Below are 62685 nucleotides of genomic sequence, written 5' to 3'. Positions count from 1 at the left end.
TCCAAATTATGATGGGCCACATGGCCTAATAAGGCCAAATCAACATACCAAAAATCTAAAGAAATTCCCAAGGTCCAACACCAACCTAACAGTCTAGGCCCAAGGCTAAGAGAAATCGAGATGGTCCGCAAAGTCCACCGAGGCCCAACTAACCCAGCTTAGCGTACGCCCAACATTTAATATAAGTACGCTAAGCGTACTTGGTCCTTTCATTGTACGTGAGGCGTACAGATTGGTACAGCCAACGTACAAACAAAATAAGGATGTTCTCCATTAAGTGCTTAATGCGTGAAGTCCTTACATTCCAAACTCAGATCTAGGTTATTAGAAGAGTCCTAAGGCATAAAGTTGGCAACTTTATGCCTTTACATGTCATATATGCTCCCAACAACCCTTTACAACCCATTAAGACCTTTTCAAGGGTTTTAGTTCATGCATGGAGGCAAAATAACCAACAAGTCTACATTTTTATGACATGAACGAGCTAAAGCACTTCAGATCTACCCTCCATAATCCCTAGAGTTTCTAAAACTTTAAAGAAATGATTCATGAACTCAAAAAGGGATTACATAGAAAAACCCTAGCTCTATAAATGACAATGATAACCAAGGAGAAAGCTTTTTACCTCCATAAGCTTCCTAAGCTGCTCTAAATGCAAGGTCCAGAAGCCTTTCCCTAGATCAAGCTAGCTCCCACTTCTTCCCTTTAGCTAACACACCAACAATGTGATGTTTGAGGTACTCACAAGCTCAAGAAACAAAAAATATTGATTCTAGGGTCTTAGGGACATTTGACTATGATGGGCCCATCCCAACATAATATGAAAAAGTCACAAAGACAACTGACATCCTACATAACACATTCTAGTGGGCCGAAATTGGTGCCTTCGACCCACAAGTATAGTGAGGAGACTCACCTCAATCTGATGTCAAAAAATCACACACTCAGGTTGTTGTTACCAAGACTTATCATACTGAACATACTCAAGATAAATCCTAATCAATAACCAAGGTAATAACCCATAACCAAAGGTCTAAATCATAATCCATTGTTTTAAGGGTAAAATACCATTTTACCCTTCCCATACTTCACCCAACTAACCATGGCCCAAACCTAAATGCCCTAAGTTCCAAAATTGGACCATATAGACTCTTGGTAAGTATTCCCCTCATACCACCCCAGGATGCATAGTGCACTGCTTGATTAAATAAAGGGTAACGGGTTAAAACCTGCCACGTGCATCATACCAGGAGGGTATGCCCATCGTATGTCGGTTGAGGCCCAAAACTACTTTCTAAGCTCTTAATACCATAAAACCTAATGTCCAACTCCCAAATCTGATTCTAAGGGACGTCTTAAGTAATAAGGTTGAATTTGCATGGCTTAATGGAGTCCAAACCAAAGCACTAGATTCATAACATCACCAAAAGAACACTACCTCACAATTAGAAGAGATATACCCTATAAGATTCAATTTTTATGACTTAATGACCTCATAAATGGCTATAAATGTTGCTTAAAGGCTCTAGAGTAACTTCTACTCACAAGATCCAAGCCATGGGACCAAAACATGATCATAACATAACCTAAAACTATATCTATACTAAATAGCCATAAAGTTTGAAGCTTTATACCACCAAAAGAAAGATCAAGATGAACAAGGTCTAGATCTACAAGCTTCAAGACAACTAACACTTCTCCACTGAGGTCCTTCTTCTCCAATATGCACCAAGAGCACTCCAAATCACTCAAAGGAATCAAGAATCTCACAAATGGGACTCGGTTTCGACGGAAATGCTTTAGAGGATGAAAGTTGAAGATAAGAAGGGTTTCCAAGAGGTTAAGGCATTTACATAAGGTCCAAGATCCAAAAATTAGGATTTGACCCTGCCATGCCTACACCTAGCATACTAAAGAGAATCATCGCTACCAGCTTAAGCCAAGTACGCCCAATGTATAGGCCAAAACTCATTCCCATTCTATCTTCTAATGGTCATAACTTATTCGTCCCAACTCCGTTTTTGGCGTTCTTTATATGCTCGAAAAGGTAATTAAAAGCCCTAAAATCCCATCTAATCTCCTTTGACTTAAAACCTTCCAAACTAGAATCCTTAATTCGAGAAAATGTCCAAAGCATTACTTTTACCATTATACCCTTGTTCTCCAAAGGACAAACCGAAAGATTGGATCACATAACCTATATAATCCACACTCAACTGATTCTAAAGCCCAAACCCCTTTGATGTCTAGGGCCCTAACTTGAACAATTTAATACCCATAATTCATGAAATAGGAAGCTTCTCGAAATAGGATGTCACAACTCTCCCCCACATGAACTGGTTTTCATCCTCGAAATCACTTCTTGCTACTTTCCATGCACCCATATGTTCCTACCAATTCTTGTCGAACCCCACTTCGAGCTAAAAGTCGACTTATACATACAACGATCTTCAACTGCTACAATCGAAACCTAACCTTAGCACGACTCACATGTTCTGATCAAGAAAGATTCATTGACATATTAGCTTTAAATAATGAAGAATATCCATCACTTTTCTGCCAGAAATATTGAAATCCAATACCTTGCCTGACCTCCACACATGCAGAACCATTCTGAAACATAGTCAATATGACCTCACTCTACAACCTGAACTGAACGAAGTCCTTCTGATACTAAATTATCTTGCTGAGACCCTTGGAAAACAGAATCCCTGACCTTTCATAGTTGCTGAAAAGATCTTCATAGAAAACAAAGTAAACTCCCATCGTGAGTCTCATCCCTAAGCGCCAACCAAGTGCATAACTTACATTTAATATCCAAGGATTCATATATTCATTTTATCCGTGATATTCTATTCTCATGGTGAACTTTTACTAAGCTGAGATGTAAAATCCCAATCATCCATTACATCAGACAATCTCATCCTACCCTAGCCCGTACTACTGAAAGCACAGGACCCATACGCGTATTGGGGAAAGCATGACCTCTAGGGCTGGGTTGGGAGTTGGTTCCCGGGATAGTGGGAAGTGTCTGAGATTTCTGGTGGTTTATTTACAGTATGGACACTTCAGGAAACGTTGGGAGTGGATCCGGGTCAGGAGCAGGAGAGGGAGTTTCGGGTGGGTCTGTACAGCCCGAGATTATCAGTCAGATGAGTATGCACGAGTTGGGTGCGAGGATTCGTGAGATCCTGCATGATGAGGTTGCTGCATTGTTTCGGGCTGAGCTGCCAGAGTTGTTTGGGTCGATCAAGACCACCATGGTGGAGTATTTTGATGAGCGTTATGCGGCTCTCACGGAGACGACTGCCGCGGTGGCTACAGCAGCTGTAGCAGTGGCAGGGGGAGGAGCTAGTAGAGGTTTTCAGTATCGGGACTTCGATAATACAAAGCCTCCTACCTTTGATGGAGTTCAAGATCCGATCGTTGCTATGAGATGGTTATCAGATGTGGAGGGATGTTTCTTCACGTGTTCATGCCCTGCTGATCAGAGGGTGAGGTGCGCTCTGAACCTATTAAGGCTCGGGGAAAAGGATTGGTGGAGATTGACCACGGGGTCGTACTCGGATGCGCAGAGGGCTGCGATTTCATGGGATCAATTCAGAGAGATGTTCAGCACTCGTTATGTTCCGCAGGTCGAGAGGGAGAGGTTGGCTCAGGAGTTCTTGGAGCTGAAACAGGATTCGGAGTCGGTGACGGAAATCACCAGGATGTTTACTGAGAGGGCGATGTTTTGCCCTGAGTTTGCTTTGGAGCAGGCTCAGATGTCCCGATATCTGAGTATGCTAAAGAGAGACATCAGGCAGTTTGTGTCTGCGCAGAGGTGCGAGACCTTGTTAGACTTGCAGGAGGCCGCCAGGCGGCGTGAGTTAGAGATTGAGTTGCAGATGCGTGAGCTGAGGCAAGCTCCGGTTCAGTCGCAGCCAGCGACGAAGCGGTCTAAGACTGTTGATTTTAGGATAGGAGAGCAGAGTAGCTACGTCTGTGGAAAGTGTGGAAAGGGTCATGCCGGAGTTTGTCGGTCCGGTGGTACATGCCGCAAGTGCGGAAAGGAGGGACACTATGCGAGGGATTGTCGGCAGACGGTGCTGGTTCGGGATTTGAGGATATGTTATCATTGTCATCAGGTTGGACACTTGAGGGTCAACTGTCCACAGCTTGCTGCAGGGCCGGTGCGGGCTCCAGCACCGGCCACGTTGAGGATCACAGGTGGAGGTCAGGATGGAGCGGAGCCCCCAAGGGCTTAGGGTCGTGCTTTTCGGTTTGCTGTTGCAGGTATGCTTCTTTCCTATTGTCTTAATTATTTATGATTATTGTGGAGTATCGTTTATCTGCTAGTCTCGTTAGATGGTTATGGGTTTGCGTTTTGGTTTTTGTGTGGAATCCGTTGTTCCGTGAGGATTGGGCGAGTTGTGTTCGAGATTTTGTTTTGGTATCCTTCGTTCCCTGAAGGATAGATATGGTTGTGGATTAGTGCTTCGAGCTATCGAGGATTATCTCTGTGAGGATTAGTGGCGGATGCGGCGTTGGTTTGAATGTCAGGTAGCCTCTGTAGTCTGAGGAATGGATAGTTAAAGATTGGGTTCCTTTCGAGCGGGTTGTTCAGTGTGGAAATATGTTTTTATGGAAGTTGTTAGCGTTGGTGAGGAACTAATTGCGTGTAAGTGTTATTTTTCTCTGCATTGTTATTTTGGGAGATCGGTGATGGCGACCGGTGGTTAATTGTCAGTGTCTTAAGTGGGGGAGAATTGGAAATTCTCCGGATGGTCGTTAGGCTTGAGAGGTTGGTTAGCTGCGTTGGGAATCCAGCGATATTTCGATCAGCCTAGAGCAGGCTCGTATGGGTGAGTAGCAGGTGTGCGGGGCGGAATACAGACCTAGAGCATCTGATTGTGGAAGGCCTGGGAGCAGGCCGGGATCGAGTATGTATGATGGAGTTAGAGTTCGGAACCCCTATAGGGCTAGAACGGTATGCACGGGAGGACTCCCTGAAGAGATAGCTCGGAATGATGAATTCTAGTTGAGCGGTCCGGATAGACTGAAGGCCGGTAGGCGTACCAGTCAGGCCGAAGGCTCGGAGGACGGTCCAGCCAGACTGAAGGCACTAAGAGCGGTCCAGATTGGCTGAAGGTTCTGAGGGTGGTCCAGATTGGCTGAAGGCCTGGTGAGGCGGTCCAATCATGCTGAAGACTCTGCGAGTACTGTTAGATCGGTTCGAGGTTATGGATGGCGTATGTTGCCGTGTGATTGCATTGGAAGGTCTGGCCCCGGGTAGTGATCTTGACCAGTGAAGATAGTGCATGGGCTTAAGAGTCCCTGCAATGAGAGTCAGAGTAGTTTTGTCGAATGGATATCGGGTGCGCTTTAAAAAGGTAGTGTAGCGTGGGGTGAGCACCATAGTACCTGTCATGGTGACAGGGCGGGCGAGTGGTTTCCTTGGTAAGGAGAGAGGGAGGAATGAAATTCCGAAAGGGAGTGCGAATCCACGAAAGTGAAAGTGGCAGTGTAGAGTTATGATCGGAGTGGTCCGATGGTGGTTTTTGAGTAGCGTGTTTGCGGCAGTTGAATAAAAGCTCTTCCGACTTGAGATGTCTGCTCAGGGCGCGGAGGGAATTCCGCAGGCGTAGAGCTAAGGGGGGGGGGGGTTCGGAAGGGATGCAGGGAGAGAGTCTTGGACTCTCAGTGAGATTCTGATCAGGGTTTTGGGTATGTATTAGTGGTTCATCCTGGAGGGATGTTTGAGGATATCATCAGTGTGTCGGGTTTTCCAAACCTGAGGGTGCTAGAGCTAGTTCAGCATGTGGGTGTGATTGCAAGAGGAGAACTCGTGGGAATTGCTCCGGGATTGAAGAATGGGTCTTTCTGTCGTCATGGAATGGATAGAGTGGGATTCGGATCGGGGATCCGATGGTTCATGATTTCCTAGCCATATGAGTCAAGTGAATGATGAGAATTGGAGCAGTAAGGCATCATGGGTAATTCTCGGTGGTGAGTGCGACTATCGGAGGGTACAGCCGGTGCCCGGTTTGAGACGGTGGTCAGGACACCGTAAGGAAAGAGAGAGTGAGTTTGAGTTTCGTGGAGTATGCCTTGAGGGACCTGGTCCGGTTAAAGCCAGGTGGCGCGTCGTGGGAGTATTTTGGAGTTGAGTTTCCGTAAGCTTCGAGGACGAAGCCTAATTTAAGTGGGGGATAATTGTAACATCCCGGAATAGCAAGAGTAGAGTTGAAGGGCTAAAAGTGTAAATCTTGAAGGGCGACTCGGCGAGTCCATGGATGGACTCCGCGAGTAGAGTCGCGACTTTGGTCGAGTGTCAAGCGACCTACTCGGCGAGTCCAAAGATGGACTCGGCGAGTAGGTGCTGGGTGAAGAAAACCGTAAATCCGGGGAATGAGCCCTATATAAAGATCATTATGTTTCCTCCACAGCCTCCTTGATCCCCCTTGAGTCCCAGAAACCCTAATTTCGTGGAGGAACCCCGTTGTTGAGCAAATTGGAGCTTGGAGAGGTGTTGTTGAAGAAATCTTGAAGGAGAAGAGGCTTGGATCAAAGGGATTTGCTTGGATTCGAGTTTCATTGCTGTTGGGGCATTCTTTGGAGGTAATATTTCGTTCTTGGGCTGTGTTCTCTTAGATTCTCATTTTGGGGTTGTGTGGGAAGCTTAGTTGTGTGATATCTTGAGCTTGAAGGATAGATCTGAGGTTACTACCTCAGATCTGGAGTGGAGAAGATCTTAAGAGCATTAAAGCCCCTGTTCTTGTGTTGTTAATGGAGCTATCATGTCCCAAACCTTAGTTCTAAGGTGAATAAGGCCTAGATCTCTTTGGATTCACGTAAAGTTTGCCACTTTACGTGATGGATGGATTGTAGGAGGTTGGATCTATGTTTTGGATCAATTGCATGGCCTGGAGTGCTTCTGAATTGATTCAGACCGGTGATACTCGGCGAGTCACATGGGTGGACTCGACGAGTTGCTTGAAGATGGCCTGGAACTCGACGAGTTGGAAGAACAACTCGGCGAGTCTGTTCTTGGACTCGGCGAGTCTTGTCGAAGAGTCCCAATATTTTCTGGTGGAGTCGAGAATCGGTGAGTCAAGGGATGACTCGGTGAGTTGGGTGCGAGTGGACTCAGAGTTGTTGGACTTGGCGAGTTGGGTCGCTGATTGAGGGAAGTTCTGAGCATAGCGACTCAGCAAGTCATCAGGTTGACTCGGCAAGTAGGGTCAGTCGGGGGTTGACTTTGACTTTGTTCAAGGTTGACCAGTTGTCTTCCAGGGGAATTTTGGTAATTTAGGGTATTTATTGAATTGAATGTTTTGGTGTTCAGTGGAGGAGTTCGTGTCAGAGTTGGAGCAGCAGGATCTTATCCTTTCAGCCGGCAGTTTCGAGGTGAGTTATCCTCACTATATCAACAGGGTCTAAGGCACCAAGGTCGGCCCTTATCGGATTGAGATTCGGGTAGTCGTTGTTATTTTGTTGTTGTGATATGCTTGCATCCTGAGAGTAGGACGATATATGTTAGAGACCTGATTGAGATCGGTATCCTGAGAGATAGGGAAATGCCATGCTAATGACCTGTTAGGTTTGTATCCTGCTTAGAGTATGTTATGCTATGTGATCTGCTAGATCGGCGTGTTTGAATGTGAACTGTTATATGATTATATGTTTATGTGTACATGGTTGTTTGGATTGGAATTGGATTGAGGCGGTCCTGCTATGTGCTGTAGGCCAAGATACTCAGGGCGGACCGATTGTTCCGAAGGCCCAGCGAGCGGTCCGGATATGTTGTAGGCCCCACGCGGACGGACCAGACATGCCGAGGCTCAGAGAGTGGACCAGGCCGACTGAAGGCCCGATGCGGGCAGACCAGTCATACTGTAGACTCAGAGAGTGGACCAGGTGAGTTGAAGGTCCAGTGCGGGCGGACCAACCACACTGTAGACTCGAGGTACTTGATTGGACTCGGAGGGTAGACCAGGTGGACTGAAGGCCCGTCATGGCGGACCAGTCCCACAGTAGACCCGTTATGCATGACTGTTCTGTGATTCGTTATGAGATAGTGCGATATGTATATGGTATATGAGGTTGGTATTTTAGGGGGTATCTCACTAAGCTTTCGGGCTTACAGTTGTGGTTTAATGTTTTTTCAGGTTCTAAAGGGAGCAGTGGCAAGGCAAAGGCGTGATCGTACCGTTCCTCGCGTTTATGTTTATAAAATGAACCTGGGAATACTCTGATGAATAATGTATTGAAAACCTTTTGTAATAGTGTTATTAAAGTGGACTGTTCTTGAAAAATTTAAATTGCCTTGATTTTTTTTTTCGGTTGTTACACATACTTGATAACTTAATGTACAAATCTATTATGTACAAACCACTCATCTTTTTATGAATAAAAACTAATTATGGTAAAAAACAATCAACGAAAATATTTAAGAAAAAAAACATCAATTAATTTTTATTTCATTTTTAATATGGGTATGATGTTTGCCCAAAGATTGGACATTATTTAAGAAAAGAAACATCAATTAATTTCTTTTTTTCTTGTTTTAACATGGGCATGATGTTTGCCCAAAGATTAGACATGAATTTTTTCTAACATATCAATTAGATAATTTATAGTCATTGAAACAGTCAAATGATAATTACATAATAAGAAGTTTAAGACCAAAGTCTTAAACTAAGGAGCTTAAATCTCCACCATTAATTTCATATATAATGCATCTAATGGTAAAAAATGGTGATCCATGTGAGTTAAAAGTAACCAATCACAAAAAAGATACATTACAAAAAAAAAAAAAAAAAAAAAAAAAAAAAAAAAAAACAAAACAAAAAAACAAAAAAAAACAAATGGTTTTTCAATATTTTTTTTTCTGGTTTCATTTTTTGCACACATCTACCAAATAATAATATATTAAGAGCCAAAACAAATGATAACACTCAAAAAGAAACTATTTGTCGTCTGTCTTATTATGTAGTTATGCATATTACTAGATATATATATACTACTTTATAATAAATACATAATAAGAAGTTTAAGACCAAAGTCTTAAACTAAGGAGCTTAAATCTCCACCATTAATTTCATATATAATGCATCTAATGGTAAAAAATGGTGATCCATGTGAGTTAAAAGTAACCAATCACAAAAAAGATACATTACAAAAAAAAATAATAAAATAAAATAAAAAAACAAATGGTTTTTCAATATTTTTTTTTTTCTGGTTTCATTTTTTGCACACATCTACCAAATAATAATATATTAAAAGCCAAAACAAATGATAACACTCAAAAAGAAACTATTTATCGTCTGTCTTATTATGTAGTTATGCATATTACTAGAGACAATTCACGACAAAAAAATGCAACTATGCACCTTACTAAAATCTATTCGCCAAAGGAACAATCTACACAAAAAAATCTATATTATGGCCGAAAGGAACTATCTTGCGTCAAAAACAAACTAATTGCCGCAAGGAAACTATCTGCCGGAAGGACCTATCTGTGCCGCTGCATCGCGCGGGCATCCTACTAGTATATATATATATATATATATATATATATATATATATATATATATATATATATATATACACACACACACACACTAGCCGTTTGTCCGCGCAAGGCAGCGGCAGCTAATAGTTTCTTTCAAGCAATTAGTTCTATTCGGAGACATGTTATATTTCTAAGAACACTTGCACCATTATCGATCGGTTTCACAAAAATAAAAAGTGCAATGCCAAAACCAAAAAATATTGTGGTTGTGGATTTCATGGAGGCAAAGGAGATGAAGATTTGAATTAGTCTCCAGTCAACTATATTTTATACAAAAAAAATTAGGGAACTCCAATTTGAATGAGCTTTTAAATTTCAAACGATTTGTCAAAAAGAAGTGTTTCAGATTTCGAATGCACCAAATACCGGAGAAGAGATATTTTAGGAGTACAAGTTGGGTCAAAATTGATGAAAATACTAATTCAATCCCTAAAAATAAAAAAATACTAATTTAAATGTGTTTTTAATACTTGTAAGCCTAGCATTATCATTTGTAAGATATATATTATAATATTATTATGTTAATAGTTGGTTGTACTTTAAGCTTAAAAACTTGAACGTCTTTAAAAAAATATTATTATTATATTGATTCTATTTATAGAAATAGTAAGATTTTTTTATAAGGTAGTATATATATATATTCTATTTGTTTAGTTTTTTGTTAGATTTTAATAAAAAACAAACTTTTCTTCTTGAAATTCTAGAATTTTTCATCAAATTTCGAACTTGTTTTTAAATTTCAAAGGACTTTTTTCACTAACTCTAAAATTTAAGTCTGAATTTATTTTTTTGTCCAAAAATATTTTTTATCGGTTTAGTAGTCACCATTCCGGACTTGATGGTTATTTTGCCAAAACCAATTTATTATTATAATTTTATTTAAATGCACCTTACATAGTGATTATAATACTCAAAATTCCTTTATTGTTTTTATATAGTTAATGATATTAAAGTCATTATAACAAAAAAAAAAAAATAGTATTCTATCTTTAAATTGCTATATTTTTTTTCAATAGAAGATGAAATTAATTTTTTCCACACTATATTTCGCAAATTTAATTTTATTTCGTGGAGCCCACATAATTTCTAGATAAAGGATGTTACAAATAAACTACTGCTTGTGGAAAAATGACGTTTATGAAAAATATAAAATCCAAAAAATATGAGAAAATACAATTCCAACTAATCCACAAACCACTTTGTAAGGTTTAAGTAAACATTACAGATGTGACTGTTTTAGGAATGATTTTCGTAGGTAATGATTTGTGGAAATCGAGGTGGCCTGCAAAAATCTCATGGCGACCTTCGAAAATGTCCAGGTGGCCTACGAAAATACTAATATGTGTCACCTACAACATCTTCAAAAATCTATATAAAGAGCCTAACAACATAAGAATATCATACCAAACTTTGTTACTCCTCAAAAATCCTAAACTTGCATTTGTTTGCAAAAATGTCTTCCTCTTCTCTATTAAGAGACTTGTCAAAAATTATTCATCTCATCAATTACCCTTCCACCTTTAAATATTGGATAGTTGAAGAGGATGTAACGGAAAAAGAAGAAGAACTTGAGAAACACACTTTCAGTATTAATGCATAGGTGTATGTGATGGACAAAAAGAAAATGAAATCGGGGAAAATTAGATAAAACAGATGACAAATGGAGTCTCAAATATCTATTGTTTAGGGAAAGGGTGAGGTGATGGTTGAGGTGAAAGAGCTAAATAGAAAACAAGCATCAGTTAACCAATTAAAAAAAAATTACATTGCCTCTAATGATAGACTAAAGATGATGAATACTATGAAGTATTTTAGTATCTCGTGTTTTGTTTAGTATTATGGTATGTTTTATTTGGTATTTTTGTTTAATTTCTCTTAATATATAATAATATTACATATTATTAGTTATCTATTAAATGTTCACCTACCAACTCAACTCCATCTCATTAAATATTCACTTATCATTACATTAGATAATATATAACCACCCCACCACCTTCTTATTTAATGTCCATCAATCACCATTGTAAAATTTGATACAAAGAGTATGAAAGGGATAACGTATTTGTACCAAAATATGTTTTCATCCTCTTCTACACCAAAAAAGAAAGTTTTTTTCAAATTGCCCACAAGCTCAAATGCACTGATAATAAAACACTTAAAGCATGGAGGGCGTATGATGAGATCAAGGAGGCTACATTAGCCAAAGAAAAAATTGAAGTCACTTTCACAATATTTGTATAACAAAGTACGGGATGAGTTATATAAAGCTCAAATCAAGGAAAAAAATATGTACAAATGATGCAAAAGAGGAAATAGTGAAATTAGAAAATAAAGCAAGCACATAGAATGAGGGTTGAGTTTAAAGAGATGAATGGTAAAGTAGCATCGATTGAGGCGAAGAAAAAAAAATCATGTTTGACTTTTCATAATAGTAGATGATGAGTAGTATTGTATTGTTTCTTTGGTTATATAAAGTTTGCCTTTTATTTAGTAATATTTATGTCACATATTTTAATATATTTAGAAATTTTACATTTACCAACAATCCAAGATCAACACCGTTTTTTACATGTAGCAGCATCGTAATTACCTACGTACTGATAATTTACTAGATCAACATAATGAATTTGTGGTTTTATTGATGTTTCACATGGTACTATCAGCCTTTAATATGTAGTATATCTAAGAGAATATCGAGGATCGAGATATTTTTTGTTACAGATACTAGTTTTCATATACAACTTGTTCATGGAATTGTGGTTGTGCTAGTGTTCCATATGTAACATATCCACTAGGATTCTAAGGATCATTTGTAGAGATAAAAATACATGCTTGATTGTTGCTACCTCTTCTGATATATTTGTTTTTAGTAGATCTTTTTCATGTTTTGCTACAGCTTTCTTTTCTACTATATCAGTTCCTACTAACAATATATATATATATATATATATATATATATATATATATATATATATATATATATATATATATAGATTTATTACAATGTATTGAAAAATCGATGACTCTTCCACTAGATATCTATCTACAAGATACAAATATACATGAGTTGAAAGTTGTTACCAAATACAAATATACATGATTTGAAAGTTGTTGAATAATGTTTTCAATATTTTTAGAGTTTAAAAAGTCCTTTGAACATGCATCACAAGGCTCTTAACCACATAAAATAGAGTTATTGTTGCAAAAGTTTTGTTGGCATTGTTTGCATGTCGAAATCTTAATGGTTTTTATTGAGACCACTTGGGTTTGAAAGCTAACTCAATAAAATACATTCCAGGAAAACTATCACAAATTTTGGTTACGAATTGAGTGAGATGTGGTTGTTTAAATTCAAGGGGGGCTGTCAAAAACTGTACGAAAAGGAATGTATGATAATGAGCTCAAGCTTTTGGTTCCTTCAAATCTTTTGAACAACGACATAACCTTTTTGGGAAGGTGAGGGTGGATAATATGGTGACTCCCCGTGTATGTGCATGTGGTATTGAAACACCGAAAGGTACTTTGGAAGAGGGGCCTGTGGGGGTAAGCGGATGACTAGAGTCAGTCAGAAAGTCATCAAGTGTTTCCTTTTTAGAGTAAGCATTGACTTTAGATCTCTTTTTGGTTTTTGGTTTGGCTGGAGATGTTATGCGTTTGGTTGCCTTCTTTTTCTTGCCACTAGTCGAGACTTTATGCGTTTGTTATGCGTTTAACCACATCCGAGGGTTGTTCAATAAAGACTAAGGTAGACTGTGTTGGGTCATACACAGTTGAAGTCTTTAAATGATATTTCAAGAAAAGATAATTGGATGGTTGAGTGCCCAACATGTGTTGTGGCAATCTACTTGTTGGTCTGAAAGATGATTGGTTTGGAAGTCTATAAGTCTTTATAGCTTTAAAGGAGATAAATACTTCTATCAGTTCTGTGTTGATCAGAATTGGCTCTTGTCTCTCTTGGTAGAGTTGCTAAAGTGTAAGAGCCCAAAACCTCGGACTAGAAATTTCTTGTGGCTTTCTCTTCACGGAAAACTTCTGAAAGTCTTGCTAGAGGACCTTGGTCAAATCAAATTCATTCGTCTTCCCTGAGTAGATGTTGTAAACCACATAGAGCTAGTCTTTGCTCATTGTATTAGTTCCTCCATGTTTTCTTGAAAGACCTTGAAGAATGAGGTGCATGAGTACCATCCAAAGGCCAAGAACAACTTATTTATTGAATTTCTTGGCCTTAAATTCTTCTGTATACCTTATTTTTCTGAGAAACGTCTAGAAATCTTTAGACATTGATTCTTGCACGGAAAAACCCTTGGAATTCTCTGATATTCCAATCACTTTGAGGAAGTATGCTTTGACATAGGAACAATGCGATCACCTGTACTTTTTTTTCCATAACTCCATCTTGGATTTTAATCCTCTCAAAGGTAGTATGAAGGATTCGAAGAGGAATTTATGGATTTGGGATTTTAGTGAGTGGAAAGGCGATGTAATACAATGGTATTATTGGTAGACATTCAAAAGTACAATGCCATAATTGAAAAAGAAATAGAAATGTTAATCATTTGTAAATGAATTATGTTGTTATTGTTAGCGAGTAACAAAAGAAAACAAAAAGAAAGTATCAACATGTATTACCCATTAAAGCATTGCAATATTTTATAGACGGTGCTTATTTCATGTTTAATTAAAACTTTTGGTACTTGACACTAAAACTTTTAACAAAAGAAGTTAAAGTACATGGACAATTACCATTTACCCCAAATATTGGGATTGTAAAATTGATTCAAAAGAGAAAGCCTTTTGAATGAAAGGTGAGCTAGTTAACTTACTATGTGTGCAATAAAAAATCATAAAAATCTAAAATGATTACATAGCAATGTACTTTTATTGATTACTTTAGGTTTACATAGCAAATAGAATAAGAAAAGAATGTGATTGAATAATTGTACTTTTAAAAACTAATAATCTATTAATTCATAAACTAAAGATAAAAACAAACATGAAGAATCTATAAAATTATTGGATGAAAAAAATAAATAACTAATTTAGTGGTTACTTTTAGTTTCATGTATATTAAAACGGATCCGAGTAAAAATTATATTACTTCTTGACTTGACTTGCTTGAACTTTGAATTCTACCATTGGATTTTTTGAGTTGTATTATTTTGACTCTTTGAGTATTATCTTTTTTATTTCAATTAAAAATGTTATATGATTTTCAAATAAAACAATCTAAATTTGTTGTAATCCAAATGAAATTGTAACGATAACCAAATGGTTTAAATTATTGAATTAACATTATGATACTCTAATTATTTAGGTAGGTATAATTATTTAGGTAGGTATTTTAAAAATAACTTTAAAACATTTTTAATTTTATTTGATATTTTGATTTAGGTTTTCAATTTAAAAACAATTAGTTTATTATGTTGGCAATTTAATAAATTAGGATATTAGATTGACAATTCAAAAAGTTTGCAACTAATATGATAATAAATTCTATTTAATAATATATATAAATTAATAAATTAAATATATTATATTGAAATTTGAAAGGTTAAGGGTTTCAATGCTCAAGATGAAAGAAAAAATATATTTTTCATAGTATAATATGATGATATAATACTTTTGGGTGATTCCTCTTGTACACTTACATACGAATGAGATTTTGAAACATCCCAAAAATACAAACCAAAAATTTCATTTGAAAACTTTTCTAAAGCCCTAACATCCAAATATCATATAAGAAAAACATAAGTCGTGTGTCACAAAATATCATAAAATATGTCTTATATCAAACTGATGTCATGATAATGTCAAAAATATCAAAGTCTAAGTCCCAGGTTAAAACTGTGGTGGGTGTCATGTCATCATCCCGAGCCCTTTCCCTTGCTAGCTGAAGTACCTGAAACCAAAACTGAAACTGTAAGCATGAAGCTTAGTGAGCTCCTCCAAACTACCACATTCCATATAATATCATATAAAGCATATACTGGCCTTGCCCACTGCATCGGACCGAAGTCCGGAACTAACTAGGGCCTTGCACACTGCATCAGACCGAAGCCTGGAACTAACTAGGGTCTTGCCCAGTGCATCGGACCAAAGTCCGGAACTAACTAGGGCCTTGCCCACTGCATCAGACCGAAGTCCGGAACTAACTAGGGCCTTGCCCACTGCATCGGACCGATGTCCGGAACTAACTATGGTCTTGCCACTGCATCGGACCGAAGTCCGGAACTGACTGAACATAGCATAACATAATCATAACATATAACATAAACACATATATTGCATACTGCATCGGGCCGCAGTCCGGAACTCATAACACATAGACATGCCTGAATCACAAAGACATCAAGCATACTAAACTACTATAATCTAAACGCGCTGGCATTTTGGTCGTAGACCCGTTCCTACTGGAAAGGAAACTTACCTCGTAAGGCTGACTGCTGAAATGCGGATCGGGAACTGTCTGACTGCTGCTCTGGTAACTCCCCGGCAACAATTCCCATAAAGACACTTAATCAAACACTGATAACTAATATTAGGGTAAAATGACCATTTTACCCCTGGTCAACGTCAACGTCAATATCCTGGTCAAAGTCAACTTCCAGTTGACCTGACTCGCTAAGTTGGGCCGCCAACTCGTCGAGTCCCTATCCTTTCTTTTATCCTTTTATCTGACTCTACTTGTCGAGTTTAACAAAGACTCGGCGAGTTCTCCTTCTATAATGGCATCTAGTCAACCTTCATCTGACTCGCCGAGTTGTATGAACAACTCGTTGAGTCCTCCTTCATCATATGATCGTGCCCAGTCCATGACTCACCGAGTTGTATGAACAACTCGTTGAGTCTGTTCTTGCGGTTAAGAAGATTGTCTTGGACACGCCGAGTGTGTTCTTTCCACTCGCAGAGTCGCATGATATCCAGGTCGTGGCTCAATCTTAAAACGTCGAAACAATCCTTGGGACCTTTCTAAACCTCTGCTAACACTCGATTGGGTTCCTTGAACCATAACAGAGTTGGGACTCAACTCTGGACTCGCCGAGTTCCAAGAACAACTCACCGAGTCGATGTTGTCCAAGCCTTATATTTTGTTTTCTAACGAACAACACTCATCCAAAAGGTATATTTGGGCTTCTAAGATCGATCTAGCACATAAAGTTATGAACTTTACGTGAATGCATGGAAGTATAAGCTTTAAGGACCCAAAATGAGGTCTAAAAGGGTGCATGGGCTAATATGGCCATAAAGCTTCCATCTTTATGGCATGAACTTCGTTCTATAGTCTAGATCTGAAGGTGAATCGACTTAGGATGTCCAAGTCTTAAGGATCAAGCTTATTGACCCCAAAACTCCATAAAGGGGCAAAGGAGAAAATCTATAAAACCACAAGTCAAGTTTTGAGCTTGATTACCTGAAAGTGAAGAGAAACTGATGTTGCTCCAGGATCTTGTCCTTCTCCCTTGATCCTTCTTCCTTCCAACTCTTCTACTAGATACACAATGCACCAAAAACCCTCCAAGTCACTAAAAAGGCTCAAGTTTACCAAAAGGCAATTAGGGTTTCAAAAGTAATGCTCTAGAGGTGATGGAGGCTGGACCTGAAGCTCATAATGTTTCTTAAATAGGGTACAAACCCCTTAATTAGGGCTTCATTCAGACTGGCCTACTCGTCGAGTCCAAGTGCTGACTCGGCAAGTAGATTAGTTAAACCCGCGTCCGATCCTCGCATCTACTCGCCGAGTTAGGGCTGCCACTCATCAAGTCACTAATACAAATGATATAGAAGTAGATCAAATATGTACCAGAAACGGGGCGTTACAATTCTCCCCCACTTATCTTAGACTTCGTCCTCGAAGTCTGCTGTCTCTACAAACAACTCTGGGTAGTGTTCTCTCATCTCCTCTCGGGCTCCCACGTCCACTCTGAGCCCTTGCGGTGTTGCCACTGCACCTTTACTAGCTGAACCACCTTGTTCCTCCTCGGGAGTTACAGATATCCCTATTTAGACTTTATTAGTAATTTGCAGTGTTGTAAAAATCGGTCTAGGCGGCCGATTAATCGGGGATTAATCGCTAGGCGGTCTACAACCGAATAGGATTAAGGCTAATCGGTCGGCTTAATTGGTTTTGGTCAAAGGGGGTCAAAGTCGGAGCTAGACGGTTCTAATCGGTCCTAGGTGGTCTTAATCGGTCCTAGGCGGCCTAATCGGCCAAAATTTCAAAATTTCAAATTTTTAAATATTAAACCAAGATTTTCAAAATTTCAAAAGTTCATAGTATTTCAATGTTCAACTAATATATAAAAAAAATTTTAAAAATTTAAATTTAAAGTTTTTCTCCAAAATTTTCAAAATTTCTATGTTTTCAAATGTACAAATACCCAAATTTATTTTTCTTAAGATATATTAAAATTTGAATAAGTTTTCTTATTAGTTGGATGATAAATTGTTGTGCTTGTTATACTTATTATTAAACTTTTATGCTTATTTATTTATATTCTTACGATTAAAGTTAGATTTATAAATTTTTGAATAATTTTCATAATAATTAATGGTCCCCGATTAATCTCCACCTGGCCGATTAATCCCTAAACCCCAGTCCACTGACTAGCTAACGTCTAACGTTTTCTGCAACCTTGGTATTTTGTAAATTGATGTGAATTTTGCCTTACTGCAATAATTGAGTTAATATGAAAGAACCCTACATCTTTGAAGAATGTTGACACAAACACATCCTCCTTTTGGTTTCTAGCATTACTTACGATTAACTTCATGTCTGTGAAGCACTCAAATGAGGTTGTGTTTGATGATTAAGACGCAGTTGATTCATTGTGTTAAGAGATGGTTAATTCACACCACTCAGTTTTCCATCTGTTTTAGATTGGTTTAAATAATGAATATAACTGTCCTGATCTTAATCCCACACATATTGTGTTTCGGGAGCCAACAAAGCCACAAAGAAGACATACCCAACCATATTTTGTAGTTTGACATTGTATTGTTTGTAAATATTTGCATATAGAAGCTATAATCTCAAACAGAATACCACATGACGCTTGTTGGTGATTTCACAATATCACCTTTTTAATAGAGCATTTTTTATAATTTTTATAATTATTCAGCAAGTTAATTCAAATATTTTCACAATATCCTGATCTTAATCCCACACATATTGTGTTTCGGGAGCCAACAAAGCCACAAAGAAGACATATCCAACCATATTTTGTAGTTTGACATTGTATTGTTTGGAAATGATTACATATAGATGCTATAATCTCAAACAGAATACCACATGATGCTTGTTGCTGATTTCACAATATCACCTTTTTAATAGAGCATTTTTTATAATTTTTATAATTATTCAGCCAGTTAATTCAAATATTTTCTCAAACGGGAACATTTCATTTAGCAGGAAAAAAAAATACAAAACGTTAAAATGGTAATTTTTTATCATTCTACATAAATCTCGTATTTTACTTCGATGAAGTCTTGATTTCGGTTGTAGGTATCTGTCAACATTTTCGTAAATTGATTTTGATTTGTTGTTCATCTACTTTAAAATTGTACTTGATCACGTGATGTAAAAATAAATACAAAAAATCAGTAATGGCACCCCAAAAAAATTGCAATGTGATTGAACATTATCACCTACATGATTATGGCTTGGGATTCAAGTAGAACATTTTTGCTTTTGTTGAGGCTCTAGGGAACTGCATAATATCCATCGCAATGTCAAGTCTTTTTTGAACATCAGAAGCTTTACTTGGTGTAATTGTAAACTTCTGGAGAGAAGGGGAATGAGCAAGAATAAGTTTTATAAAAAGCAGTTCCGGTTTCGATCCTTCTAAATATGTCATCTCAACAGTTTGCAACTGTTCCAATGTACAATCCAAGCAGTTTGGGGATTCCAAATGATTTGAAGCTGCTCCCACATCAACCCAAGTCTCCTAAAGAAACAAAAAATGTAATTAACCACAGTTGATCATCAACTCTTGTATCGGATAAGCGAAAATCTTATACTTTTAATGTTCTTTACTTTACCATTGCCATGAATATATGCAATGTTTCAAGATTTGGTGAGTTCCGAAGCAAACAAAGAGCACCATGAAGTTGATGCAAATCAGCAAGTTGATAATGGAACAACCGCAATTGCTTTAAACTATAAATTGTATGTGGAAGCAATTTTGGAATTTTTTCTGCAATAAAAAACTGTGAGATGAAAGTTAGTTTTTAACTTACCCAATATACAAAAGAATTACAATAGACCGGAAATGTAGGATCTCTTAAGAAAAATAATAAAAAGTTTACCTTAAGAAAATAACTGTCGATATAAAACTGTCTAACTCTCGGAAAGTTACTCAACATTTTAGCCAAAGTCATTTTTTCAACTCCTACAAAATCTTGTATGGGTTTCTCGAAAGCAATCCAAACCTGAAAAAGGCATCGACTTTCTAATAACCGAAGCAACATTGCATCAGGACAAGCAATGACAAATAAATTCTGCAGTTTTGTAGCCTTAATGTTGAAATTGTAAACATTTGTACACGTATTCAGGGTCAACGTCTTAAGCCGTGGTAGGTTGATCCTAGTTCCACACAACCTATCCCCAAAATCAATATGCTTGAGACTAAGTTCTTCAAGATTGAGAAATCCTTCAAACTCACGTGGTGGATTGAAGAAACCGTTTGTCGTTTTCAAACTTCTCAATTCTAGACAAGAAAACACACAAGAAGGAAGTTCATAACGTTGATTTGTATTAATAATGATGAGTTCCGTGAGACTGTTTCTTGATAGGAGTAGCATGAATTGGTCGACTTCTTGGAAGCTATCAAGAAACACATTTGGTATATAAAGAGCAAATTTCAAGATCGGACCCTTGTGAAGGATCAAGACTTTGTTTATGATCCTTATAAACCCATTACGACCAAAAGCTCCATTTTTTGCAAACTTTCTAGAAAACTTCGGATCAAAAACAAGTGCCCTCATTGTGGTCCATCTGTGCCTCCAAATTTTTGATAAAATGCTTGTCCTTACAGCATCTTCAATCGGGAGCCGCTCTAAAATCGAGTCTATCAAGTGTTCTGGCAATTGACTGATCCAATCTTCCTCAGCCCAACTGACATTCCTCCTTTTAATTCTCTCTGTTATTAGATTCAGAAAAAAAAAAATGGGTCCAAGTTATATCAAATATAAAATGGAATCCAATAAGAAAGATGGAGCAACGTGACGTTTCTAATACTCTTCTTAATTAATATACTTTCATTATCTATGAAGCTTTTGGGTGTGGTAGCATAGCTCATGAGAAAGAAACTGTCTCATTGATGATACTTATGATTTAATGGTTATAAGCATTTTTTTAAGAAAAACTGACTCACGTATTACGTTTTGTAACCCTAAAAGATCATGATCAAAGTGTCTTTTAACAACATAATTATTTAAAAGGTGTCACTCATGCCACGAAACCTAACTTAAAACAATTTCTATTGGGTTCAATTTTGATCTATCCTCGAGCTTCTATTTGCATCAATGGTTTTAACAACTATCCAATTATCTTTCGAATGCGTGAAATAAATCTTATGGAAATCGGTTTCCTGATTTCTGTTTTCCTGCGGATACGTAATGATTGACAAAGACTACCCAAAAACAGAGTTTATGTTTCCAATTGGAATGAACAAAAGAATAAAAAAACATGGTGGTTAATGAAGTAGAAACTTACCCATTATCAGGCAAAACAGTAGTTTATCCGTTGGTGTGAAGTGTCGAAGAATCGGGATTCAGGAATTAGGGCTTACTATCCACCAGACCCTCGAAAAAATATATATTAAAGTGATCCCGATTTAATAGAAAGAAAGAAGAAGGGAGGGAAAACGGACATATATATATTAATAATTTTTTAATCTGTGTTTTTTTTTTTTTTTTTTTTTTTTTTTTTTTTGGTTTAGGGTTAGTTTATAGGGCAAGTTGCAAAAAATCACTTTATCACCATAAATTTTCAAATTTAATGCTGATTTTTTTCTATAATTATATCATTATATTTACAATTTTGTTGCAATAACAATTAAATAACCGGTTTTACCTGTTCTCTTGATAACTATTTTTCTTGAATTGCGATAAAATCACTATGTTTACCAAAGATGCAATTTTAATACTGTTTTTTTTTTCTCAATTATATCACTATATTTATAATTTTGTTGCAATATAACCAAATGACCGTTACCATTAATCTAGCATATAACCAAATGACACTATTTTACAATTTTGTTGTGATATGTATTTATGTATGGTGTGTATGTATATCTATTAATGTATCATGCATCATGTATATGTATATTTATGCTAAAATGCATATGGCATATGTATACTGAAAATGCATAAATTACCAAGTTAAAGTAAAAGAGTTTTTTTGGCATTAGCTTTTTATCTTGCATGGTCGTAACATAAAAGGAAAAAAAATGGCCAAAGTGCAAGGTTTTTCTTGAAATTAGTTTTTTTTTTCTTTCAGAAATCTGTTAACCAACTAAAATCCTCATATTAACAAGTTAAAGTTTCAAAAAAAGTGGCTAAAGTTTCTTACCTGAAATATTTTAGGTATATAGGATTCCACCTCTTAGAATCCCGCAACCCCCATCTCACATGTCATGTCTGAATATTACATAATTCTTGAATATCACAACTCAAGATCTCTTTTATGTGTTCAAGTCTATAAAATACATATTATACATAATACTCAATCATGTGGCTAAAATCATTAAGCTTACCATTGTGTTCATAATAGCTCTATATTATAAACATTAACATCTATCTCGATTATACACTTTTAGTTGTTACTAAAACATTCATTGTAACTGATACCGATTTTGATTGAACTATAAGACCTTATGACCCCTGTTGTTATGCAATGCAGATAGACAAAACAAGTTGCACTGTACTGGAACAAGGACTAATGTCAATGAGACACAAACTGTAATCTTTTGTCGAACAAAATGGGACAGTGACTTGGTCATGATCTCTTGTTTATCTAAAAAATGTGAATACTCTCTTCATCCACATCAACAAGAATAACCCTAGAAAGTTTGTCCGTGTAGCCTACATAACTAACATCTATATATAACATTCAAATCTATTAAGACAACATGCATAAAGATTCCAAAAGTTGGAGAAGATTGACATTTGACACAGGGTATGTATGTAGTCATGGAATACTCAAAACCCTAGAGGGATTCACCTCTTTTTATGTTTTTTTTTTTCATATTGCATTTTAGAAGAATACAATTTCTTAAGTTGAGTGGCAAAACCTAGCTTAAATAAACTCAAATCTAATGAAATTACATGACCACATAACATATATATTCCACTAGCAAAACCCTAGCTAACAGATTTCATTTCTTAAATCATTGTTTGTTTATCATAGTAGCATCAGAAGAAGTGGAGAAGATGTTATCCATGTCTTCATAATATTGCCAGCTTCTCTTGCTTTCAGATTCTTTCTTACTTTCCTGTTTAGAACAAAACAAGACATGAGTGAAACAAGAATTATTAACATTTAAAAATAATGTTTAAACTTGATTGGAAAATAAAAAATAAAAAACCTCGTATTTTTGAAGCAATGACGCCCATAAAGATTTACATTGCCCAGGGCTTCGATTATACCCCTGAGTGGAAAGATTCCCGGATATTTCTTCCCAAAGTGCCATTCTTCCCTTCACAACTTGGAATCTACTATTCAATTCACCACGAAACTTTATAAGCTTTTTAACCTCTTCTGGTTTCCATCTGTTTCTTTTCAGAGGCTTCTTCTTTGTATTACTGAAATCAGAATCATCCTTGCTATCGCTTTCCGATTGCTCAACGGAATCGGAATCCGTGTATGGTTTCCAGAATTCATCGGAATCGGAAACCGCGATTCCCGTCGAGTCAGAAACAGATGTGGTTTCTTCCTCGGATAACAATCCTTCATCTCCTGAAAATAATTTCATATATTTTTACTCCATATCACACATAGGATAAAATAATTAATTAATTTATCAGCTGTAATAAATGTCTTTGCAAACATATGCTTGAAGTTGTTGCAAAAGAAATAATAGATTTTTAAAAAAAAAAAAAAGGTATATTAACAATTGAGTGCAAAAATAGCAACATGCTTTCAATGATTTCTTTGTAATTTCAACTTTTTATTACAAAAGAATTGTACTTTTAAAACTTGGGTTAATCTCATAAAAGACCTTATATTTTTGTGTTTTTTTTCCGGATTAAACCTCAAATTTATTTTTCGCCTGAAAAAGACCTTGTATTTTTTTCAATTTTTCCAAAAAAACCCTAAACTTTGTAATTTTTTTCCGGAAAAAATACTCAACCTTCTAAATGCTTCCAAATAAACCCTCAACTTTTTTAGTTTTTCTCGAAAAAACCCTCACATTCTACAATTCTTTTTTGGAAAAAAAAATGACTAAAAGGGCCAGATCTGAAAAAAATGAAAAAATAAACCTGAGGTTTAATCCAGAAAAAAACACAAAATATAACATCTTTTATGATAGTATCCTACTTCAATTTCTTTCTCTTACATCATTCTAATTTCATTTGTTATTACAAAAAAAAATGTACTTTAAAACTATAATGTTGTAATAGAAAGAAAAAAAAAAAAAAAAAAAAAAAGAAGGATGCTATAGAGAAAGTTGCTATTTCTTGTACATAACCCTATAAATAATATTCAAAACTAATTATTTTGAATCATAATACCTTTAATTTCATTATCAAGATCTTTCCTTTCTTCTTGAAACTTACTCGACTTTCTCTTTTTTAAACTCCCATCAACCGATTTCCCCAAAGGCATCTCAAAACCATTGTTGACTTTCACATTCACATTCACACCAGATAACTTTTCACTAATTTCATCAGCAATAACAGCAATAGGATTTTCTATAGCATGTGTGATGACTTCAGGCCTTTTTCCACTATATTTTCTTACCATTTTCCTTAAAACTTCAGAAACAGTTCTTTCCATATGAGGTAAGGGGCTTTTTATTGGACAGCTGGATAGGGCTGCATGTGCAGCACTATGAAGAGCATCTAGAAGCTTCCCATTGTCATTCCATAAGCAACGTGTAGTTATTCTTATTTTTCCTTTAATTGTTTCTTTCAATAATACAGTATTTTCGGTTGATTGAGGACGCATGATTTCAATGCTGAAATACAGAAATGCAATAGTTAATGTGTGACTAAATGACCATTTTGCCCTTGCATCCAAACAAAAAACATGTAACTATTCGTTGGTTTAAACAGTATTAATGGAGTTTGGAGGTAAAAAGAACGGAAAAATAGGTAAAGGCATAGTTAGTGGATAAATGACCATTTTACCCTTAAGTTAGAACAAAAAACATAACAATATTCATCAGTTTAAACAATATTAATGGAATTTTGGAGGAAAAAAGAAGGGAAAAATAAGTAAAGGCATAGTTGGTGGCTAAATGACCGTTTAACCCTTATGTTCAAACAAAAAAAAAAAACATAACAATATTCATCAGTTTGAACAATATTAATGGAGTTTGGAGAAAAAAAGAAGCGTAAAATAGGTAAAGGCATAGTTGGTGGCTAAATGACCGTTTTACCCTTATGTTCAAACAAAAAAACATAACAATATTCATCAGTTTGAACAATATTAATGGAGTTTGGAGGAAAAAAGAAGGGCAAAATAGGTAAAGGTGTAGTTGTCAACTCATGACTTGAAAATATAATTTTTCTTTTCATGACTCAACTTGTGAGAGCCATGATACTAAAAGAAATTATATATAAATATATATTACACATATAAAGACTAAATATATATTACACATAAAAAGAGTAAACTGTCTTAATGTGACTAAATGACCATTTTACCCTTACATTCGAACAACAAACATAACAGTATTCATTGGTTTAAATAATATTAATGGAGTTTGGAGGAAAAAAAAGAAAAGCAAAACAAATAAAGGCATAGTTGTCAACTCGTGCCTCATAAGACCATGATATTAAAAAAAATTATATAATAAACATATATTACACACATAAAGACATAGTATTTGTTGAATATTAATTCATATTTACCTCTCTTTCTTTAAATTATCCTAAATTTATAATATAAATGCATATTAAGATTAGACTAGATGGGACTAGACAAGATTTCTAGGGTTATTTTCAATATTAGGATGAGGAGGGCATTTACGTCTTTTACACAGATAAGAGATTGAGAGCAAATTGTCCCACTTTTAAGGAAGGACAAAAACCTTTGCAACATGCCAAACACAGTACAACCTGTTCTATCATGTCATGTCATGTCACATGCCATGTCATCATGTGTAACAAATGGGGGTTGAGAGTTGAGAGATTTTAACCTGACAATTATTATTCCATCTGTTGCAATTTTCATCCTTTCATCTACACAAAGATCAGCAGATGTACCAAATGCTTTGTCACCATCACTGTACATCAACTGCAGTTGTGGGATTCTATCAGTGTGTGTGTGTGTGTGTGTGAGAGAGAGAGAGAGAGAGAGAGGAGAGAGAAAGAGAAAGAGAAGGAAACCTGTAAATTTTCTTTTCCTAGGGCTATGAAACCATTAGACAAAACTCTTCTGTTCCTCAAATGAGAAACCCCAAGCATTTCTCCATTCTTTATGACCTGTTTGTTGATAACATAAAATTAACATAATTACAACTCGAAATCATCAACTCAGACAAGGTTTAGCTTACGAAACTACAGGGACTTTTTTAAAAGAAAAAAAAAAACACACACACACATAGGGACCATTTTCGTAATTCATTTTCTATGTAGGGACCAAAGCTCACTTTTGTAAATATGTTATTCAGAAGGGGCATTTACGTATTTTTTAAATATATGCATCATTCTTGTAAATATAATTCTGCACAAGGACCTATTACGTAAATTACAAGGACTGTTCTTGTAAAAGTGACATTTTATAAAGTAGGGGTGGAAAATAGCATTCGACAAAGTAACGAGTGGAAAGTGAGGACGTACAAAAGTTTAGGGATCAAATATGCCAAAATAAGAAAGTTTTGTAGCTAAAGTCTAAAATAAGAAAGTTTGTGGCTAAAGTTTAAGATTATTTGTGGCCAAAACTTAATATAAAATCTTCAGTGGCAAAAGTTTAAAGCCTAAAGCTTTACTATTCATAAGGACTTTTGTTTTAATATATATATATAATAATAGAGACAAAGGTGGAAAAGACGTGAATGCCCTCCTTAATAGTGGATACTTACAGCAGTGTGATGAATCCCAGTGGATTTTCCAAGCAATTCATGTTCTTTGAGGAATAAGAGTTCCCCATGAATAGGTAAAAAATGTTGTGGTTTCACAATCCTCAGCACTTCTTCCTACAACATTCAAATTCTAATTCTAATTAATATGTTTTTTTATTTATTTAGTTAATCAAGAAAAAAAGAAAAATATATTACCAATTCTTCACGATAGGCATGACCAGATGTGTGTAGTTGTTCATTTTTACCCATGACTATTGTGGGCCCAATTTCTGACAAACGATTCATCATTTTCATCACTCTAGATTCATTACCAGGAATCACCTATAAATAAAACAAGGAGATGATGTTAAAAAATAAATAAATAAATAAATTATCACAATATATATACTTTTACTATGATGATTGGGATGATAAATAAAAAAATAACCTTGGCAGAATACAAAATTAAGTCTTCTTTGCTCAATTTGAAAAAATGACTGCTTCCAAATGATGCAAGGTTAAGTGCAGCACGAGGTTCTGCCTGCATGATAAGCAAAAAGCAAAATATAAGTCTGTTTTCACTTTTATAATTTAATAGATATTTAATTTTCTCCAATTACAGCATTGTACTTTGAAAAATCTACCATGTTATTTTTATACTTAGGTAGATATTTCAAAGGATGATGTATAAATTTAAAAAAAAAAAAAAAAACTAGTGGCAAATTGATTTAATCTTATATTTTTGACATTATTAATGAAATAGAATAACTAATTTGTAATTTTTCAATTAAACATTGACTATCTCTGAAAATTTCTGAAATGTAAGGACCAATTCTATAATTTTAAGAAACAGGACAATTTGTGTAACTACACTATTCCATAGGGACCATTTCTGGGAATTCCATATTAGAAGGGTACCATTTGTCTAGTTTTATGATACATAGGGACCATTCTGTAATTTTCCATTTAAGCAGGGACCATTCCTACAAATATTTGATAATACAGGAAGCATTTTTCTAGTTTTATGATATTACATAGGGACCATTTTGTAATTTTCCATTTAAGCAGAGACCATTTCTACAAATATTTGATAATACAGGAAGCATTTTTCTAGTTTTATGATACACAGGGACCATTGTGTAATTTTCCATATAAACATTGTAATTAACCTAAAGTGGCCACTATAGTATATAACTATAAGGACTAAACATGTAACTATTCCATTTCAAAACTACAGGGACTAAACATGGCATTTCTGTAAGTTGGATTAATTAGGTGCATGTTAGCACAATGGCAAGGAGTATGTTAGCATAAAGGCATGCCTAATCGGTGGCAATTGTATATATATAAAGAAATGAAAGTAGGATGCTATTTAAATAAATAAATGAAAGTAAGTTGCTATTTCTTGCATTTAACCTAATTATTGAAATCAAATTACTTTCTAAAATTGCAATTAGTATTGCAACTTACTTGAGAGCCAGTAGTAACAATTAGCAAGTCTTTTGGAGCATAACCATCAATGTCTTCAACTTTCACCTAATGAATAGTGATCAATATTTAAAAAAATGTGTTAATATTAAAAAATAATAATAATACATCGTTGTAATAGAAAAAAAAAAAATAAAAAAAAAGGTGACTTTATACACCAAATGAAAATCATGAAAACAGAATAAGTTTAGGTTCAAGTTGTTTACAAGAGTTGAAGGATCAATCGGTGCCTTTCCATCTTTCCATGCAGCATCAAGATAGGTCCTCAAAGACATCCCAACAAATACCTGAAACAAAAGAGGGGTATTTTAGACATTTGACTATGAGATACTTTATCTTGTGGAAAAAGGTATTTCCGACATTCGACTAGAATATATATTATTTTGTGGAAAAGGGTATTTTAGACATTTGACTAAAAGATATTTTGTTTTGGGAAAAAGGGTATTTTAGACATTTGACTAGAAAATATTTTATACAAATAGAAGATACTTTATCTTTGTAGAAAAGGGCAATTTAGACATTTGACTAGAAGATACTTTATATTGTGGAAAAGGGTATTTTAGAACACATTCAACTAGAAGATACTTTATCTTGTGGATTGTGGAAACAAGTATCTTCAACATTCGATATACGTTATTTCATGGAAAAGGGTATTTTAGACATTTGACTTCCCAACCATTGTAATTGTACTTGGTTCTTTTGTAGTAAACAAACCATCTATATTGTAAAAAAAAGTGCAAAAAAAACACCATGTTTTATAACAATGAGCTGTTTTGGAATAATATTGAAAACCAACATGAAAAGGGTATTTTAGTCATTTGACTAGATAACACAAAATCCAATGAAAGTTTTCTAGTGACTGAACTCCAAAACCATTCGACTTGTTTCTTTGTAGTAAACAAACCACATATCATAAAAAAAAAAAAAAAAAATCAAAAAACACACCGTATTTTGTAACAACGAGCAGTTTTGGAACAATATTTGAAATATAAATAAAAATATTCCAAGAAAATGAATTTCTTTTGCATTTTTTTAAGATGATGACTCATGAGGATGAAAAAACATACCAACTTTCTTCCAGTTGCATCAGCTGCAGCTTTAACACTCCCAAGTCTATGAATATTTGATGAAAATTGAGTGGTTATTACTCTTCCTTTTGCAGCTGAAATATTCCTTAGTAGTGAATTTGCTACAACGGTTTCACTAAGTGTCCTTCCAGGTGAGAGTACGTTTGTTGAATCACTCATCATCTGACAAACACACAAAAGGGTATTTTAGTCATTTCGCCAGAAATTGTGTGCTGTATCAGATATTGCAATTTGTAACATAAGGCATTATTGACATAAGGACAGAGGAAGTAAATTGTAACATAAGGCATTATTGACAAAAGGTTCATATGTAGAAGAAATTATTCAACATGACTTGTAGACATAAGGGTAAAATGGTCATTGACTCTAGTAACATCGTAAGCTTTTGTTCAAACGACTATCAAGATTACTAGCTTTCACAAATTCCACTATCTGTTTCTAAGGGCATATTGACTAAATTACCAATTTGGGATGAAAAGTTAACTTATTTTGTGAAAAAGGGTATTTTAGGCATTTTGCTAAAAACTGTGTGTGGTATCAGATGCTGCGATTTGTATAGGACAAAGGAAGTAAATTGTAACATAAGACATTGACAAAAGGTTCATATGTAGAAGAAATTATCCAGCATCAGTTGTAGACATAAGGGTAAAATGGTCATTGACTCTTGTAATTTCGTAAGCATTTGTTCAAACTATTATCGAGTTTCCTATCTTTCACAAATTCCACTATATGTTTCTAAGGGCATAAATAATGTGAGTATAGAATAAGTGTTGTATGAAAAAAGATCGTTCCCTTTTTGGACTTAATTAGAGTAAATGACCATTTTGCCCTTCTATCTAGAAGTGATCTTTTTGTTTTATCTGAGAACTGTTATAAACTGAACATAATATTTAATCTATACATTATTAATTTAACTTAAACCAAATATAATATTTACTAACATTGCCTCTTTTTAAAGTTAAAAGAAGATATAGGACTTAATAAGTGTTGTATGAACAAATATTATTCCCTTTTTGGACTTATTGAGAGTAAATGACCATTTTACCCTTCTATCGAGAAGTGATCTTGAAATAAAAAGGATTGTTTTATCTGAGAACTGTTATAAACTGAAACCAAATACAATATTTAACCTATACATTATTAATTTAACTTAAACCAAATATAATTATTCAACAACTTGCCCTTTTTTAAAGTTAAAAGAAAATATAGGAACTTACCAAAGTTACCCCTTCTTTTGAGAGCTGTTCTAAACCTTCACGATCAAAAACTTGTCCATCCAATGGTGACTCATCAATCTGTTGAATATAAAGTTGTAATTAAGGATTAACTGATGAAGAACAATACAATGCATACACATTAGAAACTAAGTGTAAAATGTAAAATTACCTTCCAGTCCCCGGTGTGAAGAATAACACCATCAGAACATCTAAGAACTAATCCAGAACAATCAGGGATTGAATGAGTAACCCTAATTGGCTCTATCTCAAAAGGTCCAGCCATAAATTTCTTCTTTGTTTTAAATGTTTTAAGCCTTGAAGGCACAAATATGCCTGATTCCTTCAATCTCTTCTTAATAAGCTGCTCAAAAAACAAAAACAAAAATCTCAAATGTCTAAAACATAGTAATATCCCTTCATATGTGTAAATACATAAGGTAAATTTAAATTTTGGGCAGTTTTATAGTAGGGTTAATCTCAAAAAAGACCTTATATTTTGTGTTTTTTTCCCGATTAAACCTCAAACTTTTTTTTTTGCATGAATAAGACCTTTTATTTTTCATTTTTTTCCGAAAAAGCCCTCAACTTTGTGTTTTTTTCCCAAAAAAACCCCTCAACTTTTTGAGTTTTCTCGAAAAAACCATCGTATTTTACAATTTTTTGGGGGTTTTATGCAGAAAAGTCTCATTATTTTGGGAAAACTTCTGTTAAAGTCCTACAAGTTTTTTTATGAACAGAAAAGTAAAAGTCCTGATTATTTAACATTTTGCCCCAATTAACAAGAAAATTTCTTTTTTTATTTTAACAGGAAATGACAGATTATGTGCTTTTCCCAAAATAGTAAGACTTTTCTATTCAAAAAAAATGTTTAGGACGTTATAAAAAAATTTCCCAAAATAATGGGACCTTTCTGCATAAAACCCTTTTTTTTGGAGAAAAATGACTAAAAGGGCCAGATCAGAAAAAATGAAAAATACAAGGTCTTTTTTAGGCAAAAAAAAAATTGAGATTTCATCCTGAAAAACCACAAAATATAAGGTCTTTGAGATTAACCCTTTTATAGTTTCATCACTTATACTTTACATTGATTCAATCAAACCATAAAAGTTGATGACATTTTTCCAAATTAACCATTTCAGCCTGTTGGGTCCAAACTTATATGGTTTGATAGGAAAAAATATAAAGTATTAGTGGTTGATAAACTGCAAAACTGCTAAATATATAATGGTTTTTTTTGTAATTTGCTAAAATACATGTATAAAACTAGAAAAATAAGTGGAGAAAAGACAGATTTGGACCTCCATTGTAAAGGTTGATGAAAAAATTGGAGTACGTGAATCCAAAGCAGGTATAACCTGGTTAAAAAGTGAGAACTAAATGTTAGAAAATATAATCAAATGATAATAAAAAAAAAATTATTAAAATGGTAAGCAATAAAAGAAATGATTTTTAATAAGAAGTGGAAATAGAAACTTTACCCAAGGCAACGCACCAATGTGATCTTCATGCCCATGTGTTATAACAACTGCTTCAATTTTATGAGACCATTTTTTAATAAATGTTGTATCAGGTATAATTTTTTGAACACCAAGATCCTCATAGCTGAATAAAAAAAAACAATCCATTAACATTCTCAAACAACACTTATAAGGATTAAGGAAAAAGGAAAAAGGAGAGAGAATCTTTCTTACTCTGGGAACATGACACCAGCATCAATAAGAATATACCGATCAAAATTCCCAACAAGCATACAATTCATTCCAATTTCTCCTAAACCACCAATTGGAAGAACACGAAGAGGTGGACCATTTTGCCCTTCATAAAATTTCTCCATTTTTCTCTTCACAGAATCTTCCATGCTCTTTCCAGCTCCTTCAAATCTTCCAGATCTCTTATACCCAACTTTAGATCCATGACTAGTACCTATTCAACATTCAAATTTGCTTAATTTAACAAACGGGTATCCAAGAAAGTATCATACTATCATCATCAATTCATCATGAACAAAATCAAGAAAGTGATGAGATTATGGTCCCGTTTAATAGACATCTTTCCAGATCCAAACAGATCTTTCTCTGGCTAAATGGGCCGAAAAGACTGTTTGATTTGCATAAAAAAAGTGGTCTTTCCTAGTAAGATATGTCTTTCCCAAAAAGCCCTAAAACCATATCTTTTTGGCTAAATGGTCATTTTTCATCATTCAGCACAGTCAGTCAGATGTATAATCAAACAGTATGGTTTCTTTCCCAGACAGAAAACTTTTCCAGACAACACTTTCCCAGACAGCAACTATCAAACGGGCCCTTTATTTACCTGTAAATGAAGGAGGTGGCATAGAGCAAGAAACTGGAAGCTTGGAAGTATTTGGTTGCCACCATAGCCTGTGATGATGACAATGTGATATACCACTGAAAGAAGCCATTTCCATCTTTGAACTTCACTTAGACTTAGTGGAGCATTAGTGTCTTGATGTCTGTAAAAAACTTCATACATTCGAAGTGATTTAGAATATCTTCAGAAGTAGAATTATGTTGCTTTATTTAAATGAGAATGTGTTATATAAATTACTAATTAAACATAGAGTCATAAAGTGAATATGATTATATGAAAAAACCAAAATGTAACATATACAAAACCATAGCTTCTAAAATTCAAGTTCTTGTGTTTTTTTTAATTGTATTGTTTTGACTTTCTTCCTTCCACTTCAAGTTGCTATGTTCATGCCTAGTTTTTAAAGTGGGCGTGATAGCTAGTAAGGTATGCAATATTTACTAAAAGTTATAAATTTCATCAGGAAAAATATTAGTGATCCTTTTATGTTTAGCTAAAAATGAATTTTGATGCTTAAAACTACACAACAAACAAAGACTATCAATGGGTAGTAAAGATTTTAAACAATAAAGTAAACTCTTAAACAAGAAACAACCAATTCGTATCATTGAAGAACATCCAATAGTAGATGAACTCAAGCTCTCAGCCAAATTAAGAGCATCCATCCCCAATTCCAGCTTTTTCAAACAAAAAAACTCTTGAAAAATGAAAAAGTTGTGAGAGCTATTTGAGTAAGCTTGTTAATTAACAAGCTCTAGCCTTTTCATTTCTAGTATGGGACCACAGATTTTTAACCAATTAAAACTATACAACATCTAAAAACAACTAACAAAAAGCAAAATGAAAAAGCTCGCCTATTATTAGACTTCTGTATTTTGAGTTTTTTTATGAAAAAAATTCAATTAAAAAGCTCCCATGTATGCTCTTAAAGGCTGTCGAACATTTTTGGTTCCAGAAATATTGAATTGCAAAAGAGAAGAGAATGTGTGTGTGTGTGTGAGAGAGAGAGAGAGAGAGAGAGAGAGAGAGAGAGAGAGAACAAACGTAGCCAAAATCAGAAATTTGAAACCAAAATCAATAATTATAGTGTAGAATTTATGCATACCTTCTTAGTCTAAGTGTATGAGAGAATCAGTAGAAATACTAATATTAGAGAATCGATAACCAAAATCACCCAGTAACCAAAATCGAAAACCGGAGGCAGACAGGCAGTCGGCTACTCGGCTCCTCCAGACACCACAAATCGTCTTCCTCGGCTCCTCAATCCCAAATATTCAGAAACTTTCATTTACCGTTGCAGGAATATCTCCAATTGATTGGGGATTTCAGATAAGGCGCGGTTGCTTTGGGCCTGAGAAGCTGAGGGCTATCGATATGGGCTTCGTATTGGACTTTTGGATTTGTAATATAGTTTAACTTTGGGCCGGAATTATTAGAAATAATAATTACACTTTGTGGACTTTGGTGGTCATTTGGATAGATTCGTGTTATTTCTCAAACTTCGTTTTAGTTGTATATACTTTTTGAAAAAAAATGATAAAAAATAAAAGAAAAAACTATGTTATCGTGCTATACCTGGAAAAAGAATATGGGTTACCCCTGTCTTATAAATCCAAACACAAATTTAATACCAAAGTTTTTTAATGAAATCAAAAGTAGGTCATTTTATTATTGTTCAAAATTGGGCCCCTGCATTGTTCACTGTTGATATTGTTGACTTTTTGTTGTCGTTAATTTGCTATCGTTGGCATCTCTCTCTCTCTCTTTCTCTCTCTTAGTGATGAAATTTTACTTGGCAATTGGGTTGGATTCAGGTTGGCGGGCCATAATATATTGACCCAATCCAATGAGTTTGTTGGTCAGTGAGTCGATTTCGGGTCATGGAGTCGTTTTCGCATAAATTTTCGTATTTTAAATTTATATGAAATATACACGTCACTAAATTAATTAATAGTTAGCATTTTACATTGATGGGAATGAAATGAACAACCAAATATAAATCTAACATATTAAGTTATTAAGTAACATATTTGAAACAAAAAACAAAAAACAAGTTTCCCTATTAATTCATAAATAAAATTTTACTTATATATATATATATATATATATATATATATATATATATATATATATATATATATATATATATATATATATATATATATATACTAGTCGTTTACTCGCGCAAAGCAGCGGCGACGAATTCTTTATGGGTGATGATTAGTTAATTTTTCTGAATAGTTTCCTTGCGGCTATCAAATCAAATCATAAAATTCATTAAGTGTTAACCAATTTACATTCATATTTTTCGAGTTTTTATAATCCTTAAATGCTGATAAATCCATTTCTGTGTCACTCTTTACAAATTACAATTAATCACTCATAATGTTAACTCCAAATAACCGTAACATCTTAACTTATTCTGAAGTTTTGACTCGTTTGATCGACAATTAATCACACAATACTTTATTATTTTTCAAAAAATATGCATATCACTATTTTCCATTATTTTTTTTAGTTAGGTTTATTGTCAAAAAAGCACCATTAATTAATATTACTTAAAAAAATATGGTTTCACATTTTGTCGATGTTAATTAAAAAAGTTAAATGTATTTTTAACTATACTGATTAATTGCGTCACACAATTAATATATTTAAAAAATTAATATGGTTTAACTTTAAATTTACTTCATTTATATTTAGATAATTACTACTTACAATTAAAAAATAATTATGTCATTCTAAACAGTTACACTTTATATTTGTTTTAAATTAAATAGTATAGCTTCATAAATTGAAGTTCACCATAAAAAGCAAGTTAATTTATGTTTTTATTTAATATAAAAATTGTAACTACCAATACAAAAATAAATTACAACAAAATCAATTTTTTTTTATTATTGGATAGGTTGCATATACATAATTAATTGGAATAAAAAATGAAACTGAATGATCATTACATTGTTATTCTTCAGAACTCTTCAAATATCATTTAACTTCCAACTGAAAATAGATTAAAATACAATTGGTAAGGCTCATGAACCCATGATATGTAATTACTAAATTGCCACAAATGATCCTACTCAACACACACGAATAAATGCAAGTTCATGAAAAGAAACATAGTAAAAGTAAAATGATATAATTTTTTCCACACACTCATCTACTATTAGGACATCATACTTTAAAATAGCAACCAACTTTTAAAGTACGATGCTATAGTAAACAAAAAAATGGAGTTGGTTGCTATTTTAGCATAGTATTAGATGGCATTGTTATAATATATCAACTGCTGGAAAAAATAGTTAACTGAAAAAGGGGTTAAAGGGTAATTTTGGGGTAATTTAAGGGGGTAGATGGTAAATAAAAGGAGTAGATTGAAAGTTAATGATGTGGCAGTTTGTATGGAGATATAAGGAGTGTTGATGGAATAGGATATGAAGAATGAGATGTTGACCGAGAGTGGGGCCATAAGGGTGTCATTGTAGTGTCTGGTTGGCACAAGGTTGGAATGAATGAGTGTAGTTGGCTAGGTAATCAGGTGGATGCAGCTAGTAGTATGGTGGGATGGTGAGTAGATTTCACATGTCATTGTTGATGTACAACTTATGCTTTTTTTTTCTTGCTGCACGCACACCACATTCACCTGATGAAGTAAATGTTAACCATGATTCCAATTTAATAATCTTTCCTTTTCTCTTTTGTATTTACAAAACACGTACTTTTGCATCCCTATTTTATTCAATACTCGGTACACACAAAGAAAGGCATCCAATATTTATATATTTCTTTCTCATTCTCGGTAATCCCCACAATAATAATATCATCATGTTTGTACACCATACCTTGTCAAACATCAATACTTTCAGATAGTTCTGGAACTGCCCCTAAACAATGATACACATACACAATAATAATATCATAAATCCAAAGATATATTTGGTATTTCACAAACAACAAAAACATGAAGAGGCATACCTAAAGAGCTATAAGTGTAATCAAGGGCGTTTTTGTCAATTATAATATACTTCCAGTCAACTCTTGAAAGCTTTGATCGATCATACATGATGAAAACATAGTTTGTAACAAACACATTAAATTTCATGGCACAAATTTCCTAAAATTACAAAATATAAGGAAAAAAAACCATGGTCACACGTATAGAGCTTATAAAAAAAATTTTTTTCATTTTCTTTTTACCAAGATAACAGAAAGTACTTAACAAAAAGTGCATCGACCTTTTACACAAATGACCACGTATTGCCAATGGAACCACTGTAAAACTCGCTTATTAAATGGTCAAACAAAAACATTTCTATAAAAATTCATGCATTTCACTATAATATTAAAAATTCAAAAAAATTGGAAGTTTGGTAGATACCTTTCCCTATTTTGGCCATTTTGTGATTAGAAGAGGTAGACTATTTACTTGAGAGGATACATTTAGCAACCAACTATACAACTCACTCCGTTCAAAACAAAATTAGAAAATATAAAAACAGAAATAGGATCCAATCTTTCTTGGAGGTCACTAATATTGCATGTAGTTAAGCACAACATTATTTTCAAGTTAGGAATGGACTCAAATTAAACCAAACGACACATAGCTACACATGAATAAATATAACATACTAACTTGTTATGAATTCTATGTTTGCAAAGTATAAGAAATCATAAAAAGATAATAGATTAAACCTCCATGAGGTGAGTTTCTTGTTCAATCCTCTTCAGTTCAGCCAAATTATATAATCCCTCTAGCGTATGCTTCCACAGATATCACATGCTACTGTTGTTATATAGCAAAACACCTGCAAAAAGAAAAATCACAAACTTCAAAGAAGCACAAATGGGTATCATACAAGAGCTATAAAAGTTCAACACTTTTTGCAGATTGTTTCACAGATTTAAAAAAAATTTAAAGAAAAAATGGAAGCAAATGAGTAACTTTGACTATCTGATATATAATAACTGCATTGAGGATATTTACTAAAATTATCATAAACAATATGTAGATATTCCATTTTTCTAATTCATAGGTCATCATGTAAAAAAGATTTAATGCCTGGAAGTGTGATCAAATATGCTCTTCGTATCACTCGTGTCTTGCTTCCTTTATTGTACACCTTTATAAGTGCAGCTTCCACAACAAGTTGCATAACCTCAAGTAAATTCGGCCTCCCCTACACATATAATAATAACTATAAATTTATAATACACTTGAATAAAAAACCACAATTTGTTATTTACTTGAAACTTGGACATGAGCTATGCATCCATAAATTCCACAACCTTTTCAATACCTTCATCCTGCCATTTATCCAAATCATTATTAAATTAAAAGTAAAAGAAAAAATCACTTGTACCTTTAGCAGTGTCTTTCATGGATGATTCATGTGCTTAAGTACAAGAGACAGATAATTGAGACACAGGGTCGACCTACACCAGTTGACCAAAATCATCATCCATCAAATTGTTTACACTTTAGTGAAAACTAAAACTCAATTAACTTATTAAGAAACTATACATTACCTGCCCAAATAGAATTGTAGATAAGCTAAAAAATGAACACGAGCACCTTCAAGAAGCCTATGATTCTTTCCCATGGTAGAGTTCTTTCCAAGCCACCCCCAAATCTGTTAAAGTTTCGTTCACCGTAGAAACTGACAACACCTTCAACTTTTGCTACAAGAACCTTCAGTCTAATACTTCAGAAACAGATACACACAAAGTCATAAAGCAAGAGTTGAAGACCTTTGTGGTCGTGAAGATAGAGATAGAGATAGAGAAAGAGCTATGCGTTTAAGAATAGAGAGAGAGAGAGAGAGAGGCATTAAATATTGATTACTATTGAAATCGTACCATGAAATGACAATTGATTAAGGCCTTTTTTATAGAGAAAATCAGTGGTGGTGGTAGTTGTTTAGTGGCAGTGTAGATGGTGGTGGTGGTTGCTCTGAAATTCCATAGTTAGGATTTCTTTGATAGAGTAATAGAGAGAGAGAGAAGAAGAAGAAGAAGAAGAAGAAGAAGAAGAAGAAGAAAGAGGTGTTGGTGCATTGGTGGTTTGGTAGAGAGGAGAAGGAAGTACCAGACTACCGATTCTTAGTGGGATTCATTGCTTGAGATACCGGAAAAATGGGGGCGAAAGTGATGTGGCAAACTGAGAGGCGAAAAAGAGATCGTAAGTTCTTCTAATTTCAATTTGAATGCGTCTCCCACTGAATCTCGGATTGACTGACTAATTGGGTGAAGATGAAGACCACGGTCGATATATGCCACATTTAAGAATACTTGGTGTGCGTATTTGTATCAACAACGTTTCAAATTTTGAATGAACCGGGAATTAAGGGAAAGAGATCGGATTTATAAAGATTAAAGAGCGTCGGATAAATTTTAATATTATTTTACTGTCTGATTAGTTGTACTTTAAGCATAACGTTTTAAAAAAAATATTATTATTATATTCAATCTATTTTTAGAAATAGTGTGATTTCTTATATATATATATATATATATATATATATATATATATATATATATATACACATACCCGTGGGAACCATAGTTACAAAATTAATAAAAATTTCATATCAAAAACTCAAAATTATTAAACAATTATTTTAAATAAGTTATTAATTAAGAGATATTTTTTAGTTATATAAAATTATAATCATTGATTTTAATAAATACATAAAATTATAACTCCTTATAATTTGTATTAACTTTATTTTAATTTTTTACTTCAATATTATTAATTTAATGTAATTATAATAAAAGATTTGAAATTTTAAATTTAAATGAAGAATCAATAGGTTGACAAGTGACATGATATTAACTAAGAGGCCCGAGGAGAATACACATACTCTTATATACATACATACATACATATATATATATATATATATATATATATATATATATATATATATATATATATATATATATATGGGTCGGCGGGTTACCCCACGAACCTAAACAAGTAATCCAACCCAACCTATGAAATAAACATGTCAGTGGGTTTTGCAGGTTGGCGGGTTAGAAATCTCAATTCAAACCCGTTTATTTTTTTGTCAAGTTACGGTTTGGGTCGAGAATTGTCACCCCTACTTTCACCTACCTTGCACAATGAAACAAGTATGTAACACAAATAACTCAATCCTATTATTTATTATTAGGTTATTTCAATTTTTCATTATTTGACATTGTCTTGAAAACTATAAATTAGCAATTATGTTTATTTAACTAGGGACTTAGGGTTAATAGTTAGTGATTATTTGTTGTCGAAAATTGAAATCAAGTTTATAGTTGAAATACTTTCGTTGTAGGGTTTCATTAGCAAAATTTTTCAGAAGACAATTAGATGTTAAAGATGACAATAGTACACGATCCTCCAAAGGAAATAATCGACACTTAAATTTCTCTAGAACCAGCTCCTAATTCTTAGGTAACTCCAAATTCGCACCAACTAGAAGATCGAGATATGTAAATAGGAGATAGGGTAAACTTTGTAGACGAGTCATTATGATTATTGAAGCCCTCCCAAAAGATAAACAACCCATTATCAATTAGAACCATTTATCCCCACAGTTCATTTGCTTCATAATGGAAATTAGGAAGTTTCAATGTAACATCCAAAAATCATGACCAAAAATTTCATTTTAAATCATTAAGAAAACCATAGTTATCAAACCTCATATAAAAATCATAAGTTGTGTATCTCAAAATATCATAAATATCCATCAAACATATCAGAGTATAAACATCCTGGGCAAAACAAATGGTGTGTGCACTGCAATCATCCTGAGCTCCTATTTTGAAAACTGTAGTACATGAAACCAAATATGGAAACCGTAAGCACGAAGCTTAGTGAGTCTCCCCAAAATATCACATACCATTCACATCATACAATAATGATGATACAGACCCTGCCTACACTCGCATATCTATGAGATACAAGCCCTGCCCACACTCGCATCACGGGCCCCTCCCAAACGAGATACGGGCCCCACCCATACTCGCATAACAATAAGATACGGGCCCCGCCCATACTCACATACATAAACAAACACATACGTGTATCACACAGATAACAAGTATTACAACCTACCAAGCATACTACTAATCATACTCAAGTATCGATGATATACGGGCCTCGCCCACTCTCTATGAGATACGGGCCTCACCCACACTCTATGAAATACGGGCCTCGCCCATCCTCTATGAGATACGAGCCTCGCCCACACTTTATGAGGTACGCGACTCGCCCACACTCAGCTAATGATGAGATACGGGTCTCACCCATACTCAACTAATGATGAGATACGAGCCTCACCCACACTCACCTTCCAAACAACATACAGGTATCATACAAACAACAAGTATAACAATCCAACAATATGACTGATATCTATATTCATGTAATAATAAGGTACGGGCCCCGCCTACACTTAGTTAATTATGAGATACGTGCCTCGCCCACACTCAACTACTAAGAAACACATATTGGTATCACACATACAACAAGTATAATCAAATCTATCAATTCATATCCATACTCAAATAATGCTAAGATACGGACCCTGCCCACACTTAACTACTAGTCAACACACATAACATATACGAGTCGGTCTAGTGAATGCTACAGCTACTGATGGGTAATATTGTTCCTTCTGCGATCTAACAACACTTTTATGTTATCCACCAACCTAGTTAATGTTATAGCTACACCCGTAGACTTACAACACTCTAACATTTTCTATCAGCCTTGTGAATGCTACGACTACACCCACAGACTTACAATACTCTATTACTATCTGCCAACCTTGTGAATGCAACGGCTACACCCGCAAACTTACAACACTCTAACACTGTATGCCAATCTTGTGAATGTTACGGCTACACCCGCACACTTACAACACTCTAACACTATCTGTCAACTTTGTGAATGTTACGGCTACACCCGCAGACTTACAACACTTTTTTACACGATCTGGCTACCAGTCAATGCTACGACTATCCCGCAGTCTTACAGTACTTTCCACACTATCTTAATCGTTGATTCCCAATCCAAGCACATCCAAAGTCGAGCATACACATGACCTAGCATCCTAAACAGAACTCATGTCCTGATTGAAATCCCCAACCTGATTCCCTAAGGCCGACTATCAAACATTCAGAGAACTCGATCTTTTTATTAGCAGGTTTTTCAAACTTCCAACTCACACTATCCTCAATCCATATAGTTGCTTGGGCTGTATTCCTTCCTGACAAGGATGCGAAACTTATCCCAAATTCAAAATTACTCCTGTTTCTGGATCCCTGGACAATTCTCCCCCAGTTAGATTCGACTAAGTTTTCACAATACATGAAAGTTGAAGAATTTCCAATCCTCACTTTCCAACGATCGATCTGATGACAACCTACTCTTACCAACTAGTGCTCCATTAATATCCAATCCAAAAGATCACACAACTTCTAAGAACCAGATGAACACTTCCCGAATCCACAATTAAGGAAATGACCTTCCGCAACGCACTAATAGTTCTTGGCATGCAAATGGCATATGACATCACTTGAAGATATAACCCTAACACAAAAAGGGAAACAACCCAAGTGTACCCTTATCCAATCCCTTGGAGCGAAAAACTTCATCATGCAGTTTCCCGCAAGTGTTGCACTAAATCTGGCCTTGTTGGCCTCTCAAAAGCTTATCTGAATTCTTGGGTCTCTTCTCGAGTCCCTTCAATATATGCAACTAATCTGGTTCCCTCTTTCCAATGTGCTCCAAGTAAATATCTTGTTCTCGGGCTATAGATGTGATTTTTGAACGCAAGTTACAATTATATATAAAAAATAAAACATCAATCTATAAACTATAAAGAAATAAAATTGGTTTCTAATTTAGGAAATTAATCTGAGAAATAGATGCAAAATAGAGATTTCACATTTGACGAATACAAGTGAATCGATTCTAAAACCTCATCAATAATCAACATAATATCAGTCATCTTAAATCAGCGTTATTTTAAGAGATTAGCCTTATAAACTTCATGCAAGGCATATACACTACTCTTTAACAAGGTAGGGGCAAAGAACCACAATCTATAGTCTGAAATTTTAGACGATGATCTTTTTGGGTTTTGGTACAATACAACATCCTATGGTGCACATACAACCCTAAATACCTTGGATCTATGTTTTCACTAATTATACATGCAAATGGTTTCCAATGCATTAAACCTATAACTAGCATGCATTTGACATACACCATATATAATATACTAGTTAGGGAAACATACCTTTTATGTGGCTTGAAGTCTTGATGTATTTGGCCTTAAGAGCTTAGCACCAATAGTATGAAATGCCTCAAATGGAATCACAACACAACTAGGACAAAGGTGGCTCTTGAGAGAGAATTCCATGCACCAAAACACCTCCATATTTCTCTAAGAAAAGAAGTGGTGATTTTGGATATGGAGTAACCTATTTATATGTAGGATTCCAAGGGTCATGGGTATAACCCATAATCCATACCCATGGGTTTTATGATCCATGGTTCATGTGGCCCAACTCTTTATGTATCCATACATAAGCTTGGTCCAACATGGATCATAAGCCCAACACATATAAATATAACTAATTATCATAATTAGTCCCCATATATTTAATTAGTCTCTTTTGATCACTAAATTAATTCCAAATTAATTCTTGATCGATACTAATTAAAACATATGATTTCATATTAATATATTATAACTTATAATATATTAATAAACCATAAATAACCTTCTCTCAAAAGTCCATCCTAACAAATTGTCCTGATGATATGCAACCCAAATGGACCATGTTACTCTCAGGTCAAGTACATACCAGTAATAGTTATAGGCTTAGACATCTAATCCAACAGTCTCCCACTTGGATAAGTTTAAAACTATTATTGCAAGTACAACTTCATAACCCGACTAACAATCGTAGCTCTTAAAGCCGCTGTCGAACTCTGAACAAATCAATGACGCATCTATTAGATAAGGGATCATATATTCCTCCATTCTAGATATCATATGGACTGAGACATGGATTATAATCATTCTCTCTGTCCATTTGTTGTTTCTCGGTTTCCAATTTATGACGATTGACTAATTGAACAAATCAAATCAGTCCTGGCTCGGCCGAGCACTTCTATTTGTCATCATCAAATCATCGAGGGGCCCACAGATATCACTTTTATCCCGAAGGTAAAAGGAATGGATAAACTTCGACTCATATGGCTTGTTCTACTACTTGTTGAATCATACACAAAGACACGTTTAATAACACCGAGTTACCGTATGCGTTTTCGTGCAATCAATGTACAACCAACTCATAGTAACATATCATATCTCTAGGTTTGAAGAATATAAGATATTATCGTCTCATGAATACTCGTGATAAAAATCCATGAAGTGATTCCAATGAGCGCGGGTTGAATCCAATACTCAGAACTTATGAGCACTCATGAGTGTTGTAGCCCTTTGTCCAACATCTTAGACCTCTACAAGCCAACCCATGACAGTCTTAATTCATATCTACTTCCAACATATGACCGACTGTGGATGGTTTGAATAACTTAGTCAATTAGAACAATGACCTAGTTATTCTGGAAGTCAAAACATACAAAGTGAAACACAATAATAATTGAATCCAATATGGTCTCAGAACTTATGAATATAAATAAAACACCTTTTATTTATCACCATATGATTACACATTATTCATTGTATACTGTTTCAGCTATCAACTTTATTCTTGAATTAAAACAATAGTTGTCCCATGCTCCAAGCATGTACACTATGTTTTTCTAAACACTAGTCATGCCACACACCAAGTATGCATATTATGTTTGTCTATGATCTTTACTTTGTGAAATAGATCAATTGAACATAACTCCAATGATTCTCATTTCACAGTCCCAAATCTTACTATAAATGCAAGAATTCCAAATTCATGCCATTTACTGAAATCTGTTAGATTCTAAACTTATATGCATTGATCCTCTTGTAATGATTATGCACAAAGTCAGAAAGACTTGACAACAACCATTACAAAGCATTCCAAAGGAGATCTTCTCCTTGGAAACATCCTTCTTGCATTAAGTTTCCTAATCTTACACAGATTGTATATTTTCTAACTTTGAAACATTTCCAGATTCTATTTTGACTATCACTTCTGAACAAGAGTTGACTCCTTACAGATTATGTCAGTATGGTCTTTCCAAAATTAACACTATACTTCCAACTGTCTTTGAGCAACCAATCTTTGGTAAACCTTAGATTGTCCTCGACAATTGTTTAATCCTTTTAGTCATATCTAATTCTAGACCTTTTCCCTTCTTAATGCCCCAGGCATTTGAAATATTTTAGAAAGGATGAATATAGCACATGTAATCAATCCTATATCCGAAGCATATGGGATACGATTCATGATGTCTCACATAAAGACTAAACCAGTCTTTTGCTATAACATTTCCATTTCTATTTGCCAAGTTCACATAATTCAGATTATGAAAAGGGATGCCGTAATCATAATCGAATTTTAGAACGCAAATAATGGACCCATATAAATTTCCTTATTTTGAGCAATTCCAACATGAAGTTCATATATATTCTTAACTAAATACGATTAAGACCTCAATCTAAGCTTTTAGATTTGAGATGAAGTATAATTTCCTCTCCCTTAATTATAGCAAAACAACTTTTCCAACCCCTGCAACCTCACGAATTGAAACTTTTGTTTTCTATAATTAACATTGCTAACTTGCAATACTTATCATAATTATCATTCTCCCACTAACATGCTGATTATTAGCATAACACTTATGCTCCCACTAGCTTTGACATGTACCAAGAAATCAACTGAACTTCTAGAAATCAATACTTTATTGACTTTCTTACCAAAGTTCAGATTTCTGATACTAGATTGCCTTGATAAGACTTTATCAATATCATACACCTCTCTTAGATAGCTCACATGTGTTTCTAAACAATTATGAAGAGGGATGCCGTAATCATAATGTTTAGACCTTTTGTCATTCCCACAATTGCTATCTACTCAAAATCTACTTAGTGAAAGAGTTTCCTTACCATCATTTTCATGAATCAAAGAGAAACCTTGTGACACTTAGATTTAATGGTGTATGTGTTCTTATCCATGTGAATTGTCAAAACCATAGTCATAAAACAAGGATAATGACAAATCCAAACTCATATGGATTGAACTTGTGCAATCTTAACTTCTTGCCACCTGGCAGCTCAAGGGCCTGCCATTGCTTCCAAGTAGTTATGCAAACAATTGAGAACATGTAGAACTCAAATGTATAGCCAACTTAACTGGAATGGGCACACGAATGTCAGCACGATAGGTTATAAACCTCTACTTGTGTGCTAGCGATGAAATACATGTTTTATTCTTGATTACTTCTTGAAACCTTTTTCAGGATCTTTTAGACTCCCACTGTCTCCTTGACCTATACGACTTTCTTGCCAAATATTCAAGAGATAGTGTGGATTCTAATCAAGACAGACACTTAACACAATTAGCCTTAGTTGGTCTTTGTTTTATCCAAAACATCACAACTTACCTATTTCAAATGTACAAGAGTAGAAAACTTTTACTCTTACATTTGATAAGTGTTTTAAACCTTCTTTAAGACATGTCACTCAAGTTACAATCTTAGAGTATAACTTTATGAATTGTTTTGGAATGAAGTATGAATCATCTTCTTGATTTAACCACTTCAACAATTCATAACTCCTCTTCTTAACTATCAGAATGTACTTAGAGGATGAATTGTGATAAGGACTCAAAATCATTAGGATGAACTTAAAACATGATACTAAAGTACTCTCCCATCTTTTCAGATTTGAGAAACTTTTATCCTTCTGCCTGATTTGATTCTTCTTATTCGTTCTATCATACATTGAAAATTTTCCAATGTTTCAGAATTATACTTAAGCTTGTAAGTATAATCATATTTACTAAACCTTAGTAAATCATGACGAATAGTCTTATCCATCTTTTGCGGTGGACTTTGATAAGCACACAAGAAAGTGTACTTGATCCCTTAGTCCTTCTCTTGACTCACACATCCATGTGAACAAGTAGTTAGTCTTAATTTTTCCAATGCTCGAAAGTTCTCATTAATCATACTATACAACTTGCATGATTCCAAGTTTCGGTCCAGTTGAAACTTGGGTGATGAGAATCTTTCCTTATTTGGTAAATTTAGACACTACCACAAATGAATGAATCAAATTCATATTTCCAATATTGCTACAAACATATAAACATCAAGTTTTCATGAATGCCATTGTAAGGAGATAAAAATAAAGTAAAACAAACTTTTATTTATTTTAAAATGCGGAAAAACTTTTTCCTTACAATGTAACTTGAAATGAAAACTATGTTATTACTTGTTTCCTAGAAATCTATCATAACTCCTAAGTGTAGCTCAAGAATCCAATCTTCAATCAAGCAATAGAAATCCATCTTCACGATCAGATTCAACATACTCTTTCTTTAAGTTTCCTTCACTTTTCCTTTGATTCTTAAACATCAACAAGTGACCCAATCACATCTTGTAATAAGAATCTCAGAATAGAAACTTAACCAATTTAGATAGTAGACCTTACTTGAAATAGAGTCAAACTTATTGACTTTACTAGCCTTATGATCTTTCAGGTAAAATTGACAGCTTCGCAACCAATGCCCTTTCCTTTTGGCAATAGGAACATATGGACCCTTAGGTAATAGTACATGGGACTATCTCAGACTTAGCCTTTCTCTGTACCATTTGGTCAACCGAGTTGACTATGACCGATCCCTTTCCATTGGGAAGAGAATGTTTTTCTGGATTTCCTGTGTCACTATTGTCCCTGTCCATAAAGTTTTGGGAAGTTGATCTCCTAATCAAATTTGCTTTACTAGTACACTAAATCATTTCTGATTTAGCAACACCAAGCAAATAGATAAGATCATTAAGGGTCTTGTCATAGTCTGTTTCATAGGAGTCCCAAGGAACTCACTATGTGACTTAGAAAGTGATTGAACCACTAACTTTCTTAAAACTTTGACACCCAACTCTCTCGGCTTGTTAGTATGTGACTTCATCTCCAAGATATGATCACACCTAGACCTTGCCTTGCCAATAGGGCTTGAGTGACCTTGAACTTGTGGGTTAGGTAGAATAATTGGAGGAGGTGGAGGAAGTGAAGTTCCAAGATATTTGGGAAGATCATAGATTTCTGAACTAGACATCTTTTGGGAGATATTCAAGATAGTTTATTTAAAATCCTTAATATAACACCCAATATGAAATATTAAGGCTAGGACCCAACAAACTATTTTATAACTTAGAAGAGGGATGCCGTAATCCAAGCTATAAGATATTTGAAGGTAGGCGAATGACGATTCACCAATTTCCACCATGAAAAACGAAATAATTTATTAGGTTTTAATTTGATCTGAAACTCCTAGATCTTTTGAGATTCATTAAACTTTTCAATGGCATGTTTCAATCTCGAGTGTGCACTCTCAAATTTTGTGACTGGGATGACGGGGATCACAAAACAAGGTGTGAGTAACCATGCAAACTCACTTGGTACCCTTAATATTATCACCTAATCGATGTGCCGGTTACCCACACACGCTCCACCGATCTATGATAAACATTAAGTCACCCTTTGTTATCCTTACTAGTCCAAGTTGGTGTGTCGGTTACCCACACACGCTCCACCAACGACTTGGTAAGGTACAAAGTGTGAAGGGTTAGCACGAAATTCACATTTTCCTAAGTAACTAAGATTGAGAATTTAATAAGTGTTTAATTACTTAGTATTTATCATTATACTTTTAATTTAGGGAGAATTATAGTCCTTGTCCTACCCGTTCGGCTAACGACCCTCCACCAGTCAAGGAAGCGGTGGGTGAGAGTGGACACCCATTAAACTGCCATTTTATAGGCAGTAACCTTATACCCCCCTTATAGTTCGGCTTCGTGAATGAGGCCTACTAACGGTAAGACTGACTTTACTCTTATACATATATATAAATATTATTAACTTATAATATTATAAAGTATTAGGGTTGAATTTTAACTTTTAAAATTCTAAGGTCTAGTTTGGAATTAAAGATACATGGGGGGTAACTTTACAAATTCCAAAACTTGAGGACAAGTTTTGAAACCTTTCAAAACTCTTAGCTTTTTCATAACTTATGAGTTTAATTAAGGTTTAATGAAAAAAAATCAAGTTCCATAAATTGAGGACAAGTTATGGAAGACATTAAATCATTTAATGATGACATTAAAAATAGAGACTCTTCTATTTTCATAACCTATGAGACTTAATGACACTTTAAAAAGAAAAACTCTTCGCTTTCCATAATTTGAGGACAAGTTATGGAGTTCATAAAAACCATTAAGATCAAATATTCCAATTAACACAATAATCAAATAATTTTTCTATGATCTAGATTAAACTCATAAGTAAAGATAATTCACATCAACAATTTTCAAGAAATTAGATAATCATATAAACTAATACAAATCTTGAAACTTTGACAATTATCCTTTGAAGACTCTTGGACTTCATAACCTAAAGAGTTAATAAATGAGACATTTCACATCCATAACTTATGGAAGTTTCAAAACTCTTAAGATCATAACTTTAAAAAAAAAAACTTTTGAGTTCCAAAATTTTATGACAAAATTTGTAACTCCTTAAAACCACTTAGATCAAACTTTTAAAATAAATAAAATAATCATAGCATTATATCTTTTAATAAATTGACCTAATTCAACTCTTGTAGTAAAGTGACTCAAATTTTAAAAATAATTAGTTTTTCATAAAATCAAGTAATTATCATAAAATTTGACAAACTTCATGTTTTTTTTTTCATCAACTTGAAAAAAAATACATTTGCATCAAATATAGTAGAAAACAACCCATGTCTCTGATACCACTGTTGGGTTTTGGTACAATACAACATCTTATGGTGCACATACAACCCTAAATACCTTGGATCTATGTTTTCACTAATTATACATGCAAATGGTTTCCAATGCATTAAACCTATAACTAGCATGCATTTGACATACACCATATATAATATACTAGTTAGGGAAACATACCTTTTATGTGGCTTGAAGTCTTGATGTATTTGGCCTTAAGAGCTTAGCACCAATAGTATGAAATGCCTCAAATGGAATCACAACACACCTAGGACAAAGGTGGCTCTTGAGAGAGAATTCCATGCACCAAAACACCTCCATATTTCTCTAAGAAAAAAAGTGGTGATTTTGGATATGGAGTAACCTATTTATATGTAGGATTCCAAGGGTCATGGGTATAACCCATAATCCATACCCATGGGTTTTATGATCCATGGTTCATGTGGCCCAACTCTTTATGTATCCATACATAAGCTTGGTCCAACATGGATCATAAGCCCAACACATATAAATATAACTAATTATCATAATTAGTCCCCATATATTTAATTAGTCTCTTTTGATCACTAAATTAATTCCAAATTAATTCTTGATCGATACTAATTAAAACATATGATTTCATATTAATATATTATAACTTATAATATATTAATAAACCATAAATAACCTTCTCTCAAAAGTCCATCCTAACAAATTGTCCTGATGATATGCAACCCAAATGGACCATGTTACTCTCAGGTCAAGTACATACCAGTAATAGTTATAGGCTTAGACATCTAATCCAACAGATCCTATGGTCTAAATCGGTCTCTTCTGAAGCTAAAAAAACTCGGTCCAAGCCCAACCTAGTCGGTTCTGAAAAAGCCTGACATGTTGGTGTCCTTTTGCAGTAATGAAATTAGCATGTTTCTTAACGGGTAACATAGTGATACGAGTTTATAAATCTCTTTTATTACAAAGAAGGAGGTTTTTGCCTTCTAACCATAACTTTTTTTTTAATGGTCTACTACTCTAATTGAATCCCAACCAAAATCCAATGAGAATGTCAAACTACATCGTAGATTAGATTATTGTTGTAAGGATACTTAAATTATATTTCTATTGTTTTATGAAAATTAGCTTTATACTTCCATTATTGTAAGCATAGTCAACTTATCTTTCTGTTTGTTTTATTTCCATTGATTTGTTTGCCATGGGGTAAAATTGACTGAAATGCCAAGTAAGGTCAATCTTTTTATGAAAAATTAAACTCCTCTCTATTACCTACTACGCAACTCAAAACAAAACTCGTAGCAACACTCTTTAACTTCCCATTTTCACATGCCTCTCACCACAAAGACTATAAACTTATAACTACATTAGGAGGCTTGTTTCCACATGTGCATTAAAAATACATGAAGCAAAACTGAAACACTAAATAAGAGCTAAATGCAAGAAACACCAAAGTATATTCATCGTCTATTATGGCTACTTGTTTTCATTTTTCCCTACATCATTATACATTGACAAATCTACACAATTATAACATCATTATTTACAAAAAAAAATGCTCTTTATACCTTGAAGATATTTAGTGAAGGAGGTTGAGAAGTGAAACTATGATATAATTGTTCGACACAAATTGGTCTTAACTTCTAGGATATTTTGGATTGCAATAATTATTTCCCAATTTTAAACAAGTATCGGTCAACATGAATATTTGAATACACACTACTATTGACCAACATTCCATATTGTGCCATTAAGTAAACTAAACAATATTAAGGATGTCGTTGTTGAGACCATTAATATAGCTTATACACCAGTTCTGCAAAAAGCTATTTGAGATAGTTTATTGACATGCTCATGAGTTTTTTTCCTGAAATTTTCTAAATATAACCTTACATGTGAATTTCTCTTTATATACCCTTATATATGTCCTTTTATATCGTTATATATTTTTAGGAAATTGTCAAAAAAGTCTTAATATTTTTGGAAAGTTTCACTTTAGTCCCCCAAAAAAATTGAACAAAATAGTCCCGATTATTTCATTTCCGCCAAATTAACAAAAAAGTCTTTTTTTTTTTTTTTTTTTTCTTTTAACAGGAAATGACATATTTGTTGGAATAGTATCCAAGGTCATTAACTATTGGTAACACTTCTAATAATAACAAGGTCCTTTTGGGTTGCCCTCAAGACCCAAATTAAGTAGAACAAATAAAGGTGAAATTGTTTTATTAATTATTATGGTTAATAATTTATTAGAAACTAATTAGAATTATATTTTAGAAATATATTATGGAAATTAATTAACAGTTTAATTAATTAAAGGGTTGAATGTTCATTAATCGATAGTTGGTTAATCATGGGAAAGGAGTGAAATTTCATGGTTAGACCTCCATCCCACATGGGAAGGAGTACTAAACCCTAAGAGGGATCCAAGGCTATATATATAATTAGGGCCTTAGGGATTCCATTCCTTCTTGCACCTTGGCTTGAAGTTTCACCAACCCTTCTTCCTCCCCCTCTTAGGGATGATTTCTAACCCCTTTGGGTTTGTGAAATTAACCCTTCTCCTAGTTATTTTATTCCACTCTTTTGGTGTCATTGGGTGTGATACCATTAGAGGGATTCTGGTTTGGGTCCTTTCATCCAATCAATTTCATGGAGGTTCAAGATCTCAAACATGGAGATCAAGGGCTACATAAGAGGTATGTTTTCTTACTTATGTTTTAGTTTTCTAGGGTTAATGTAACTAGTATGAAGCCATAGATCCATAGGATACATGTACACTTAGGTATATCGTTGTTTCGATTATTCTGCTATTAAGTTTTATAATGTATTTGATGCGTAGAAAAGCCAACAGTGGTATCGGAGCCATTGGTTCATGGTTACTTTCACCCTAGATCCATGTTTTCTATAAAAACTTGTTTGAAACTAAATGATGGAAGAATAATTGAAAATTTCATAATGTGCTAAAACCTTAGTAGCAGCTCACGACATGAACTAGGAGTTCACAACGTGAGCTCAGCAGAATCAGAATTTTGGCTTTTTTGCCATTTTTCGAATATGTAGCTTTGATAAACGTGGATAAATACCTAATTTAAATTGTTTTCGAATCTGGAAAATTGATAAATATTATTTAAATGTGTTTATTTAAATTTAAATATTTAATTGATAATATATAAATATTATTTAAATATGTTTATTTGAATTTGAATATTTATTTGTTATTTAAATAGTGAATTTAAATATTTAATATTATTTATAATAGAGATTTATAAATTTGAATATTACACCCTTACAATTTATTAATTGTTATATTGTGTCCTCGCAATTAATTAGAATTAAAATTAGACAACTAAATTTAAAGAGTTTTAAATTTAGCCCTTTTATTTATATGTATTAGAATTGTGACTATTATATGTATAAGAAAGTTACAACATGCGCCCTTGCGTGATTAAACATTAATATTATCAGTCTTACCTCGACTAGGCTCACCCGTTCTAATGTAAGGGTTTAAGGAGGTCTCTTTGATACCTAATGAGGTCGATTTTTAATATGCTTCGCGCTTACCACCCTCAACGCCCTATTGAATTTTGAGAATGGAGTTACCGAAAGGGTTTGATAGTGATAATGGTCAATCTAAAAGTATTCTAAATACAAGTATGAAAAAAAATCCCATTTTTATTAATAGAATGTGAGTTCAAATTATCCATGAAAAATGCACATTCTCTTTATATTCTGTTGATGGAGCTCGTGTGGTTAACCGAGACATCAATCTAGGGTATAGTTGAGAATGATATGGAACTCGCGAATCTCAAGCATAACTTGAGTCGGGGACCATGCGATTTTGCAAGGTTAATTCTCAATCTATTTAATGTGAATCTTATGTTATCCATAAAAGTTGCACATTCTCTTTATAACTTGTCGATGGAGCTCGCATGGTCAACCGACACATCAATTTGAGAGTGTAGCTAGAGAATGATGTGGAACTCACGAATCTCAAGCGTAACTTGAGCCGGGGACCATGCGATTTTGTATGGTCGATTCACCATTTGTTCAATGATCCACGACGACCTCGTCATTGAATTTGATATGAACATGATCCGAGATTAGCATTCCATTGATAGTTAATGAATCTCAAAGACCTGGGAATTTCGTGGTGATCGAAATTGGCAAATGGCTTTGCCTACTTAAATAACTTTATGGTGTGTTTACAACATCCCTTTACACTTCATGGAGCCAAATATGGATCCTAGCCTTCTAAAATAATTTTATTTAAGGTGATTATTTTCTAAGGATAAGTAAAACAAATTATAATGGAATTTGTTATTGAATGATGCCTATAACCTACTACTATAAAACCTTTGAAAGGATTGGCTATGAGGATGATCAATCCTGTCAAATTCGTAGTTTGGAAATAGTACTTATAAACGAAAGGAAAGATCATGCCTTTGTTAAAGCTCTTCCTAGGTTACTTTAAACATTGCATTCTAAATTGTTAGAAAGAGAAATTATTGAATGTACATTGTAAATTGACATATTGAAGTAAAATGGAATTTCCTTGAGTTAGAAGTTGACTAGGGTTAGTCAACTAGCTGACATGTACATATAATCAGTTCATTTTGATTTTGATATGAACATCTTGGAATGTCCATTAAGGAGTTGTGTAACATGTTGACGTTTCCTTTTGGAACCAACATGGCCAATCATAGAAACTCATACTTCAAAACACTCCCATATTTTACTATCATGAATAGAAGTGTAAAGAAGAAAGCCAATTGCCCATGATTTAAAAGGCGATTAGTATATCTAATCTAGGCCCTAATACCTAGGACAAAGGAAGGCTTATTCTAAGACATGTTATGATAGCTGCTTGTTTCCATAACAAGAAAAGGACTAAGAAAGCAGAATTGCCCAAATGTATATTTGAGGTGAAAGGACCGAAACATGAAGAAGTTAAATTTGATCATGGATCACGAGCCCATGCTACTTTCCATAGGATCAAAAGATAACTAGTTCTTCCATGTTTGGTATTCAATCAAATATATGGATTTATAATGTCATAAAAACATTACCTCTAAACCTTGAGTATTTTACTAAGGATTAAGAACTGACATTTGCAAGAATGTGCAGTTGCTAAAATAAAGTACGAAGACTGAAACATGGAGAATATAATTTGATCATGAATGTTAAGCCCTTGCTACATTCATAGGATCAAAGGATAATTCTCTTAAAATGTTTAGCGTATGGTATTATAATTGAAATTGTTTATACTATGATTCATGAGATAGTTCTGACTTATTTAAATGTAAATATGGAGCCTTCTTGCATGTTAAAAGAAAGTCATGAAATCTAAAAAGCTAGTATATTAGTAATAGTTCAAAACATAATATAGCTCATGTATATTCTCTCAAAGTCACAAATATCTCAAATGTCAACAAATCCACAAGTAAAAATCACAATACCATAATCATAAAAATAATCTCTCTCTAGTGTGTACTATCAAGTCGGTGCCTTCCTGTGATCCTGGGAGGTACCTGAAACACATAACACATAACATGGTAAGCACGAAGCTTAGTAAGTTCCCCAAATACGACACACAACTCATTATCCACTTGAGGCTATAACTCAATAAGACCTTCCGGTCAATGTGTCTCAGTAGGACAATCTCTAATTAACACTTAAATCACGACTCGAAATAAACTAGGTTATTGACTCTCTCAAACTCTTGGAATGGGTAAAAGACCATTTTCCCCTCCATGGTTCCCATTCTCCCTGCCTTGACCAAACCCTAAAGTCAACAGAAGTCAACACTCGAGTCAACTATTTATGTTGACCTGACTCGTCGAGTGCATCTATGTGACTTGCCGAGTCCCCCTTGTTTCTTCAAAACATCGTGAAAACCCAACTCAAGTCATCGAGTTATCCCGTTAACTTGTTGAGTTACCCGTGTCCAGACTCATCGTAGAAAACCCTAGCCGACTCGTCGAGTCAGCTAGTTGACTCGGCAAGTCCCTTCAGTCTGAATTCTCATTCAGACATTTTAAGGCAGATCTACCCCTCCACACTCTAGATCTAGGCTCATAAGGCTTGAATGTCACATAAAGCTTCGATCTTTACGTTCATGCATGGCACATTTTGCTCCAAAATGCTAATACAACTCTAATAAAGATGTTTATGCTCAATAACTCTTATATGGTTGAATAAAGCTCGAACCTTTGGACTCTATGGACCTCACAAGCTCCATATCTGAAGTCTAGATCTCCTGATAGACTCAATGCACGTAATGTCACAATAAAAAGGTGGTAAGAACCCTAAACTTCCATAATCATGAGATCTAACCATTTAGATGGGAAAGGTGTAAGCTTTTTACCTTCCACAGAAGCTCTGGACAATATAGCACTGATTCTAACAGCTCATCCTCGTTCCTTGTTGGATAACCTTCTTCTTCTCCTTAAAAGATGCACTAAATTACTCAAAGATTAGCCCTAGAACTCTCTTAGCTCACTACACACTTTTAGGGTTTCACACAGGTAAATTGGGCAATTGGTGAGGCGCAAATGAGGTCATAAGTTCCCTTAAATAGGCCTAAACCCAGGGATTTAGGGTTTCCTCTCACAACGCCAACTCGACGAGTCGGCTCTCTGTCTCGTCAAGTCAGTTATTAGACCCATGTGGTCAATCAATCTCTACTCAACGAGTTGAGGCACCAACTCGTTAAGTTGCTCAATAGATCTCAAAAATAAATAAATAATATACCTGGGAGTCTGGATGTTACTGTGCGATGTGAGTACTAGTAGGCGGTAGTGAGTTGTATACTTTTTGTTCGCCTGTATTATGTGCCTACTTGATCCTTGTTTGCTTATACATCGACATATGGTGGTAGTGGGTTGAGGTGATCCTGCTTTGTGTTATAGGCGAAGATACTTGGTGCAAGTTGGCTGTAAGTTGAAGGCATGGAAGCTCGATAGGAGCAGTTAGGTTGAGGCGATAGGCCAACAAACCTTGGGTATTCCAGCCTGATGGCTGATTGGACCCGTTGGATGTTGGCATTCCGGTCCGAGGACTGATTGGGCTTGGACATTCCAACCGGGTGGTTATGGGTCGTTATGCATGTTTGTATGTTTATCATATAGGGTATTTTGGGGGAAACTCGCTAAGCTTTATAATTACGTAGTTGTTTATTTTTTCAAGTTTTATCAATGATGCTGGGAAGACGAAGGCGGGACTGTACACACTTGTCAACCGCATTGAGGATTCCACGTTTTCTATGATACTCTGATTTTTAATAAATAGAATTTGAAATAAACGCTTTTATTAAAAATAGATTTATAATTTGGGGAGTTTCACCTTAAAAAAATAAAAACTTTCAATTGTGAAAATGAAACGTTTCAGAGAAAAATGATGAGTTTTGTACCTAAACCTTGTATTTCGAAAAATATTTACGATGTATGTCAGTTTTAAAATTATTTACAAAAAAAAATAGTAAAATTGGTTTTTATATGGCGTGTGGATTGAACCCTATCTCTTTCTATAAAAAATAAACAAAGAGAAAATTAATAAACATATCTTATTTGGTTTACTTAACGAAGAACAAGACCGTCAACGTTTTGGAAAGCATATGCAAAAAGAATAACAATCGCACAATTTATATCCTATCATTGGTCGATGTTGTTCTTACGGAGGAAGAAAGGGATTTCACCAATGGTGTGCTTGATCATCAATTGTAAAGCAATGGTTCCAATGTAAAGATCAATTCACATAATTGTATTAATGTAAAGATCCTTTAAGACACAACATGTGAAAAAACTTCACTGTGGTCACGAAACCCTAACGTTTTGCCTCCCTGTCTTCTATTGCATCTTAATTTACTGGGAAACAACGTTCTAGTTGCATTAATGGTGTACCCTAGTAAAACCTAACTTATAACAGCTTACATGACTATGGGCGTGTTCGGTAAAAGTAGCTGGTAGTGAGTAGCTTGTAGTGGGCAACTTGTTGCTGGTATCGTTTTGTTAAATGCTAAGTAAAGTAGCATTTAGGTTTTGAGTGTTTTGTTTAAACTAAACGTTGGAAGCTTGTAGTTCCAAATGAAGCTCTCTGTTCAAAACGGAACGTTTGTCAAATGCTAGAAGCTAGAAGCTCTCAAACGTTCCGTGTCGAACACGCCCGAATTAATATACATTATACTTGCAAAAACTAAATTAGACCCTTCACACTTTCTGTCTTACATGATTAACAAATATTCAATCATCTTTTGACAACATGTTCCAAAAAATTTGAAATTCAGTTTCCTAATTTTTCATTTTTTAGTGGATACGTGATGATAAACAACAACTACCCAAAAATTGGGTTTATGTTTTTGCAACTGGAATGAGCAAAACAAATCCTAAACAAAATTGCTATCCTACACGACTTTCGATGAATTAAAAACATGGAGGTTTATGAAGTAGAAACTTGCCCATCATACATGCGCACCGACCAAGTAGTTTATATGCCGAGCAGGGTAAAATGCTAAAGAACTCACAACTTAGGGTTTATTGTTGTGATTTCTTTTGTTTTGATTCTTAAAAACCCTTTCTTATAACTTTTGAAACTTCTATTTTTGATTCAAAATAAAATTTCAACCACTAGGAGAAAAAAATCTGTTCGGTTTTAATAAAATCATCTTTTTATCATATATTTTATGGTAAACTTTCAAAAACCGCTTAACCTTATAGGTGTAGGACATGTTTGACAAAACTAGCTAATATTTGCTAGCTGTAAGCTGTAAGTTAGAAGCTAGAAGTTGGAAGTTGTAAAGTTTATTTGTTATATGAGTGTTTAACAAAAGTAGTTGAAAACTTTTGAAATGTGTAGAATTACGTAAAATGAAAATTTGTTTAAAAAGATAAATATATAAATATAATTTTGAGGACGTTTATGGAAATTGATTCTAAAAGCTTAAGAGTTTTTTTTTAAAAGCTAAAAGTCTATACTGCCAAACGAAGTTTCTTTGTTTAAATCAAGTATTTTGTTAAAAACTAAAAGCTAAAAGTTAAAAGCTCTCAAATGCTCTTTGCTAAACACACCTATAATTTCATTTGTTGATTTGGTGTCTCATAGATAGAGTTAGTAATAGGTCAACTTGGGTTGGGTTTGAGTTTAACCCGTTTATTAATTGGGTTGAATATTTCAACCCAACTCAACCTCTTTATTTAAATGGGTTTGTATTTCCAACCCAACCCAACCTTTCAGATCAATGGGTTATCATCGTGTTGATATGTTTATGTGGTTCCCAATCTAACCTATTAAATAAATGTGTTAAACTTGGTTAATCTATTTAAAAAAAAGTAAATAAATTATCTTAAGATTACACCACTTAAAATAATTCCAAACTTAAATAAAATTTCAAAATATGAAAAAATGACAATCTTAAATCATAAAAACGAAATTGTTCAAGTAACATTAAATATATTCAATTTCGAAGTAATTTTAGAGAAAGGCTAGTGTTGTTGGCGCCAAGAAAAAAGATAGGAATTACAATTAATTTTTTTAAAAACATAAATAATAATACAACATTGTATTTATAAACTAATACTTATATTAATACATGGTAATAATACTTATACTAAACTAATACTAAGCTATCCAGAGAAACCCGAGAAGATCTTGGATCGTAAGATAAAGAAATTAAGAAATAAGGAAATTATATTTGTTAAAGTGCAGTGGCTTCACCATAAAGGCTCCGATATGATGTGGGAATCTAAGAACGATATGAGGGAGAAATACCCTCACTTATTTGGTTAAAAGATGTGGGAATCTAGCCAGATTTCGGGGACGAAATCTTTTGTAGTGGGAGGTAATTGTAATACCCGTTTCTTAGCATCGAGACTTATATTATTATTGTGTTTATTATCAAAGTAAATTGTGACATCTGTTGTGATAAATTATGCCTAAATGAGTGTTCTTGAGTAAAAGAATTGGCATTGTAGATGTTATAGTTGAAAGGATAGTTTAAGAATCAAAAATGTGTGAAATGTAGCAAAAACCAAACCTCAGGACGTGAATGAAGAAGCTCATGACGTGACAGTGAAAGAACGATGATTAAGTTACGTATGTGAACATGAGTAGTAACCTACTTTGTTATCTCACGATGTGAAAAGAGTGGCTCACGACGTGAGCAAAGTACAATACTTGATTTATTTTGCGAAGGACCTTGTTTTGTCATAAAACAAAAGTGTCAGGAAAAAGGAGACTCACGACGTGAGCCTAATGCTCATGACGTGAGCCCGAGCACACCATAAAAAAATAATTCCGTCTTAAAACAGGGGTATTCGAACCCAAACATGAAAACATGCACTTAAGGTGTGAAAACCCCAAATTAAACCCTAGAAGTCAGTTCTTGAGGAGATCACTTGATTTAAACAACCAAATGGTGGATTAAGGTAAGAATCACTTGATGTAATTTTTTTTTTTGTGAAAGGAAGATATGGTCTTAATAGGTAAAGACATATGATACTATTCATTTATATGATAGTAAAACTGTATGAGAAAGTTATTTATGGATGTTAGATAATTGAGAAACATAGAATTAAAGATTTTAAGATGTTATATTGACCATGATCATAAATTCAAATCGTATGAATGATTTAATAATTAGTGATCTTGAAACTTTATTAAATATGGAATCAAGAAAGGATTCTTGGAAGGGAGGATAAATTGTTGGAGGATCATCCTCACAAACCATAACTAAGGTGAGTAACTTCCTTTTACTCATAATGATAGAGGTTTATTGTTGATTTTTTATGTAGTTTATTATAATTATTCGATTTTATTTAAAGATAAAAGTTTACTTGAATAAAGATTTGGAAAATATGATGATTAAATGAGAATTTAGTGATATGATTAGAGAGGTCACGTTTACAAGTGAGATGATTGGTAAAATAATTAAGATCAATGTTTGAGAATGTATTGATCAACTATATGATTGAGATGATATCATATGACGTTATATTTGAAGATGAATTAGTGATATATGGAAACGAGAATTCCATATGAGATTATTGAGTTGATTACACGAGACTTGTATTAAAAGACGAGTTAGTATTAGTGACTGAAATTATGGAAAAGATTATTCCATAATCAATGAGTAATGATCATATTATAATCTCTATAAGAGATTATTGTTATGATAATGAAATAAATATGATAATTGAGAAATACCATCTTGTATTAATCGGATGGAAATGATGTATCATTATGGCCACAACTATTACTCACTAAGCATTATGCTCATATTATTGATTATTTATGTTTTCAGGTTACCGACATATGGATCGAGGGAAGGCAGTGAAGGTGTAGTCATGTTTTGGAAATCAACTTTTAAAACTTAACTTGATTTGTAGATATTGTTCCTTTTGTAAACCTGACTAGGTCCTGTAACGTTTAACTATGTATGATATAAAGTTGTGACTTATGGTTAATGATATGTACACTTTTGGTTAAAAAAAATTAGTGTACTTATTTTAGCCGGGTGTTACAGTTATTTTCTATTACAACATTGTACTAATTTTTATCTTCTTACAAAGTACTAAAAATCTACCCAATTACAACAAGAAAAAGTATTTTATATTTAGATAATCGTAGAGCTAGGGGAGAGGACAAGACTATAAACTATGTCTAAGGTCCTGTTTGATAGTTTTTGTCTCGGAAAGTGGAAAGTTTTCTGACTGGGAAAGAAACCATGCTGTTTGATTGTACATCTGATTGAATGCGCTGAATGATGAAAAAAAGTAATGATTCAATAAAAAATAAATGAAAATTTTTTTTATAAAAAAATTAATAATCCAATAAAGAAAGAAAGAGGCGGGGTTTGGTGTATAATTGTCTTTCCAGCCCATTCAGCCGGAAACATATGATTTTGGGGCTTTCTGGGAAAGATATATCTTACCGGGAAAGACCCCTTCTTTTGTGCAAAATAAATAGTCTTTCCGGTCCATTCAACCAGAAAGATCTATTTGGACCTGGAAAGATGCGTATCAAACGGGGCCTAAGTGTTGAAGATTTTTTTTTGCAGGCTAAGGAAGTGAAATGCTGACATACTCTGTGACACAAATTTGTCGGACTTCTGGGAGTTTATGGATGCTGATCATTACTTTCCAATATTAAGCAAAGTATCATGAATGCAATACGAATGGTGGGATGCCCATTTATTCACCAACATTCAATATTATTTGTCATTAACAAAACCAATTAATCAAACAAATCAAGAAAAGGAAGAGAATTCAAATACTCTTGTAATGACGAAAATTTAAAGCTAAATTGCAATGTAGTAAAAGATTCTTACAAATTACGTCTTAGAATTCAAGTACATCATTTTTGCTTTTGGCGATGCTCAAGGGAACCACATAACATCCTTAGCAATGTCATTAGCATCACAAGTTCCACTTCGAGTGATGCTAAACTTCTTGAGAGAAGGAGAATAAGCAAGAAGAAGCTTTAGAAAAAGCATTTCCGGTTTTGATCCTTTTAAATGTCTCATCTCAACAATTTGCAATCGATCCAATGTACAGTCCAAGCAGTGTGGGGATTCTAAATGATTTGAAGCTGGTCCCACATCATAACGATCGACTCGACATTCCTGGAAGAAAAAAAACATAAAAATGCAACAACAATAGTTAGCATCCAACATATGTGTATATATATACATCTACCACTGGTTACTTAAGTGTCTCCAAAGTCTTCACAGACAAAATTTCTAGATTGGGCGAGTTTCGAAGCAAACAAAGAGCACCATGAAGTTGATCCAAATCACCAAGTTTAA

The 62685-nt window shown here is 34.1% G+C and overlaps 2 protein-coding genes across 3 annotated transcripts; both read right to left on the bottom strand.

Annotated features, from left to right (window-relative positions):
• Positions 1 to 19163: 19163 nt before the first annotated feature.
• Positions 19164 to 21406, bottom strand: LOC145040123 (F-box/FBD/LRR-repeat protein At1g13570-like). Its single transcript, XM_078988102.1, has 4 exons — positions 21273 to 21406; positions 19865 to 20697; positions 19598 to 19765; positions 19164 to 19503 (listed from the first exon to the last, which is right to left on the bottom strand). Exons 1-4 carry the CDS (start codon positions 21274 to 21276, stop codon positions 19213 to 19215), a joined length of 1296 nt encoding a protein of 431 aa, XP_078844228.1. The 5' UTR covers positions 21277 to 21406; the 3' UTR covers positions 19164 to 19212.
• Positions 21407 to 22756: 1350 nt separating this feature from the next.
• Positions 22757 to 34225, bottom strand: EMB2746 (RNA-metabolising metallo-beta-lactamase family protein). 2 transcript variants are annotated; one of them, XM_078988091.1, is made up of 18 exons: positions 34017 to 34225; positions 32894 to 33063; positions 32272 to 32503; positions 32059 to 32182; positions 31879 to 31935; positions 30750 to 30941; positions 30581 to 30658; positions 29343 to 29525; positions 28482 to 28562; positions 28258 to 28323; positions 27236 to 27328; positions 27004 to 27129; positions 26809 to 26922; positions 26114 to 26209; positions 25924 to 26021; positions 24293 to 24738; positions 23146 to 23516; positions 22757 to 23052 (listed from the first exon to the last, which is right to left on the bottom strand). In XM_078988091.1, exons 2-18 carry the CDS (start codon positions 33006 to 33008, stop codon positions 22948 to 22950), a joined length of 2577 nt encoding a protein of 858 aa, XP_078844217.1. In that variant the 5' UTR covers positions 33009 to 33063; positions 34017 to 34225; the 3' UTR covers positions 22757 to 22947. The 2 variants fall into 2 exon arrangements, with proteins under 2 accessions (XP_078844217.1, XP_078844223.1); XM_078988097.1 differs by having other exon boundaries at positions 32894 to 33053.
• Between the last annotated feature and the right edge of the window lie 28460 nt (positions 34226 to 62685).

This window comes from Lactuca saligna, chromosome 1 (assembly GCF_052625555.1).
Source record: "Lactuca saligna cultivar CGN05327 chromosome 1, ASM5262555v1, whole genome shotgun sequence".
Lineage (NCBI taxonomy): Eukaryota > Viridiplantae > Streptophyta > Magnoliopsida > Asterales > Asteraceae > Lactuca > Lactuca saligna.
Note: the sequence above shows the minus strand (reverse complement) of the source record. Positions and strands in the feature narration are given on the sequence as shown.

Excerpts from the sequence above, each read along its gene's own strand:
- LOC145040123 (XM_078988102.1), bottom strand. Across the intron at positions 19,766-19,864 it reads TCGACAGTTATTTTCTTAAG|TTTTTTATTGCAGAAAAAAT; the intron begins GTAAACTTTTTA and ends TTCATCTCACAG. Across the intron at positions 19,504-19,597 it reads TGCATATATTCATGGCAATG|GAGACTTGGGTTGATGTGGG; the intron begins GTAAAGTAAAGA and ends TTGTTTCTTTAG.
- EMB2746 (XM_078988091.1), bottom strand. The coding sequence starts at position 33,008 with ATGGAAATGGCTTCTTTCAGTGGTATATCACATTGTCATCATCACAGG. Across the intron at positions 30,942-31,878 it reads CATCAACCTTTACAATGGAG|CTTATTAAGAAGAGATTGAA; the intron begins GTCCAAATCTGT and ends TTTTTTGAGCAG. Across the intron at positions 24,739-25,923 it reads GATGGAATAATAATTGTCAG|CATTGAAATCATGCGTCCTC; the intron begins GTTAAAATCTCT and ends TCTGTATTTCAG.